Raw genomic sequence first — 72,089 nt, forward strand, 5'->3', positions numbered from 1 at the left:
AATGATTCCAATTCCAATAAAGATGTACTGAATAATCAGGATGGAGAAAACGAACAGATACATGCCATTGTTGCAAGCTCTAGGTTGGTTTCTATAAATTCCGAAGACCCAGACGCTGCCTGCAAAATAAAGGAATTTTCAGTAATTTCACAAAAGTTGAATGCAAAAGTTGCATCCAGAAAATACTCCAATTTGGCAAAAGTGAAAATATCTACAACCTCTTTCTAAATGAATAAACCTACTAGATGCTTCTCCTATTGTGAGACGCAGTGGACAATAACTTTGTAGCTGCCAAATATCGCATCTGTCGAGCTCTTACCTGCAATGAACCAGGCAAAGAGAAATAAACCTATGAGACCTCCGAGAATTTTTTTGAGCTTGGGGAGGCAGCATTCCAAGGGCAGCAGTATCAAAAGTGCCAAGCCGAATGCCCCCGCGACAATCATATAAATTGGGATGAAAGGTTGTGCCGGACAAGTAGTTTGGTTTCTTGCACCTAAGTAAAGAAGAAATGAAGCATTAATAAAACAAAAGCTGGTAAACCAGGACTTGTTATTAGTAGTATATATCATGAAGTTATCACTTACCAACAACAATGTATGCAATATTAATCGGAGTCCAAATTCCGAATAGAATTATCTGCATGACTAAAATTCAAATTGAACATGATTAGAATATTGCACGCCTATATATAAGGAACATCTATCATTCCGAGTGAAATACATTGGCAGAAAATATTCTGTATGTAAATTTCAAAAGAGGAGTTCATACTTACTCATGCTCCCACTGCAGCACCCTGCAATAATAAAAGAGACTTGTATTACCACCGTGTACAGGCTACATCCTTCAGATTAGACCTAATGCTAATAATGGATGAATAATAGTGATGAGTGAGTATGCTGGGATAAGGTGTTATCTAAGCATGCTCGGGTGCTCGAATAATATGTTCCAGTCCCTGTGCCTGAAGTTCTCGCGGCTGTTCGACAGCTGGAACACATGCAAGGATTACCTAACAAACGGGCAATAATCCCTGCATGTGTTCTAGCGGTCGAACAGCCGCGAGACATGCAGGCGTGAGGACTTGAACATATTTTTTGAGCATGCCGTAGACACTCAGTTAGCACCTGAGCATGCTCGGATAAGGTGTTATCATCGCTCATCACTAATATATAACTACGCAGATCAGTATGGTGAAGTGATATATCTCTGAACTCGGATCATATCGTTTAATTCTTTCTTTATTTTTTTTTCAGGTAAAATGATAGAAACCGGACAGATTCCATCATAGTCCAATTTTCTGTTATGAGATCGATTCAGAAACACTGGTGAGAACCCATCCGAAACAGCATCTTCCAACAATGTGTATGGGAGCTCCCCACTGGCATCGGTTCTCAGCGGTTAGTGACTACAAGAATAGGGCATTTTGCCTATGATGTGTCAGGTAATCATTCCCTCCCTAATCTCCTTACGAAAATAATTGGAATGTTGTTCTAAGTTTAACAACTTAGTAAACGATGACTCACAGATTAGGTTGGAAAAATAATCAGACTTAAAGCCCTCGTACATATTAGACTAAAGTCCTCCGAACCCACTGATATCAATGGGATCGGCCCATTGTCTATTTTTTATGGTGTCTCCTGAAAGATAATTTTGGGAGAGAGAAGTATCAATCTTGTTGGATTTACAATGTTTGATCCTTTTTTTCAGCACAGGGAATATTTCCTAGAAAACACAAGAGTGCACAGGCAAGTCCCCGTGTATAGGACATGCGGGGAGGTAGCTGTTAGCTGAACTATTGTTTCTTCGATAGCTACCTAATGAGTATGAGGGGCCTTAATTTTGGTCATTTTAATTATTATTCAAGACATCGAAAAATGTATCAAAATCCTAGAACTATTCTAACACTGCAGGTTCATTCAGTTGTCAGTGTCAATCGGGCCGAGCACAGACTGTTAAAGAAAGGACTGGCTGAGTTCTCGGAATCCGAGCATGATAGCTTCACATATGTCTGTAAGGCTGGCACGCTCTAGTCAGCAGACCATTGGCCAGTCCATGCCCTTAGAGTGGTCTAAACATTACCAATTACTCTCCTATACTTCCAGGTTTAATTTGATTGGAATAAAAAAAATGTATTGTCATATACTTACTGCTAGTTTTCGATACATTCTGTTCTTGTTCTCCTATCATGGTGTCTGCTGTATTTTAACGTGTCTTGCTTTCCTAAATGAGATGGGAAAAGAAGTGGAATACATAAAAATACAATAGAGCAAATTTTGAACAATTTAGAACATTTGACCACTTATTGCCGGTTCATAATGCCACTGTTTTTAAGCTTCCTATACATCAAAAAAAAAATTATATCCTTACATATATTCACATTTAAAACCAAAAATATACAGTTTGCCGTAACACTGATGCTTCTACGTTCCACAAGATGGCACTGCTCCATAAAGTATCTGAGTAATGTATGCCAAATCTATGGAAAGATCGGGAGACTCCTAATTTTTCAAAACAAAGACTGACACCAAGAAGATGTGATATGTCTTTAAAACGAATCAAATAATTCATTCTATATAGCAAGAAATAGCAAAGCCATGAACAGTGGCTGACAAGTCAGGATCATCGACTGACAAGCCATGCTCTTCGACTGAAAAGCCATGATCGAGTGAAATGCCATGATCATCGACTGACAAGCCATGATCATCGACTGACAAGCCATGATCACTGACTGACAAGCCATGATCACTGACTGACAAGCCATGATCATCGACTGACAAGCCATGATCACTGACTGACAAGCCATGATCACTGACTGACAAGCCATGATCATCGACTGACAAGCCATGATCACTGACTGACAAGCCATGATCATCGACTGACAAGCCATGATCATCGACTGACAAGCCATAATCATCGACTGCCAAGCCATGATCATCGACTGGCAAGCCATGATCATCAACTGACGAGCCATGATCACCGACTGACAAGTCATGATCATCGACTGACGAGCCATGATCACCAACTGACGAGCCATGATCACCAATTGATGAGCCATTATCATCAAATCATCAACTGACAAGCCATGATCGTCGACTGACAAGCCATGATCACCAACTGATGAGCCATGATCACCAACTGACGAGCCATGATCACCAACTAACGAGCCATGATCACCAACTGACGAGCCATGATCACCAACTGACGAGCCATGATCACCGACTGACAAGTCATGATCTTCATCTGACAAGCCATGATTGTCATCTGACAAGTCATGATACATAAAAAAAATTCTATAATCTTCCCTAATAGTTGATGTTGACCGTAAAGCAACATATTAACTTTGGACAACACTTTTCAGATCTCCAACAAGTACTACTGCTGTTACCAAACAAACAAACCCAAATATTTTAGAAGACAGTTGAATGTAACATTCTTCAGCAAATCCAAAGAGCATTTTCTAACAGACCAGATCAGATTTACAAACCTTTTTGAGATATATTTTAACCTCTTATATGCCATAAATTTGCAAAGTTCTCAAAGCAAAAACCTTCTCAAAACAACATTCCTCCAGGAGAACATTCAACCAATGGTACACTACTACGCTAAAGAATAAAGAAAGCTTCCAGAGAAATATATCACCTGAAGACAAGATATAGATTAGGCTAACACAAGAAGCAGAACTTCCAACAATACTGATCATGAGTCCTACACAAGAATACTCAGTTGACCTCCTTTTGCCAAGCATTGTCATGTCATATGTGATAACAGACAATGCCTACAATCTTGATATCCAAAATGCTAAGGTCACATTCACACTAGCAGTATTTGATCAGTATTTTACATCAGTATTTGTAACCCAAAATAAGAAATGTAGCAATCAGAGGAAAAATATAATAGAAACTCATCACCACTTCTGTATTTATCACCCACTCCTGGTTTTGGCTTACAAATACTGATGTAAAATACTGACCGAAAACTCAACGTGGCCTAAAGCTTCTGCATCAAGATACAACAACCTATCTTGGATTCTGTTTAAAGGCAGCAAGCAACCAGCTATTGTTATCTATGCCACCACTTCTGGCAGATGATCTGAAAACCGCCACAAAAGTTATCCCGAGAAAAAAAAGTCTTGAAAAGTGTTCTAAGACCAATCCACAAAAGTTCCATACTAGTTTAGAGTCAACTGTCTTCTTCTTCTCCATCCACTAGTACAAGATGATTGTAAGAGTTCAATACCTTTCTGATCCTCAGTGATAAGTCCACAACTGCGTCTGTACCAGTGTAGAACACAGAAGTGACCTCTATTTATATTACTCCATCAATTATCCTTCCTCTGAATTTGCAGAGGTGTGTTAATTTCTCTGGCATGACAACAATTGACAATTAATTCATACAGTTAATTCTTCTTCGCCTCATTTTCAATGAATGATCCAATGAATTCCTTTGTTAAACAAAACACATAGTTGAGCGTAGAGTCAGCTAGGGAATCTCAGAGGCACATGTACATGATTGGATTCCAAATGTGACAATGTTCATGGAGCATGTGAGAAGCAGAGACAATAGTAAGTCGGCTTTCCCATAGTGAAATGGCTACAGTTATACCCTGTCCTTTATGTTTTACGGGGGTAGACTGCTCATCCATGAGATCCCAAAAATGGAGTTAAAAGGTAACAAAGATGGTAGGGTGGAAAGGACATAAAGTGGACAGAGTATGTGTGGTTATAAATTATTTCTTGAGCATGACAAGTATCTTCAGCACAGTGTAAATAAATGCTCAAAAATTCTAGGACATGTTTCCAATTTAAAGGGGTTGTCTGCAAATTATACGTTGATGACTTAACCTTAAGTCAGGCTTAATCACAAAGTCGGGCTTAACGTTTGAGTACTGGCACTCGAGGGGTTAACCAAAAAAGCTGGGCTTAACCGCGAAGTCAGATCAACATCTGATTGGTTGGCGTGTTGATCTAATTTATGGGGGTATTAATTAAGGTGTCGGATGTGCAGTACCGGCCGCGGCCACTATACAGTTGACGGAGCTGTGCAGGTTTTCTGGCAGCGGGAACAGTGATCGGTGGTGATTCCAGGCGTCGCACCCCCCACCAATCAGACATCCTAAGGATAGGCCATTAATGTAAAAGTCCTGGACAACCACGTTTATGAAAATTCTAAGGAATATTCATGTTTAAAGTGACAGCAGCATGTATTTCCCCATGATTCCACTTATGAATAATGAATGACAATACGGGAATAAGTAATTGTAGAACCGACCGAGCTTGTTATGTAGATGAAGAATATTTAACCTTTTCCTGACACAGGCAGTTTTCGCTTTTGTGTTTTTGCTTTTTTTTTTTTTAACTTCCCTTCTTCTAAGAGTCATGTGACAGTTGTAGTTTTTACTGACCCCATACTTTTTACCATGCAATGTACTGAAAAATGAGAAAAAAAAAATCCAAGTGGGTTAAAATGACAAAAACAAAAATGTAATTTCTGAATATTTTTTTTTTGCAGTGTTTATTGTGTGGTAAAAGTGACCTGGTATTAGGATTCACCTATCAGTAAAATTGCTGCAATACCAAACTTGCCAATTTTGAAAAAATATTTTTGTGGTGGAAAAAAAATCAGAAATTTGTAAAAAAAATATAAATAAATGTTTGCTGCTTTCCTCCGGAGACCCACAAGTTTTTCGTTTTTCCATAGAGTAAACCTGAAGGCTTGTTTTTTTGCGTAGCAAGTTGTAGTTTTTACTGATAATATTTTGGAATAGCTATAACATTTTTTTTTCCATTTTTTATTGGATTTTGTTTCCAAAATTACAGCAACTAAAAATTCACATTTATAGCATTTTCGATTTTTTTTTTTTTTTTGACTCTTTAGAACATTTACTGATAGTGGGTAATAAAAAATTTTTTTTTCCAATTTTTTTAAACTTATTATTTCTTCATTTTCTTCATTTGCGTATAGTAAAAACACTGCCTTCTATGATATCCAGCCGCCACAGGTTGGGTTTCAAGGCAGCAGTGTCATGGCAGTCACTGGGGTCTTCAACAGAAAACTGATCCCCTGCTGCCAAAGCAACCCATTGCTACCTTGTAATCCCTTTGTGTGTAGGGCCAATGGTTGCATGGAATAGCATGACCCCTAGTTCCTGTGCTTTAAATGCCCTTGTCAGAGGTTGATAGCAGCATTCAGGAGGTTGACAGCAGCGAGTGGAGCTTGGCACCACTCGCTGATGCTTGAGGCAAATGATGGGTTTTAGAGGCAAATGATGGGTATAACACAGCCAATATATTCTGAGAATGGGGCGGGCGCAGCTGCTCTCGACTTGTGCTGTACATGTACAGTAAATGATGTCAGGATGGGATTAGAGGTATTTGCTGGAGGTTTTGACCTACTATAGTAAATTCAAATAGTGAGTCTGGAAACATCGATCCAAAATGCAAGTCTTCGAAATGAACTTTCCTTTCCCCAGGAGAGTTTTTTTTTTAAACACCTGATATAGGTCTTCACTTGTGTACAGAGCCTGGTATAGGTTGGACGGGATAGTCACATTCTTTTTTTTTTCAACCATATCAACCTTTATATGATGCTGTAGTACAAAGATACTCTGCGCTAAAATAAACACTTCTAATGATATCCATAGTACTCTATTTACTTAACCTACTTGTACTGATGACGGTGATGGTTTACGTTAAGCAGTTTAGGCTGTGGTCACATAATGTTCTGAGAACACATTCTTCATATTTGGCAAGAAAGGTTTGTCCACCAGTCACCCGACAGTTGCCAAAAGAAGATCCATTTTTTTACTGTGCTAAAAAAGCCTAGTTGACTACTCTTTTCTATACAGAGTCATCCAGTAATAAAAACAGATGCCATGCAGCATTTTTTTAATGTAACCCTATGGGAAAGGTATTATTATTATTATTATTGTTATTTTATTTGAATAGTGCCCCCAATTCTAGAGTACTGTACATACAAGAAAAGGTCCCCAGTACATAACAAACAAAGCACGTAGAACTAGTCATGCCTAAGTAATAGACAAGTACAATGGGGGAGTGAAGACCCTGCCCACGAGGGCTCCCAACCTGTAAGGGAAGGGAAAGTATATACCGTGTTTCCCCGATGGTAAGACACCCCCGAAAGTAAGACGTAGTGGGGGTTTTAGCGGGGTCGGCTAATGTAAGACGTACCCCGAAAGTAAGACGTAGTAAATACCGTAGTGTTGAGTAGTGTCGGGGTCGGCCGAAACTCGATGGTTCCCAGGGTCTGAAGGAGAGGAAACTCTCCTTCAGGCCCTGCGATCCATATTTAATTGTAAAATAAAGAATTAAAATAAAAAATATCGCTATACTTACCCTCTGACGCTCCCTGGTACTAACCGGGAACCTTCCTTCCTTCTAATCAGCGCTTCCAGGACCTGCGGTGACGTCGCGGTGACGTCGCGGCTTCTGATTGGTCGCGCGAGCAGTCACATGGGCGGTCGCGCGACCAATCACAAGCCGCGACGTCACTGCGATGTCACCGCAGGTCCTGGAAGCGCTGATTCGAAGGAAGGAAGGTTCCCGGTTAGTACCAGGGCGCGTCAGAGGGTAAGTATAGCGATATTTTTTATTTTAATTCTTTATTTTACATTAAATATGGATCGCAGGGCCTGAAGGAGAGTTTCCTCTCCTTCAGATCCTGGGAACCATCCAGGGATACCTTCCAATACTTGTGTCCCATTGACTTGTATTGGTATCGGTATCGGCGATATCCGATATTTTTTGGGTATCAGCCGATACTATCCGATACCGATACTTTCAAGTATCGGACGGTATCGCTCAACACTAGTATGGTAGTAAACTGTACGTTGGGAAAAAAAACGCAGCGTTTTTTTTTCCAATGTAAGACATACCCCGAAAGTAAGACATAGTGGGACTTTTGAGTGGTAAAAGAATGTAAGACACTGTCTTACTTTCGGGGAAACACGGTAGTAGGTGAGGATAAAAGCTGCTCATATGGCAGCAGGGATAATGCAGGTTGGAGGCATTCTTGAAGAGGTGGGTTTTCTGGATAAGTTTGAAGGTTTTAATGATCGGGAAGTAAATGTCAAAGTACAGGGGAGGCATGGAAGAAATGGTTTTGCGAAGAGGAGACAAAACGGAGAGCAGATAGCAAGATCTTATGGGAACAGGATTAAAACACCTTGAAAAGTACGTGCACCCTACTCCCTATATATTTTCTAGCTGACGATTCCAGTTATTGGCAACCATGTCAAGGTTTGACTGTCAAAATCCATTTTTGAATTCGTGGCAGATCTGGTTTCCCTCAGATTAAAACTTTTTCCTTTCAAGTCATCGGGGGGGGGGGTTAATTCAGTTTTTCCCCCTGTGGCCGCTGGTGTGATTACATTGCTGCCTAGTCTGCTGATGTGGTTGGTGACCACTCCCACCATCCTTCAAAAGGTCACCTGATGCATCAGCTGACTGTTGGTTATATAGGTCCTTTTGGATACCAACCGTGCGGGTGACTGGTGGTTGCTGGTGCATCAGTTGAATGCTGTAATTTGGTGCCTTACTCTGCTGTACGGTGCATTTCAGCAGAGAAAAGCTAAGTGTTGTTGTGTGTTTCCTTTTCCCTGTGGTGTTTGTCTTACCTTACCTTGTGTTGTTTTAGTGCAGCAGTGGGACCAGTGTCTTCACTTGCCAATTCCCTACTTAGGGATAGGAGCAGGGCAAGTGAGGGTTTAGGTATCCTGCTCGGCGACGGGGTGAAAGAACCCATATAGGGACGTCAGGGAGATTAGGGTACAGCCGCAGGAGGTGTCCATTTCCATGTTCTCTATTGTCAGGGACCACCGTTGTTATTGTGTCCCCGATGTACCCTTGTATGTTTCGCCGTTTGGTGAGTGTCCACTCGTCGGGTCATGTCATGCTAAGACAGTCACTTCGTGACATCGACGTAACTTTGTGACAAACTGAAATTTAAAAAAAAATAATAATAATCTTTATTTTTATTTTTATATAGCGCTAACATATTCCGCAGCGCTTTACAGTTTGCACACATTACCATCACTGTCCCCGATGGGGCTCACAATCTAGAAAAATCAATTGGATCTAAAGGTAACATAAAAGCAAAGGTTTAATCACAAAAACAAAAAAAAAGTAAAAAGAGATCAGGTTCTATAACGTTCATATTTATCAAAATTATTTATACCAATATGAGCTTGTGGCGCCCAAAATGTTGAAACTGAAGAAATACAATATTTGGCTGTCATCCATAAATGTGCTAATAAAATATACTCCATAGTGCAAAAAGCTGCTGTTGCTGCCAAAATCTGCAATAAATACTTATTATGCACACGTCTTTGTGAAACTTTGCATCAATGTTGATAGGCAAAAAATGCACAAAAATTCAAATTTTCAACTAAAATGGATATTCTTCCTGACCAAAAATGCGATCAAAATGTAAAAACCCTTAAAAAATGTAAGATATACGCCAACAAAATATATTCTGCATCAAACTCTACCACGGAAGGCGTTCGTACAAACCACACATTAGTAGGTGTACATCTTAAAGAATTGTCGAAAAGACAGAAGTCCGGCAACAAAAGTTTACATTCACCCGGGAATTAGAAAGCAATATCATGTTCTTTCCATATGCCATTCTAGTTTCAGTTTTCTCATTTGTTTTTTTGTTTTTTTTCACTCAAAAGAAGTAGACTGAATTTTATTTATCTATTGATTCTTGGGCTACATTCACACATCTGTATGACATCTCCTAGTGCTGCTCTTTATTTTCTCTGTCAGAACACGGAACCATAAAGTTTCACTCATCCATATACTCATAAGGTTGTAAAAACGGGTCACTATCTCCTGTTCGTGATACTCAGAGCACAGCCAATTTTCTTACGTTTTACGACTCAGACTCCGACATTTAAGCCTTCGGGCACTCGTTTAAAACTGATGATACCCTGAAGATAGACTTTTCAATCATTTGTTTACTATTACAGAGATGCAAGAAAAAAATGCTTCAGGACAAAGACATTGACAATGGGGCGTCTTCCTCTGGCAAAACTTAGCGGGTATGCCAGAGCTCAGAGGCCAACTTGACGCTCATGGGGATCCGATGCAAACGCTCCAACTGGTCCACAATTATTGCAAGTCCTTAATAGTATTGGCCTTTTCATATTAGTTAAAGAGACTTTTTGGGGCCCCTTAGGCTCAGGCCCAGGTGGAAGTCCACGTGTGATTGCAACCCCTGCACCTATTGTACATATGCAATTACCGGAATTTAAAATACGTCCTGTGCACAGGTACAGACTGGGGCTGAAATTCAGCCCTGACATTTGAAATCACACAGGCCCATGTTGTCCTCGTCCCCATGAATCAGATGGGATATGTCACTAATATTACCCTGGATGGAGGAAAGGAAGATTTACTGCGAGACCAATATTTCTAATGATACCCGTGGCCTGCTGGGGTAAGTGACGGAGTCAAAAACTTTGTGCTCCATCACAACACTTAACAGTATGGGTGTCTTGAGAACACCGATTCTGTTAACAACGTAGCAGAGAAGGAAGCCCATGACCAGACAGGCCCTTCTGGCATTTGCCAGAATTGCCCAATGGCCAGTCCGGCCCTGTTTTCCACCTCACTTTAGAAATTGAAATCAATGAGCAGATTGGTTAGATGTGTCTATTTTTCCTGACCTCTCCATAGGTGCCGGAGTCATATTGAGGACTTACCCAGAGGTTAGCACTCGGGCAGCATGATGGCGCAGTTGTTAGCACTGTTGCTTTCCTGGGTTTAACTCTGACTGAGGATAATGAGATTCCTCCTCTCAGGTGTATTTTAGAAATTGTAGTCAGTGATTGCAAATGGGACCTGCTCTAGTTTTTCCTGACCTTCCCATAGGTGCCGGGAGACATATTTATGACTTACCCAGAGGTTAGCACTCGGACAGCATGATGACGCAGTTGTTAGCACTGTTGCATCATTTAGCACAGCACTTCCATCACTGGCCCCTACCTGTATGTCTTTGGAGCATGGGTGGCAGCCCACCTGAGCACAAGGAGAACATACAAACTCCTTGCAGATGTCATCCATGGTGGGATTTGAACCTTGGACTCCCATGCTACAAAGCACCAGTGCTTGCCAATGAGCCACCGTGCTGCTCGGAAGATAACCTTTGGCAAAGTCATTGATATGACTCGCAGCACCAATGGGAAGATCAGGAAAAAGTAGAGCAGGTCCATTTGCAATTTCTAAAGTACAACTGAGAGGTAGAATAACTCAGACCTCGGTCAGAATTGAACTAATGACCCAAGCGTTGAAAGGTAATCGAGCTAACCACTGAGCCGCCGTGCTGCCTGAGTATTACTTGATGGCTAGGTCATCAATATGTCTAACAGTGCCCACCGACAGGTCATGAAAAACTAGAGCGGGTCCATTTGCAATTTCTAAAGTACAACTGAGAGGTAGAATTACTCCAACCTTAGCCAGAATTGAACTAAGGACCCAAGCGTTGCAAGATAATTGAGCTAACCACTGAGCCACCATAGAATTACCTGATGGCTATGTCATCAATATGCCTATCAGTACCCATCAACAGGTCATGAAAAGGAAGAGCAGGTTCTCCGCTCCTTCCCTTTATATATGGGTATGTTTCCACGGTCAGTAACCGGCAGCGCTTTGAACACAGCACATGTCCGCTCTGTCCAGAGCACTGCCGGCTTTTGTACACGAGGTGATTCCGCATGTGTTCATTGAACCATGCGGAAATCACCTCGCCCAATACACTGTACGGGGACATTTATCTTGTGGAGACTGATCATCTCTGCAAAATAAATTGACATGCTGCGGTCTGGAAAGACGAGCCACATGTGCGTATACGCAGGGAAGCTGTAGGTGCCGGTGCACGCATAGTGGAGCAAGGATATTAGCATTAGTACAGGTTTATTAAATTTGTAATTTTTGGTAAGTTAATAAATGTCTGACCAATTCACTGCCCTATCAAGGTGATAAATTACACAATGGGCTATCAACGTGTTAGGCTGGAGTCACACACAACGTATAAAAACCGGTCCGTTTTACACGGACAAGAATCGCAGAAATGTTCTCTGAACAGTGATCTCTGTGTCCTCTATGTGCAATGCGAGGATGCTATTTTCTCGCATAAAAGTATCCGTGTGACATCCGTATGGCGAGCTTGCAAAATGGACATATAATGGATCCATGGGCTCAAATATTCATGAAAACATATACACAGTCTATATATATACAGGTCCTTCTCAAAAAATTAGCATATAGTGTTAAATTTCATTATTTACCATAATGTAATGATTACAATTAAACTTTCATATATTATAGATTCATTATCCACTAACTGAAATTTGTCAGGTCTTTTATTGTTTTAATACTGATGATTTTGGCATACAACTCCTGATAACCCAAAAAACCTGTCTCAATAAATTAGCATATCAAGAAAAGGTTCTCTAAACGACCTATTACCCTAATCTTCTGAATCAACTAATTAACTCTAAACACATGCAAAAGATACCTGAGGCTTTTATAAACTCCCTGCCTGGTTCATTACTCAAAACCCCCATCATGGGTAAGACTAGCGACCTGACAGATGTCAAGAAGGCCATCATTGACACCCTCAAGCAAGAGGGTAAGACCCAGAAAGAAATTTCTCAACAAATAGGCTGTTCCCAGAGTGCTGTATCAAGGCACCTCAATGGTAAGTCTGTTGGAAGGAAACAATGTGGCAGAAAACGCTGTACAACGAGAAGAGGAGACCGGACCCTGAGGAAGACTGTGGAGAAGGACCGATTCCAGACCTTGGGGAACCTGAGGAAGCAGTGGACTGAGTCTGGTGTGGAAACATCCAGAGCCACCGTGCACAGGCGTGTGCAGGAAATGGGCTACAGGTGCCGCATTCCCCAGGTAAAGCCACTTTTGAACCATAAACAGCGGCAGAGGCGCCTGACCTGGGCTACAGAGAAGCAGCACTGGACTGTTGCTAAGTGGTCCCAAGTACTTTTTTCTGATGAAAGCAAATTTTGCATGTCATTCGGAAATCAAGGTGCCAGAGTCTGGAGGAAGACTGGGGAGAAGGAAATGCCAAAATGCCTGAAGTCCAGTGTCAAGTACCCACAGTCAGTGATGGTGTGGGGTGCCATGTCAGCTGCTGGTGTTGGTCCACTGTGTTTCATCAAGGGCAGGGTCAATGCAGCTAGCTATCAGGAGATTTTGGAGCACTTCATGCTTCCATCGGCTGAAATGCTTTATGGAGATGAAGATTTCATTTTTCAGCACGACCTGGCACCTGCTCACAGTGCCAAAACTACTGGTAAATGGTTTACTGACCATGGTATTACTGTGCTCAATTGGCCTGCCAACTCTCCTGACCTGAACCCCATAGAGAATCTGTGGGATATTGTGAAGAGAAAGTTGAGAGACGCAAGACCCAACACTCTGGATGAGCTTAAGGCCGCTATTGAAGCATCCTGGGCCTCCATAACATCTCAGCAGTGTCACAGGCTGATTGCCTCCATGCCACGCCGCATTGAAGCAGTCATTTCTGCCAAAGGATTCCCGACCAAGTATTGAGTGCATAACTGAACATTATTATTTGATGGTTTTTTTGTTTGTTATTAAAAAACACTTTTATTTGATTGGATGGGTAAAATATGCTAATTTATTGAGACAGGTTTTTTGGGTTATCAGGAGTTGTATGCCAAAATCATCAGTATTAAAACAATAAAAGACCTGACAAATTTCAGTTGGTGGATAATGAATCTATAATATATGAAAGTTTAATTGTAATCATTACATTATGGTAAATAATGAAATTTAACACTATATGCTAATTTTTTGAGAAGGACCTGTATATGTCAGTGAGACACACACACATATATATATATATATATTTCATACAGAGCTAGATAGCAGAAAAGCCGATAATTCATTTGTCGGCCTTTGTTAAATCATTACAAAACCCGACAGGGTATGAGATATTGTTTACATACAGTAAACCATTGCATATCCGTTAGATTTTTATATGACCCTCACTAATAATGTTAGTAGTGTGTGTGTGTCAAATTTTGGAGCTGTATTTAACCCATTGAGATGGATTGTAGCGTGGGACTTGACTGTAGGTATTGGATATTGTTGCTTTGTTATTTTACATTTTTTTTTTACAGAAGAACGAGGGCTTCGCTTGGATAGAGAGTGCAATAAAGATGGAAAACCTGTGTGTTTGATTATTTCATTAAAAGTCTTTATTCTTAATGTGTGTGATTTTTTTTTAACCCTTTCAGAACTAGTGGTTTAATAATGAATAGGTGTCTTATTGACACCTCTCCATTATTAACCAGGCTTAATGTCACCTTACAATAGCAAGGTGACATTAACCCCTTATTCCCCATAAGCCACCGCTACAGGGCAATGGGAAGAGAGAGGCTAAGTTCCCAAATAACATATACATTTTACAATATCCAAAACATGAAGAAAAAAAAAATAATTAAAAGCAAAAATTAGCTAATACAACTTACCACTCATAAAAACATATTTTTAATGAACAACTAATGTGTGGAAGTATCAAGCTGAGACCAATAATAACGTATTCAAATATCAAGAATCCAAAAGCAAAGTAGCAGTTGGTTCCATATAAGTTCTCCCTCTCTTTTGCCTTAAGTAATAGCAAAATAATCATTTTCATGCCTCTAACTAAACAGAAAAGTGATTGATTGAGGGTGATACATACTTTTTGCCTTAGCGATCAAATATTTTTTAAAACCGTCAGCTGCCTTTATTACAATGTAAAGTATTACTGAAAAAAAAACAATATTAAAGGGGATCCAAATGGCATCTATAGTTGGCACTGGCCAGGAGATGCCAAAGTGAAGTGTCTCCTAAACATGACATGTCAGATTCACAAAAGTGATGAACTCCTCTGCTATCTACAACCCCTGGCTCATATAACCAAAATACCTATTACCAGGGTCGTATACAACCCCTGGCAAACATTATGGAATCACCGGCCTTGGAGGATGTTCATTCCGTTGTTTCATTTTGTAGAAAAAAAGCAGATCACAGACACGGCACAAAACGAAAGTCATTTCAAATGGCAACTTTCTGGCTTTAAGGAACACTAATAGAAATCAAGAACAAAAAATGTGGTAGTCAGTAAGGCTATGTGCACACGTTGTAGATTACTCTGCAGATTTTTCCGGACTGATTTTGGTAAGTGCAGGAAATCCGCACTGTGGATTTACTGCGGAATTACTGCATTTTTTTTGCAGTTTTTGTGCGGATTCCCCCTGCGGTTTTACACCTGCAGATTCCTATTGAGGAGCAGGTGTAAACCGCTGCGGAATCCGCACAAAGAATTGACATGCTGCGGAATAACAACGCAGCGTTTCCGCGCTGTATTTTCCGCAGCATGTGCACTGCGGATTTTGTTTTCCATAGGTTTACATGGTACTGTACAACGCATGGAAAACCGCTGCGAATCTGCTGTGGCCAATCCACTGTGGATTCGCAGCAAACTCCGCAGAGTGTGCACATAGCCTAATGGTTACTTTTTTTTTAACCAAGCATAGGAAAAAACTATGGAGTCACTCAATTCTGAGGAAAAAAATTATGGAATCATGAAAAACAAAGAAACAAAAAACACTCCAACACATCACTAGTATTTTGTTGCACCACCTCTGGCTTTTATAACAGCTTGCAGTCTCCGAGGTATGGACTTAATGATTGTCACACAGGACTCTTCATCAATCTTTCTCGGATTGCTGTTGCCAGATCAGCTTTGCAGGTTGGAGCCTCGTCAGGGACCATTTTCTTAAACTTCCACCAAAGATTTTCAGTTGGATTGAGATCCGGACTATTTGCAGGCCATGACATTGACCTTATGTGTCTATTTTCCAGGAATGTTTGCACAGTTTTTGCTGTATGGCAGGATGCATTATCATCTTGAAAAATGATTTTATCATCCCCAAACATCCTTTCAATTGATGGGATAAGAAAAGTGTCCAAAATGTCAACATAAACTTGTGCATTTATTGAAGATGTAATGACAGCCATCTCCCCAGTGCCTTTACCTGACATGCAGCCTCGTATCATCAGTGACTGTGGAAATTTGCATGTTCTCTTCAGGCAGTCATCTTTATAAATCTCATTGGAACGGCACCAAACAAAAGTTCCAGCATCATCACCTTGCCCAATGCAGATTCACGATTCATCACTGAATATGACTTTCATCCAGTCATCCACGGTCCACGATTGCTTTTCCTTAGCCCATTGTAACCTTGTTTTTCTGTTTAGATGTTAATGATGGATTTCGTTTAGCTTTTCTTTATGTAAATCCCATTTCCTTTAGGCGGTTTCTTACAGTTTGGTCACAGACACTGACTCCAGTTTCCACCCATTTGTTCCTCATTTGTTTTGTGGTGCATTTCCTATTTTGGAGACATATTGCTTTAAGTTTCTGGTCTTGACGCTTTGATGTCTTCCTTGGTCTACCAGTATGTTTGCCTTTAACAACCTTCCCATGTTGTTTGTATTTGGTCCAGATTTTAGACACAGCTGACTGTGAACAACCAATATCTTTTGCAACATTGCGTGATGATTTACCATCTTTTAAGAGTTTGATAATCCTCTCCTTTGTTTAAATTGACATCTCTCGTGTTGGAGCCATGATTCATGTCAGTCCACTTGGTGCAGCAGTTCTCCAAGGTGTGATCACTCCTTTTTAGATGCAGACTAACGACCAGATCTAATTTGATGCAGGGGTTATTTTTATATATTAAAATTTACAGGGTGATTCCATCATTTTTTCCTCAGAATTGAGTGATTCCATAATTTTTCCCTTTGCTTGGTTACAAAAAGTAACCATTACTGACTACCACATTTTTTTGTTCTTGATTTCTTTTAGTGTTTCTTAAAGCCAGAAAGCTGCCATTTGAAATGACTTTAGTTTTGTGCCATGTCTGTGATCTGCTTATTTTTCTACCAAATTAAACAACTGAATGAATATCCTCCAAGGCCGGTGATTCCATAATTTTTGCCAGGGGTTGTATATGACCCTGGTAATAGGTATTTTGGTTATATGAGTTGAGTAATACAGCAGATTATATCACCTCTGAAGCTTTCATACCTAATATCAATGTAATTATGTAATTACATATTAAAGATTTACATCTGAAGGTTACTAAGGAGAAAACTTCAGATAAATACAGACTTGCATAAAGAACAGGAAGACTCCATTGTTGCAGTCTGCAAAGCACAAACATACAAATTAGATAGATATGCAAAAAGAGAGCACAGCAGCCATAGTATATGCAAACACTGAATACATGATATCGAAAATGTATTGTTGCTAAATAAAATGTACTTACAAAAATGTAGGTCCTTAGGCTACGTTCACATTAGCGTTGCGCGCCGGTGCGTCGGCGACGCAACGGCGACGCAACGCATGACGCACCAAAAACGCACGCAAAAACGCTGCGTTTTGCGACGCGTGCGTCGTTTTTTGACGAAAATCGGACGCACGAAAAATGCAACTTGTTGCATTTTCTTGCGTCCGACGCTAGCGTCGAAAACGACGCACGTGTCGGAAAACGCAACAAAAAAAACGCACGCGTCCCCCATGTTAAACATAGGGGCGCGTCGCCGACGCAACAGCGACGCACATTAGCGGAACGCTAATGTGAACGTAGCCCTAGTGCATAAATTGGCCAATTCATGTGTGCCCATCAACCACGGCAAGGTGATACTTCTCTGATGGGTAATTACTCTGGACAATTTATGCTCTAAGAACCTTCATTTTTGCAAGTTCATTCTTGTAAGTACAATTTATTTTTAAAAAATAGGTTGAAAAAGTCAGCTTACCAGCATAAGTGTGTATCCTGAAAAAGTCAGCTTACCAGCATAAGTGTGTATCCTGAAAAAGTCAGCTTACCAGCATAAGTGTGTATCCTGAAAAAGTCAGCTTACCAGCATAAGTGTGTATCCTGAAAAAGTCGTACATTTTATTTAGCAACAATACATTTTAGATCTCATGTATTGAGAGTTTGCATTTACCTTGGCCCTGCTGCTGTGCTCTCTTTTTGGCATATTGCGCAATCATTGCATCTGGCACCTATTCACATTGTATGGAGGTGTTGGTCAGGTTTTTTTCTTCTATAGATAGATAATAGATTTAGAGAGCAGTAGATAGATAACTATGAGATAGATATGTGATTAGGTAGATACAGAGATCAGTAAATAGATAACAGTTTCAGTATCTTAGCTTTTCAAAAATTATACATAAATCATTTTATTGCTTTCTTAACATTTTCATTATCAATCATATCATTTTTAGGATAAAATACCTGAAATACAGAAGAATCTAGGCACACGTACCTCTGAAAATCAGCAGTCTCTAAAATGACTTGTACGGCAACTAATCTAACCTCCATCATCCAATCCCGAAAATCCTAGCCTAGATCCATTCCATTCTTGGATGGAGCAGAGGTGCGCGGGCTTATCCTCCACTGTATTCATTGTCTATGGGACTGTCTGGAAATAACGGAGCTCTGCCTTCTCAGACAGTCCCATAAACAATGAATGGAGCATAGTATGAGCAGCTCCACTTCCAAAGACATACTGATAGGATGTAAGTCCTGATGGGGCAATAATGTCTGCAAAGTGAGACCGTTCTAATGAAGCAGAATAAATAAGCATATTGATTGTACATCACATTACAGACATCGCTGCTCTCATCAGGGGTCATATCTCCTACAGGTCTGTCTTCAGAACATGGGAGGAAACCCAGTCACACAAAATCAGGGCTGTGGAGTCATCAGCCAAACCTCCGACTCCGACTCCTCAATTTCCACGACTCCGACTCCGACTCCTTCATACATGGCTCATGTTTAAGTGATAAATTTACTGTAGTAAAATGGTGACATCAGGCTTTTAATCATTACTATGATACAATAATCAAGCCATTTAGATAGAACATAAAATATATTTATTGGAATACAACTTTAGAACAAAAAAAAAACAATTTATTATACACTATGCAGTAAGTGGAAAAAAAAACAGTTTTCAACAAAAATATACTGAATAACATTTCTGCAGTCTATGAATTTGTTCAGAGAAATCGTATCGCCTCCATCAGATCCTTGTTCATAGATGACCTCAAGCCTTACCTAATTATTTTATTTCGGGGTATAAAGGAATTGCCTCGTGCACAGTCAGTTTTGATGAACGATTGAACTCTTCTACTTCTTTGAGATCAAGGGAAAAATGTTGCTGAAATATGGTCAATGTGTTTTCTATGGGAGTGGAACCTTTTTCCCTGCGGCGACGCTTTGCCTGCTCCATGTTGTCCAAATACTTGTCGAAATCAAACTCCTCATCTGATGAGGATGAAGGAACGGCAGCAGCAGCACTGGCAGGACCCGGGTCCTGTTGCTCTTGGCCGTCCTGTAGTATTCCACATACACCATGGCTTTCTATGGCCTGGAAGTGTACAAGTATACTTCCGGGCCATAGAACGCAAGCGCATATGCCGGAGCATGTGCAATACTGTTTTTCGGCTTTGCCCACAGTTGGGCAAAGCATACTGTGCACGCTCGAGAGGCCATTTGAATGCACACGTGCGGTAACTGTACACTATCTGCGATATTCACAGAAACGAATACGTACAGCAAGACAACGAGGGGGGTGGAGATGGATAATAAGCCCCGCCCACCAGACTGAGCATATTTACATACACCGCCGGAGGAATAAAAACGGTATTTATGTATCATTGGTCGGGAGTCAAGGGGTATAAAAAGTACATGTATAATGCAGAGCTGACACTAAATTGAATGATATTTTTACATGATATGCCAAAAAGGTGGTGACAGGTTCCCTTTACCTCGTAACTTTTTAGTCACTGTAAATGGCTGATGAAGCAATTCCTTCAATTCAGCCAGCTGTGTCCAATGACCTTCATGTAGTGTTACCTGAGGGTCGGCCATATCTACAAGGAAGGGTTTCAGCTCAAGCGATCGCTCAATCATTAAATAGGTGCTGCCCCACCGAGTGGCTTGATCCACAATCGCCCCTTTTCCAGCATGTCTCTTCAAGATGGAATCAATTTTAGGGGTTCTGGCAGCAATAGCCAGTTTCCTCAGAGTTCCAGCATGTCCCTCTTGCAGACTATCTGTTATCGCCAGCGGCAGCGTGTGCACAGCACAGCGCATGCGATGAATAGGAAAGAGGTGTGAAGCAGCTTCAACAAGATCATCTCCATCAGTCGTGTTCATACCCAGCCGTGCCAAGAGAGGCAAAGAGAAACTGGTATAAATGTATGTGGGAGAAAGAGGGACGAAACGGAGCCTGAGATACGAGTCAGGTCCCCTACAGCCGCACTGTGCTCCGCAAGATGGATGGCTGATAGATGATGTAGGTGGGTGATGGAAGCATTATGGATAGTTAGGATTGAAGCAGAGATTATATAAGAAAGCTACAGAACTTTTGATATGACAATAATTAAATTATTAAATGGGTATTCCTTTCCAGTTTACCATTTGCATACCATGCATATGTGTGATGACATATACAAAGCGCTGAGCCATGCGGTATGTAGCGACCCCACAGGGGTAGCTCAGCTGACATCACAACACACAATGGGATGGAAATGGGGAGAGGAAGGCCCTACTGATATGGAAATGAGGAATGGCCACCTCCTGCTCAAACCTGAGACTGACCCTACACTCCCCTAATGCCCTAAGTGGGTTCTTCCCCCCACCTCTTCCCTCGCTGTCACCTAGCACTGCCATGGCTAGTGCACTGGCTGGCAAAGGCGCTAGCCTCATCACTGCAGATGGAACGACACAGGGGACAGTGACAAACATGAGACAGACGAGGACAAACTTAGCTTAATAGCCTTCTCTGCTGCAGGGCACTGCACAGCAGAAGAAAAGCACCCAGACCACAAAACCAGCTGAAACACCACAGCAGCCAGAGAGCTCCTTCCTCCAGGCTTGGTCAATATAGAATGGTCTATCATCTGCAGTCAGCTGATGCATCAGGTGACTATTTAAAGGATGGTGGGAGTGGTCACCACCCACATCAGCTGACCTAGCCACTCTACAGTTGCAGCAGGATTCCAGCAAATGAAACTGACATTAACCCTCGCTGGTCCTGAAAGGAACAAAGCTCCATTTAAATCAAAGTGGAACCAGAGCTGCCATGAATCCAAGAATGGATCGCAACACCGCCTTATCCTCGCACTGGGTCTGTGGACAGTTCACCAGTGTATCTGGTCGATCCCATATCCTTATTCTCCAGTGCAGGTTTTGCATGTGAGCTGCGGTTATATACTACATATTGTTACAGTAGATAATTTTTGGGACTGCAGGACAGTATAGATCTTGACCTCGTATAAATATCACACCTCCAAAATAAAATTGTCTACATTTAGATTGTCGATAATTGTTATCATTGTGCAAGGAGGAGATGATCACATCATCTGCATAACCGGCTCCAGGATGAGCATAAACTACAGAGAAGAAAAGCCAGAAAAGTCACCATGCTTAAACCAGTATGGGGGGGGGGTACAAACAACAAGATACAATGTAGATTCATTCTTCACCAGGGTTATTGTCACTAATGGATGATGAGAACTAGATGAACATCCAGCCAGAAAGAGGAGAAACCCAAGTTTCAGTGTCATCATATATCCCAAGAATCATTGTGTAATTATTCTGTTCCGTAATTGCCAGCATCATTACTCCCTATTCAAGGTATCAGTGTCATTACCCTGTACCCAACGTGTTAGTGTAATTATGCTGTAACCCAATTGTCAGTGTCATTATGTACTGTTTGGAGGAGGGAAAATGAAGCATACACTGAAAGGAACACCCTGCCTACAGTGAAGCATGGCGGGGGGCTTGGGGATGTCTACAGTGAAGCATAGTGAGAGCTTATTGATTCCTACAGTGATGCATGGTGGTGGCTTGGTGATGCTTATAATGTAGCACAATGGCAGTTGCTGGGTAATACAGTGGATCAGTTAACCACTGGAGTGATTGGTTCAACTCTGACCAACCATAATGAGATTCTACCTATCAGGTACACTTCAGAATTTAAAATCAATTAACTGATTTGATGCCTTGGGCATCTAGCTTTCTCTTTCATGATCTTGCCATTGCTGCTGGTAGTCATATTGATAACCTACCTATAAATAATCTCCTGGGCTGCATGGAGGCTCAGTGGTTAGTAATGTTGTTGAAGTCATGGGTTCAACTCGGACAGAGCACAGATTCCACCTCTCAGGCAAACTTTGAAAATTGAAGTGAGTGGCTGCAATGGGAACTATTTTTTTTTCACTACCTTCTCATAGGTGTTGGAAGTCATTTTCATGATTTAGCCAGTAACAGCTCTTGGACGGCACGGTGGCTGAGTGGTTATGTTGGCAGTGGATTAATCTGTCTACAGTCCAGCTGTTCAACAGTGAAGATATATTTATTCATGAACAAAGATAACGCAGCTTACAACTGGTATTTCTTACAGCTCGGGATCTTAGCATCTCGTCTGCCAGCTTGTAAAGTGAAAGCAGAATGTGCTCCAGCTACACACAGTGTGAACAGTGAACGGAAACATCCTGGTACTCTTTTATTTTTTTTTAGACAATGTATTTTTGACAATATAACACTATTGTTGGAGACAGAGACTCATGCACCAATAAACAGTGGTACACAATAGTTGTAATATATGCAATAATAAACATTATTCCGACAGGTTAGCATTGTAGGTTCCCATTGCTCGGGTTATTGGTTCAAATCTACCCAAGTACAATCATTTTCCACCAGGTACGGACTGGGGCTGAAATTCAGTCCTGGCATTTGAAATCACACAGGCCCATGTTGTCCCCGTCCCCATGAACCAGATGGGATATATTACTAATATTACCATGGATAAAGGAAAGGAAGATTTTCTACAACACCAATATTTCTAATGATACCCGTGCCCTGCTGGGGTAAGTGACGGAGTCAGCGACTTTGTGCTCCTTCACAACTCTTAACAGTATGGGTGTCTTGAGAACACTGATTCTGTTAACAACATAGCAGACAAGGCAGCCCATGACCAGACAGGCCCTTCTGGCATTTGCCAGATGGCCAGTCCGTCCCTGCCTGCACACATTCCCTTAGGAATTGTGTTCCTAAGATGTCAAAGATGTACATACAGCAAAAAAAAATGGGAAATCAGAAAAAGTATAAGACTGTACTCAGAGATATTATCTATAGCATCAGTCCACACACAGAAAAGACCAGTGGAACCTGCCGGGGAAATCATCACATCACACTGTGTGTGGGGTTGTGGAGACAATCATAATGTGTGGGGAGGATCATACTTTGGGGAGCTAAGAAGGCTGTCATATTGACTGAGGCATGGTGGGGACAGCATACTGTGTTGAGGGCTGTGGGGACATCATGATATGTGGGGGTCATCATAATATATATGGTGGACTGTGGGGGCATCATACTGTGTGTAGTGATTTGTGGGGTCATCATATTGCTTATGGTGTGTCGGTGGACTGCGGAGAAATCATACTGTGCAAATGACTATGGAGGCCATCCCATACTACGTAGGAAACATCATACGTGAGGGGGGCTGTAGAGGCCATGACACTTTGCTGGGGACATCATACTGTGTAGAGGCTGTGGAAGCTATCATACTGTTTGGGGGACATAATACTGTTTGGAGGGAGTTGTGTGAGCCATCATATTGTAGGGAAATCATACTGTGTGGGGGTGCTGTGGGGTGATCATACTGTGTTTGGGGGATTGTAAGGCCATCATACTGTGGGAACATCAAACTGTGTGGATTTATTGTGTGGACGTCATACTGTGTGTAGTGATTTGTGAGGTAATTGCTGTATATTGTGTGTGGGTGATCTGTGGGGGCAATCATATTGTGTAGGGGGTTGTGGAGGCCATCATATACTGCATAGGAAACATCATATGTGAGGGGGGCTGTGGTGGCCATGTCAGTTTGTTGGGAACATCATTACTGTGTGGGGGGATGTGGAGGCCATCGTACTGTTTGGAGGACATAATACTGTATGAGGGGAATTGTGCGAGAAAATCATACTATGTGGAGGTGATCTTGCTGTGTATGAGGGAATGTAGGGTCATCCTACTGTGTCGACATCATACTGTGTGGTTGGATTGTGTGGACATCAAACTGTGTGGTTGGATTGTGTGGACATCATACTGTGTGGTTGGATTGTGTGGACATCATACTGTGCGGTTGGATTGTGTGGACATCATACTGTGCGGTTGGATTGTGTGGACATCATACTGTGTGGTTGGATTGTGTGGGCATCATACTGTGCGGTTGGATTGTGTGGACATCATACTGTGTGGTTGGATTGTGTGGGCATCATACTGTGTGGTTGGATTGTGTGGACATCATACTGTGCGGTTGGATTGTGTGGACATCATACTGTGCGGTTGGATTGTGTGGACATCATACTGTGTGGTTGGATTGTGTGGGCATCATACTGTATGGTTTGATTGTGTGGACATCATACTGTGCGGTTGGATTGTGTGGACATCATACTGTGTGGTTGGATTGTGTGGGCATCATACTGTGCGGTTGGATTGTGTGGACATCATACTGTGTGGTTGGATTGTGTGGGCATCATACTGTGCGGTTGGATTGTGTGGACATCATACTGTGCGGTTGGATTGTGTGGACATCATACTGTATGGTTGGATTGTGTGGACATCATACTGTGCGGTTGGATTGTGTGGACATCATACTGTGCGGTTGGATTGTGTGGACATCATACTGTGTGGTTGGATTGTGTGGACATCATACTGTATGGTTGGATTGTGTGGACATCATACTGTGCGGTTGGATTGTGTGGACATCATACTGTGTGATTGGATTGTGTGGACATCATACTGTATGGTTGGATTGTGTGGACATCATACTGTGTGGTTGGATTGTGTGGGCATCATACTGTATGGTTGGATTGTGTGGACATCATACTGTGTGATTGGATTGTGTGAGCATCATACTGTATGGTTGGATTGTGTGGGCATCATACTGTATGGTTGGATTGTGTGGACATCATACTGTATGGTTGGATTGTGTGGGCATCATACTGTATGGTTGGATTGTGTGGACATCATACTGTGTGATTGGATTGTGTGGACATCATACTGTATGGTTGGATTGTGTGGACATCATACTGTATGGTTGGATTGTGTGGGCATCATACTGTATGGTTGGATTGTGTGGACATCATACTGTGTGATTTGAGCTGTTGATCAAAGTACAAAGATTAAAAACAGGAGCAGTATGATTTATAAATGTTATAAAAAGCAGTAAATTCTATGGTTTTGATTAATTACTACTGGTAGGAAAATATGCAACTTGTATTAGCAGTTAATTCTGTTAATTCTGTTCAATATTAAGCAATAAAATTAACATTAATGTAAAATAGAAAATATTGAACAGAATTAATTTCAGTTAACTGGTTCAGTCCTCAACAACAGTCACGGCCTCTCATGTGATTCCTCGGGAAAACTAATTGCTCACCCTTGATCTTGGGTCTTTTGCGGCAAGTTAACAGTGTTCCTGCAGCCGTCGCAGGAGGGACAAGGATCACGTATGTTAGCTTTCCAAATGTCGATCCTTGGTTTCCACAGAAGGAATGTGCTGTAAACATGTATGAATGGATGATTCAAGCATAGACGTTTATTGAGGAGTCATGGGAGGTAAATGTCCATCTCCCATGGACGGCTTCAGTGTTGCCTTATTTAGTGCACACTTAGAAGTCTGATACATAACTCCTCCTAAGGATCATTATAACTTCACCCTACGGATAACGTCAGCTCATGTACAGCTGAGCTACATACTTCTCTGTCATATCTGTGACAAATTAGTTGTATTAATAGAAAACTTTGTAATTTAAATTTCTTTGATCTTAAAGTGAAGATAGATATCAATTTGACCTCAGCTTAATATCCCTTAAAAGTTCTACACAACTTACTCCGGCCCTTGACACCAATAAGTTTAGAAATCTATTTCTTTTTTTTCATGACAGTTTTGTTTTTTTGGTTATATAATTGTTTGTTTTTGATAGGGCGACTAAATGTCTTTCCATTTGTGATTGGCAATTTAGCTTATGACATTGATCAGACTGTACATATATGTATTGTGCTAATGAAGTCCAAAAATTCTACTCTGATTTTTCATCATTTTTCTTACATAATCTTCTTGATTAATTGGGCTATAGAATGAGATAAATCTTTAACTATCTTAAAGGGTTTTTAACATTGATGACCTATCTCCAGGTGTTGGATGTTTTGATCTCCCCGAGGTCATTCATCCTTATGTTTATAGTCCTTTTACTAGGCACTGCTCCTAATAGCCAGTTTCCTACTCCACACTGATGAGGGGCAAATACCCCGAAACAGCTGTCTGTGGATGGATACCATGTTTTGGCATAGGTGGTTTTCCTTTTTGGATGCTGCCCTTCCCGTGGTTGTTCCTTCCCGGTGAAAGACCTGGCTATTTATTGCTTGCGTTGAGAAACACGTGATGGTGTCTCCGCGGCTTTTCTACATGCATTTGCATATTTCCCATAAGGGATGGGAGCAGTTTTCTGGATCACTATGTTGAGAAATACGTGATGGTGTCTCCGCGGTGTTGGATGTTTTGATCTCCCCGAGGTCATTCATCCTTATGTTTATATCTCCAGGATAGGTCATCACTGTCTGATCGGTGGGGGGGTGACACCGTGCACTCCACCAATCAGCTATTCCTGGTGTCGATGGCGGCCGGAACCGCTCTGTTGCGGAGCTGCACAGGACAGTACAGTGGCCACGGCCAGGTACTGCTCTGCACTTCCGCCACCTACTGAAACCAATAGGGGGCAGAAGTGCAATACCCGGCCACAGCCACTATTCCATTGATGGAGTTGTGTAGCTTCATAAGAGTTCTGTCTGTTGCCGGCATCGGGAACTGCTGATCGACGGGGTTCCGGGTGTGACACTCCCACCAATCAGACATTGATGACCTATCCTAAGAATAACCTGTCTATGTTACAGTCCTGGACAACCCCTTCAACATTATTTAAGGCTCCTATAGACATTGGATAAAAGTTAGCTGACCCTGATGATATCCCCATCTAATGTGTATTGGGGACTCCCGACGATCATCCATCAAGTGAGACAGGCGTTGGGAAGTTTGATCTTAATCATCCAACTCTTTTGTTCCGAAGTTTAGCATCGATCAGAGTCGTTTGGCAGATCCTTCCTCCGCTTTCCCCTTTGAAAAAAAAATGAACTCATGTCCAAGCCGAATGTTCATGTGTTTGGGGGCATTGGAGACATAGCTATCCGCTGAACAAGAATTTGTCTGGCCGCTATTGCATGCGTTTAGCCAGATTTACACATTACCGTATAATACTGTATAACTTACTCAGATACCAATAAATATACATTATATGTACATTCCATTTCTATTAAAAGCTAATCTATTTGCAGGTTTTTGAAATAAGCATGTTGTAGAGATAGAGACCCCGATTCCAGTGATGTATTACTTAGTGTACTGGGTGCAGCAGTTTTTATACAATCGCATTTTTTCTGAAAATCTAGAAGATCTCTGAATGCTGAGCTCAGTATAACCCCGCCCACATCACTGATTGGCTGCTTCCTGTGTACACTCTGCATTGACAGAAAGCGACTAATCAGTGGTGGGGGTGTGGTAGGACTAGGAGGCACAAGACACCTAGTCCTGTAGTGATAATCTCCTGCTGATAAAACACTGTTATAGTAATATATGTTTCACTTATAAGTATAACCATCAACGGTAATTTTTCATTTTCTTTCTTAAACCAAAAATCAAAGCAAAAAATACCATTGAAAGTAATATTCTTCCGAGCTAAGAAAATATAACATACCCACAGGATACAACATGCTAGAAACAAATAGAAACAAATCACGATCATATTGTTTTCGACTTTATTAATCTTTTAATCTAGCGTGCACAACACACGTTTGTCTGACTAATGGACATTTCATCATTCGTAGGTTTTGTTGCATTCCTTATAGTTATTATTAACTAATGATCCAGTCCTGGATGTCATGAATAATGTAAAGGCTTTGCCTCTCGCTCCCAGTTCATGCTCTTGGATGTTTTGTCACATTCAAGAAAATTTTAACTTTTTTTTTCTTGGTTATATAATTTGTTGTTTTTGATGGGGGAAACTAAATATCTTCATCTATAACTAGTTTTTTAAACATATAATATTACTTGTAAAGTGAAATTAAAAAAATGACATGCCTTGCAAAGGAGTTATCCCTTCAATGCTACTTTTGTGTTTCCCCTTTGCTTCCGTGCTTGACCCATTGGTGCGTGCCCACATTTTGCCACTTTATGTCTTGCCCTATTTTTGTGATGTGTTCCTGTCTCATCATTGGTGTAACTTGAAGCTCATGGGTCCCAATGCGAAAACTGAGTGAACATGTCAAAACTAGGGATGAGCGGAGCAGTGGAAGTTCGGGTTCGTCGTGTTAGACCGAACTTTAGTCCAAAGTGTTTCTCTCTTTTGCTCACTCTTTCATTCTCTCTCTTTCTCCTCCTCAGACTCCCGAACTGGAAAACGATCTTCCAGGAGAAGTCCGTGTTCAGCACTCGGCACTAGGTGTCTAGTACGGACCCCGAATTTTACAGTTTGGGTTTGCTCGTCTTTAGTAAAAACGACTTACTGTACATATGTTTCGTGTTTTTGAGCTTCTCTGAAAATTGCGAAAAAGAACTGGCCTGAGTCCTGACTGTTTTTCAGGTGGATTCTCTTTGGAAGCCTCTCTTTTTTTTTTTAAAAAATTGTGTATATAAAATACTATTAATGCGCCAAAAACCCTGCCAATATTTTTCGGAAGCATATTTTGCTTAAAAAACTTTGCCGGTACGCTGGTGTCTAAAAGGTGTTTTGTGCCCAAACCCTTAGAGCCCAATATCGGAACAGAAGGACAGACTGTGACAGTCATTTTAGGGTGAGAACACCTATGGAGATCAAGGTCCTCGTCCCCAATTCAAGACCACTGGTTCCCCCTAAGTTATGGACCATTAAAAAGATAGAGCTAAACCCTACCTTACTCTGTGGAGAAGTAGTATGAAAAAAGTTGTTGTTTTTTTAAAAAAATCAAACATTAAAAAAATACAAAAGAACATTTCAATCCCATCTCCACCTTTCCCGATTCAAAAATAAATACATTTAAAATATTTAAAAAAAAAATCGGTTTTGTCTTATCGATAAGTCTATGGTAATTACAATCTAAAAAATTGTATTTGGTAAATGCAATAAAGCAAAAAAATCAAAATGCCCAAAAAATGTTTTGTTTTTGGTTTAGGACAAAAAATGCAATAAAAAGATATCAAAATGATGTGTATATACCGCAAAATGGCATCAATAAAAACTACAGCCCGCCACTTAAAAATAAAAGCCACCATATGGCTCAATTGTGTACATTTCAAAAGTCCAGTATAGTAAATACAACCTCCAAAAAATAAATCTAACTAATAAAATCCCCCATGTATGAACTAGAGAGAAAATAGAGGAAAAAAACTAAATGACGTATCTTTAAAATTAAATAACGTATCTTTAAATTTATAAAGAATAAACTTAATGGTATCCTTCAAACAAAAAAAAAACAAAACAAAAAAAATCTCATACAGCTATATCGACAGAAAAATAAAAAAAAGTCAGGATCTCGGGAAACGGGGAGGAAAAGGAAAGCGCAAAAAATAAAATTTGCTCAGTAGGGAAGGGCTCAATTTATAGGATGTGTAAATAATATCAATCAGAGACTTTAAACTTATTTGTTACTGAACAGGAAACTTGACTTTATTCCGGTCTCCCCAATCTGTAGTGTGTCCTCCTGCCCTTGGGATGTTCTCAGTTTCACCTTAGAACTGAATCCTCCCTTAAGAAGAAGAATATTTATTTTTATAATGAGGTATGTGCAGAATGCCATTGATAAACATCTGGAAGCTTTGCATAGCCCATTTTTTTTTACCGGAAGCCTGACCTACTTTAGCTCGGGAACATGGGAGTAACAGCAATTACTAATCTATAGAATCTTAATAAATAAATTAAGCTAATGCTGCATCCAACGTGACTGGATTTGCTACGTTTGAAGGAAGGTCATGTCACGATGTTAGGAAAAATGCCGGAGTATGAGGGATTTCTAGCATATAACAAATTAATCTTCGCTGTGAAGTTGGAATATTAGCTGCTGAGGTCTCTAGGACTTAAAATGGTCACCCCATGTCTGGGACCCATGTTGATTCCAAAAATTGGAGTTCTGAAGGGCCAGAGATAGGTGAGTCAACTATTTTTGAGCAGCCATCGTTCCATTTACACAAGGCACTTAAAAGGGTATTCCCATCTCCGAGATCCTATCCCAACATGTAGTAGGTGTAACAGTAATAATATTAGCACATTTAGTATAGTTCTTTTGATTAGCTGTGTCACTTACCCCACGTGCAGGTCATTGTAGTAGCTTAGAAATCCATGGTTACAATCACTATCAACTAACTGACAATATGAGTGGTCGCAACCATGGATACCTAAGCTACTGCAACGCCCTGCACATGGTTTAAGCAACATAGCTAATGAGAAGAACTATACTACACTTCTAATTGAAGGTATTTGCTAATATTATTATTACACCTACGACATATTGGGATAGGATCTTGGACATGGGAATACCCCTTCAGATGGTGCTGCACTGCTCTGCCTTAAGGCCCCCATACAGATAAGACTAACGTTGACCAAACCTGTCGATATCAATGAGTTAGTCCAACATGCTAATATGTGTGGTGGCCCCTGATTTCTGGTGGCCCCTGATTTCTTTCCCCCGGCATATGAAGGGAGAAAAATATCTGTTGTGTCCAATTTAGGTCTGCAGATCCTTTTGTTGTCACAGATAAAAGCCACCGCCAGAGATGACTGTCAGCAGCTTTCTCATGGAGAACGCAGGAGCGTTTGGCTGAGCGAGTGTTCCTGTTTATGGCAAGGTTGGGTGAGATAACTGCCGGTTGAACGACTGGCCAACAGCTGTCTAAAATTCTAAAATACATGGGGGGCTTTATTTTTAATTAGCCCCCACCCATTACCTTTAGATTTTCAGATCACCCGGCTATTACAGGTTCAGATGAACTTGTGATGACTGAACATATCCTGGATGCCTTCATATTATTACAATACTTCCTAAAGAAATTTCATTCTACTCATGGCAAATAAAATTGATAAAGGTTTCAAGGGGGGGTTAATGCAGTTTTTCTCCCCCCCAGTGGCCGCTGGTGTAATTACTTTGCTGCCTTGTTTGCTTATGCAGGTAGTGACCATTTCCACCTTCCTTCAAAAGGTCACCTGATTCATTAGCTGACTGTTGGCTATACAAGTCCTTTTAGATACCAACCATGCTGAAGACTGGAGGTTGCTGGTATAGTAGTTCTTCAGCTGAATACTGATATCTGGTGCCTTACTCTGCTGCAGAGAAAGCTAAGTGTGGAGTTTATTGTTGCTTTGTCCCTTTGTTGTCTGTAACTTCCCCTGTGTTGTATTAGTGCAGCAGTGGGACCAGTGCTCTCACTTGCCAATTCCCTACTTAGGGATAGGAGTAGGGCAAGTGAGGGACTAGGTATCCTGCTCGGCGATGGGGTGAAAGAACCCATATAGGGACGCTAGTAAGAGCAGGGCCCATCCTCAGGTGAGTGCAGGAGGTGTCCATTTCCTGTTCCCTACCGACAGGGCCCACCATTGTTAAAGTGTCCCCTGTGTACCCTTGTGTGTTTCGCCGTTTTGTGACCGTCCACTCGTCGGGTCGTGTCACGCTAGGACAGACACTTCGTGACATCATCAATGTCCATTTAATTTTCTGGACATATTAATTTATGGACGAGGCAGAGGAAGGTGTTGGTACTATATAAATAATATCGAACGTACATGGTAGGAATAGTCTTAAAATTGTGAAAGCACAAAAAGTGTCGTGTCTTTATCTAAAGAATAAGTACATGTGCACACAATGTCTTTTTCAGGTGGAACTCGCTTAGAAAAAAACGTCGCTAAAAATGAACATATCAAAGTGACTTTCTGCGCTCGTGTTCCATCTTTTGTTACGTCTCTTGTTGGCTTCAGGTATCGGAAAATGTGAAGCGATTATTAAGAAGTGACATGTTCATTCTTCGCTACTATATAGTGTAAAATACAGAAAAAACAGCAATGGCAGAAAAGCCAGAAAAAACCCCAGGAAAGACGCTCAGGAAAATAGAGTCTTGTCAAAGTGAATTTGCCTAGAAAAACTTGGCTGGAGGGAACAAAGGTGTTGTGTGCACATGTCCTAACACATGAAATGCATTGTATCCTATCTAATTTGTAAAAAAAAAAAAGGGGCGTTCACGTTCGAAGCACATAATGACCAGGAAAGCTCCATTGCGTTATAGTGATTTATGAATTTATTACAGATTATATCTCCATGAAACATTCTTTCTGTGAAGGGATGAGATGACACGCATTCCAGTTTCTTCTTTCTTTTGTGCTCAGATGAGAGAGGCTTTAGTAAGGCTCTGCAAATAAAGCAAAAACAGCCAAATTACTGATTACATCACATACAGTAAATTCATCACTCAGCATCGAAGAGCCGAGTATTTGATATTGCTGGTCCTTGAGACAGTTTTTGGTCCGGTCTCCCATTTAATCTGGTAACACAAATCGCGCGGATCACAGTTTATGTTGCCTAAATCTTTCTCTATAAATAAAACTACTGCACGTATCCTCGTAATCATTACTTTCGAGATTACTGTAAGTAGTAAGTGTCATAGTAAAGTATCGGAACCTGCTGTGTAACGGAACGTATGGAACTCGATTGTATCAAGACCGGCGTTTTATAAATAGTGCAATGTGCCAAATTCATTAATGACTTAGTGCACTTTTCAGCTGCAGTGTGCCACCGCAAGAAATATTCTCTAGTCAAAGAGTACATTTCTTTCATAAGTTGTGCCACTTTTGATGAGTTTACCGGCCAGAGTAGAATTTCTGGCGGCGAGGCAGACGCTACTGATAAGATGCACCGAATTGATTAAGTTGTGTGCGGCTCTTAACGAATTCGATGCTTCTTATTCTTGCACGCTCCTCATTAACGCTGACGTACGAAATGGAACGAGTATGTGCACACAGAGTTTTTTTAGGATGGTCAAATAGGATGAATTTTTAAGTGGAAACGGTTTCCAAAAATTCTTCTTCTTTGCAAAGTTTTTAGAAAGTTTTGTCCCGTGGTGTTTTTGCAGCCTTTTGATTGGGCGGTACCTAATTTGGAGCCGCTTTAGAGAAAGGACGTCCACTTTCCTTCCTCAAGCCAGGCTTTTTTTTTTTTTTTACAAACTGAAATGATGCAAAAACACTCAAAAGACTGAACGTATGAACGGCAATGTGGTTTTACTATATTAATTAATAGGTAGGGGTTTGCAAGTGATTTTTCAGGCGTCTTTTAGAATGAAAAGACTAAAAAAAAAAAACTTTAGAACTTGCGCACACAGCAGAATAAATCAGACGAGTGCGATCCGATTTTTTTTTAAATCGGATAGCACTCGGTAAAATGTTATTTAATGAGGGCAGTGCCGATGACCCATTTTTTTCACTGACAGAATCTGTCTAACAAATGAAGTAGCACTCTGTAACACTATGGCATGGAAACATGAAATATATGAAATTGGAATTGCATTACTGCACTAGAAAATAGAAAAAAATAATGAAGATACTTAGCGCATAAATTGGCCAATTCATGAATGCCCAACAGCCATGGTAAGGCGATCTTCTTTGCTGGGGACCCTTCCTAATGTGTCTTCTCTCATGTGCTAATAGCCTACGGTACATTTAGATGGGTAGACAGGATCCTGCTGTAATTAAAACAACTGCCATAGGCTGATGGCTGATGGGTGAAGTGCTTGATCAGAGGTCCACAGCAAAGAAGATCGCCTTGACGTAGCTGCTGGGCACACATGAATTGGCCAATTTATGCCCCAAGTATCTTCATTTTCTATTTTGTAGTGCAGCAATGCAATTCCAATTTTATATATTTCATGTTTGCATCCTATAGCGCTACAGAGTCCTACTTTATTTGTTAATTATATATGGAGGTTGATAGTCTTATAGACCTGTTCACACCTGGTCTCTGTTTGGAAGTGACGGTCAGTCTTTGAAAAAACAATTGCATCATGCTTCACTTTCACAAAAAAATTGGATAGGTGTGAGAAAAAAAAAAATCGGAACTATCCAATTTTTACAGGTACATTGCAATTCTATATCATAGGAAAATGTAAATGATTAATAGCTGCGGGGTAACAAAAAACGGATTGCACACGGATGTCAAGTGAGAAAAGAAAAGTTTTTTCTGGATTAAAATCAGATGGATTTTTAATAGACGTGCGTATGAAAAATCATCCAGAAAAAAATACGATTTTCCTTTCCTATTGTCTTCCGATTTTTATGCCTATGTAGTTTTTTTTCCATCCGTTTTGTCCATGAACAATTTCAATGATACGTTTCAGCCGACACGTGATGTTTATATTCCAGGGAATTTTCATTGTAATTTTCTATGTTGCTGAATATAAAATAAAGCAGAAATGCCGCCACATCACGCTGTCACTCTTAATGCACTTGTATACGTATCCATTAAATCCATTACATGTCTGTTTTATATTCTGCACTCAGGCAGCGTATGATTATTATAATGTATTCAGAGCGTTTCCACATATCTTCTGTAAAATAGGATCAGCAGTGACTCCTCGCTGCTGTATGAGATTTCCACCACACCCTTTACTGATGGTGCGATCCTGTCGAGAGGAGGATTAAGCTTGTTTTAAAAGACTTAATTGATGGACGTACAGAAATAATAAATGTGTGACTAGGGCTAAAAACATCCTTGTGTTTTTCTTTATTTGATAGTTTGTTTTTATAAGCGTTGGTTAGAAATAAAGGTTAAGGCTGAATTGTGATTAATCGTCTTTTTACCATATTGTTTCACGGTGAGTCACCATAATTTGTTTATTCGGAATATGACAGTTCTTGCGCCCTCTACTGGGTCGTTTGGGGTATTGCAACTAGTGATATTCACACCCTTTAGGGCTGAGGAGTTTAGGATACTTTGGAAAGGGCACATTCAGGCGTCAGTGATGCTTCTCGTACGCAAAAAAATGGTCTGAGTTTCACCAGTTTTTTTTATCAGAATGTCACCAGACTTTGGTCAGCGTGTCAAGTTTTCGTTAGTTTTTCTTGGATGAAAAAAGAAAAATTGTGAACTTTTCTTAAGCTTTCTCAAGTTCTATCCGCTACAGTGTCATGTTATTGTACTAGGATTTCCAGGGACGAAGGGCTCCTACCCTGTCCCTCAAGCTAGGAGGACCCTAGACTATCCCTATCCCCCAGATTACCCCTGATGGTGGGGATGCCAGGGTCTCGTGCCTCGCTATGCTCCTATATGAACACTTATCAGTTTCCTGCCCCACATAGGGAGGCATGGGACAGAAGTGTATGGAATAACACAAACCTGACATACAGGGGAAAACATCTCCAAAAACTACTTCGGCACACAAAAATAGCAAGTCAAATAAATATATGAGATTTATTAAAAAAAGATTCATGTGTTCACAGAAGAACAAACAAGCCAACGTTTCGGCCATTCGGGCCTTTATCAAGGTAAATCTGTGAATCGGGAACTCAAGGATCCTTGTGAGAGACCCCTGTTACAGGAGTCCTGTTAAAGGTCTAGTTGAGACGGACGTCTTACTTCAGAGCACCATCTATTGCTAACAGTTGAGCACAAACCTATTTCTTACTACTAGATAACAGCAGACAGGTATAGAAGAAAACCACAATAATACAATTACACACAAAATATGACCGAGTGGGAATCAAGGAAGAAGTAGGTGAGACAACCCAAATCGGTAGAGGATAAGAAGAAACATACAGAAACCAAATCCACGCAGAAATCTCCTGAAAACAACTCTAACCCACCTGCTTCTAACTCTGAACTCTCCTTCAACTCCAAACCAGGAAGTGGTAAGCTATCACTGGCAAGGAAAGAGGATTCTTAAACCTGCGGGGAGTAACCAACTCAGAACAGCTGATACAATAAGACAGAGAACTCCAGAAGTCCAACTAAGCAGTTTGACCCTTGAAGAAACCAAGAAGGTCAGAACTGCTAATAGGACAGTGAAGCTGTTCTAACAACTGCAGGTGCATATGTCTCCAGGCGCTGTGATTGTCTGACCCCACTCTGTCACGGTATCCCAATGACACACAGATGGCACTCATCTCCAAAAAATCTGGTATCTGAATGAACCCAAACATTGGCTATTCTTACTGATGTTCCCAAGCTTTGTTTCACTGCTCAACGACATCAAACATTAGAACAACTGCATAATTCTCATGCATAAATCATCATTTTATGAGTCTAGCTATAGAATGAGTGAGCTCAAGAATTGACATTTCTTCAGTCTCTGCTAATGCAGCCTGTCTGACAGCTGCAGCTTGTACTGAGCAGTTTGTGAGCTCAGCAGCATCAGGGAGGAGGGTCGCTGAGGAGGAAAGAGAATTAATTTTTTCAAAACAGACCATTGAGCCATTCTCACCAGGACTGTCATAGTAAGTACACCAGCCTTATCAAGTCCAAAGAATCTTTTTCTTATTGTAGGCAGTTCGTGTAGAGAAATCTCTTATATTCTACTTTAAGATTTGTAGAATAAATTATCACATTACATTATAACATTATATGTGCGGCTTCTAATCTAAAGCCAGGTCATACACCCGGTATTTTTTTTTTCACTGACTCAGACTTACATTGGAGAGTTTGAGTGAAGACTCGGATCAAAATGGATGTCTTTGTGAATTATGCAAAATAAACAAGGACAGGTGAACAGCTACATCAAATACAATAGGTATGAGTTTGGTCTGTGAAAACCATAGATAGAACTCGCCTACAAAAACTTTGGCGTCTGAATGAGCCCTAACCCCGGCCCTTGCTACGGATGTTCCCAAGCTTTATTTCACGGCTCAGTGACACTAAAACTTGGTTTCCTTTTGACTTTTATTTACTTATTTAGCAAAAATAGGCCACTTTTTTTGCTTTATCTAATTTTTCATTTTTTGGTCTCTGTATCTTTATTATTGTTAATTATTGATTGCACGATGTTTTGAAAGGGAATAAAAGCTAAAATGACTTTCCGTTCCATCAGTCCCTCCGGAATTAGTCGGATCATCACCACACACCTTTGCAAGTAGAGTGTGGGAAGAGTTGTTGATCGCCTGTCCAAATCCATAGTCTGGAAGAAAGGCGGAACGGAAGGAAAGTCACATTAAGGTAACTGTATTCCGGCTTGTACGCGTGCAATATAGTAAAAGGCAATGACAAATATGCTTGTCTTGAGCTGTTTGGACAGACGGGGGAATGTTATAGGGTAGTGGGCAACCCCTCGAAAATGAGTGCAAATAACTCACCTTGAATCCAGTGAAACAGATAACAAGCACCAATGTAACAGAGACTATAACAACGTATATATACTGGAAAACCAGAACGCCAAATGAAAACTGAAAGAGGACAGTATTGCAAAGGAAGGGATATACCAGATGAATGGAAAATACCCAAAAGCTACCTGCAATATAAAGAGGAAAACCAAGGTTATGATGAAAATCAGATATTCACACCTCCAACCGGCCAGGATGCGCGCACAATCGACAGGTATCATGCATGTGTCATCAGATATTCACACTTCCTTCCTGCCAGGACGCGCACACAATCGACAGGTATCATGCATGTGTCATCAGATATTCACACTTCCAACCTGCCAGGACGACCGCACAATCGACAGGTATCATGCATGTGTCATCCGATATTCACATTTTCTACCTGCCAGGGTGCGCACACAATCGACAGGTATCATGCATGTGTCATCAGATATTCACACCTCCAACCTGCCAGGACGCGCGCACAATCGACAGGTATCATGCATGTGTCATCAGATTTTCACACTTCCTACCTGCCAGGACGCGCGCAGAATTGACAGGTATCATGCATGTGTCATCAGATATTCACACTTCCTACCTGCCAGGGAGCGCACACAATCGACAGGTATCATGCATGTGTCATCAGATATTCACACTTCCTACCTGCCAGGATGCGCGCACAATCGACAGGTATCATGCATGTGTCATCAGATATTCACACTTCCTACCTGCCAGGACGCGCGCACAATCGACAGGTATCATGCATGTGTCATCAGATATTCACACTTCCTACCTGCCAGGATGCGCGCACAATCGACAGGTATCATGCATGTGTCATCAGATATTCACACTTCCTACCTGCCAGGGAGCGCACACAATCGACAGGTATCATGCATGTGTCATCAGATATTCACACTTCCTACCTGCCAGGACGCGAGCATAATTGACAGGTATCATGCATGTGTCATCAGATATTCACACTTCCTACCTGCCAGGATGCGTGCACAATCGACAGGTATCATGCATGTGTCATCAGATATTCACACTTCCTACCTGCCAGGACGCGCGCACAATCGACAGGTATCATGCATGTGTCATCAGATATTCACACTTCCTACCTGCCAGGATGCGCGCACAATCGACAGGTATCATGCATGTGTCATCAGATATTCACACTTCCTACCTGCCAGGGAGCGCACACAATCGACAGGTATCATGCATGTGTCATCAGATATTCACACTTCCTACCTGCCAGGACGCGAGCATAATTGACAGGTATCATGCATGTGTCATCAGATATTCACACTTCCTACCTGCCAGGACGCGCCCACAATCGACAGGTGTCATGCATGTGTCATCAGATATTCACACTCCCTATCTGCTACGATGCGCACACAATCGACAGGTATCATGCATGTGTCGTAATCATGTTGAGTGTAATCGTGCTTACGCCCCGACAGCGCCGCTCACCTACTAATGTGAAAGCCTGACAACCCCTCTAATGCTCCTGAACCCATGTGCATGCAGATGTTAAAACTGCAAATACTCCTTGGGCCGAATGACAAGTATAAACTGGTAAGAATGAAACATGGTTTACAAATGATGTCTTCACACCTCCAACCTTCAGCAGATGTGTCACCAAATTCCACTATGGAAATGGCATACATGATTAAATAGATCTTAGTCCTGATGAGACACTAGAATGACTGCATAATTCTGATGCCAAAATAAGCATTTTATGAGTCCAGAAATAGAACGAGAGAGCTTATGAGTTTAAATATATTCAGTTTCCACTCACCGAGCCTGACCGACAACTGCGGCTTGTACTGAGCAGTGTGAGATGTCAACAGGGAGGAGGGACATTGAGGAGCTGTCAGATTATAGAGCCAGGACTTGCATAATAAGCAAATCAGCCTTATCAGGTCTAAGGAATCTTTTTCTTATCATTGGCAATTTGTATAGTGAAATCTGTTATCATCTACTTTAATATTTACAGACTAAATGATGACCGACTGCAATAAGAGCTGCGTCTAATCTAAAACCAGAATATATATATATATATATATATGTATATATATATATATATATATACATATATATCTACAACAGAAGTACTGACATTATCTAAAATAGGCGCCCTAAGCTTCAAAACCCAGACTACCTATAAAGGCTGTACTGTTCACAGGAGAAAGGCACAAAATGATAAGTATCAGCACTCGGGGTGAAATTGCTGTGATACTTACCAGCAATTAACCAACAAATGATAAATATTAATAGAAACCCCTCCAATACTGCACATAACTGGCGGCAACAATTTTTTAATGGCAGCAGTAGGATGGTCAGTAAGTAACTGGCTCCAGACACTATTAAGTAAATTGGAATCAGTGGATTCAGAGGACATTCATCCTTGTACAATACACCTGTTGGAACATTAATTTAGAAAAAAAATATTAATTGCTAATTATTTTATTAATCAATTTACATAATGGAATATGCTTAAAAAATCCACTATATGGACATTATAGGTTCACATTACGTCCACAGGAGTTTTCATGACCTCCTATTCTACATCCATAGACATTAATATGGAGTCGGTCCCTTTGCAGCCACAACAACTTACACTCGTCCGGAAGGGTTTCTATAAGGTTTTAGGCCACATTCACACTAGCAGTATTTGGTCAGTATTTTACATCAGTATTTGTAAGCCAAAACCAGGAGTGGGTGATAAATACAGAAGTGGTGCATATGTTTCTGTTATATTTTTCCTCCGATTGTTCCGCTCCTGGTTTTGGCTTACAAATACTGATGTAAAATACTGATGAAATACTGAAAGCATGGCCTAAAACTGCACCTTGATGCCCTGGATGTGACCTTGTAAAGAGGCCGCACTGTGTGGTAATTAAGAACTTTCCTAGGCATGAATATAAAGTTGCCATGGGTGCGGTTGTGTGTAGATACAAGTATAAAGGCTCGGACTGGCCCACAGGAGAACAGGAGAATCCTCCGGTGGGCCACCACCGTCTTATACAAGCAGTGCAAGACTATGTACAAAGGCAGCATCTTTTTTATTCAAAAATCAGCCCAGTTTATTGCGATGAAAATATGTGAATGAGAATAAAGTCATATTTGCATGTAGCTGAAAAGTGGGGGCCTGGAGTTGATGTTCCTGGTGGGGCCTCGGCACCCCAATCCGACACTGCCTGCATACAACAACAGTATGGGTTGAGCTCTGATTTGCAGATTTGGGTTCTACTCAGTGGATACAATAATAACTACTGAAATTGCTTCTTTTTATTTACTTTTTTTTTTAGTTCTGCTTATGTAAAAATTTGTCATCATGATCCTTTCCAAAAAATGTACAGGCAGCATGGGGTTTGTCATCATGATCCTTTCCAAAAAATGCACAGGCAGCATGGGGGATTTATGAATTTGCAGTATTCAAGACTTGGAAATTATCTGTAAAAAGTGTCCTTTTGGCCTCCAATGGTCCTATAGTGATCAAACCACCATCTAGAAAAAGTATAAAATTGCACAGAAGATTTTAACAAAATTTCGGCGGAATTTTCAGAGTTTTTAATGATATGTAAATACTAGACACGTCTTGCACTTTCTCTGTTAGGGGGGTATGAGATCACTGAAAACTTGGGGTGCCTAGTTGGAAAAGGGGTAGAGCCTAATTAGCAGGAATAAAAAAAAGCGGCAAACTTTGGAGCAAATTTCAGGCACAGTGTAAACCAACAAAGAGGAGACTTGGACTAGGTAATCCAAAGATGTGACAATTTTATGATACAGAATCTTCCACTGTGATAAACATTGCGCTTTTAAAGACTTTTACAAGTTTATTTTTTCTTTATTTTTGTTTATTAACCCACAATTTTTCTTTTTTGTGTTTTAATTTATTTCCCCCATTTTTCCCCAGAGCCGTCACTTTTATTTTTCTCTCGACACACCCTTATGATGGCTTGTTTTTCATGGAACGGGTTGTAGTTTTTTTTTTTTTTTTTTTTAATGATGCCATTCGTTTTACTATACAATGTATGGAAAATATGGAAAGAAAAATCGAAGTGTTATGAAATAGTGAAAAAAATATGATTCAACCATTATTTTTTGGGTCTTCATCGTGCAGTAAAAATGACGGGGAAACCTGACTTCCCAGGCGAGTGCGATTTACATTACTAGCCAAACATGTATAATTTTATTAAAGTGGTTAAAAATGTGTAAAAAATTTTTTTAAAAAAGTTTGTGTTGCATTTTTCTGGGTGAAGTAATTTTGTTACTTTTCTGTTGATGGACCTGTGTTAGGGATTGGTTTTTGTGTGGTCAGCTGATGTATTTATTGATACCTTGATTGCCATTTATTGTAATTTTTAAGATTTGCGTGGTGGGAAAAATGTGCAATTCTGAGGTTTAGATTTTTTTCTCTCTATGTCGTTAATTGCACAAATTTATCTTGTTTTATATTTTTATTTAATGGATGTGAATGTACTAAATATCTTTATTTTTATTATTTAAATCATTTTTTAATACAATGATAAAAGGAGAAGGATTCAAATTGTTCTTACTTTATTTTTTCTTTCCCTTGAAGGAATTGAACCAGTGATCATTTAATTTAAAATGACATTCTCCTCTAAAGACCAGCCCAGTTGAGCTTCAGAAAGATCAAAATGTTAGCCATGGAGGTCTTCAGAAGGCTCTTGCCTGCCATGGCACCCAATGCTCGTGCTGCGGGGAGCTGATGGGCTGATGGGAGCCAGTGCTCTTGCCTACAATTCAGCAGCTTCTGAGGACATTATGTTGACAGAGCAGCGGCTTCTCATCCACTTTGCTCTGTTGATGGAGCATGACTGCCAACACAATGCTGATTGACAGCCGGATCTCTGTGGCCTAACTGCGGGGAGCTGGCTGTCGATCAGCATGACATTGGCAGTCAAGCACTGTTGACAGAGCAGCCTAGGAGAAGAATAGCTGCTCTGTTGACATGGAGCAGCTGAATTACCGGTGACAGCTCTGAGCCAGCCCCGGGTAGAATAAGCTGGTAGTTGCCTCTGTTAGCACCGGTCTGTTGGATTTTAGACCCAGAGAAAAAAATATATAACAGTCCTGAACAAACTCTTACAGGGTTAAGAAACCTTGAAGCAGTTAAAATCTGGTTCAGTTTTTGGGTGGCTTCGATTGGAAACTATAGAAAAAGTGTAGCTGCCGAAGAGATGCTGGCAAATACTCGTCGGAAGAATAACCGCCAGAGTTTTCCTGAAGTGTTCTCGCCTTGGAAAACTTGGCGGTTCCACCAGTGTCTTAATGCTGTGTGCACATACCCTTACAAGACACATTGTTGTAGGAGAATTCTAGTTTTGACATGTAAGGAGAAGAACAAGGAATTTACTTGATGCAACAGGGGGATACACCGCACCACCTGCATAGCGCACAAGCAGTAGGGAAGGATACACCGCACCACCTGCATAGCGCACAAGCAGTAGGGAGGGATACACCGCACCACCTGCATAGCGCACAAGCAGTAGGGAAGGGTACACTGCACCACCTGCATAGCACACAAGCAGTAGGGAGGGATACACCGCACAACCTGCATTGCGCACAAGCAGTAGGGAGGGATACACCGCACAACCTGCATAGCACACAAGCAGTAGGGAGGGATACACCGCACAACCTGCATAGCACACAAGCAGTAGGGAAGGATACACCGCACCACCTGCATAGCGCACAAGCAGTAGGGAGGGATACACCGCACCACCTGCATAGCGCACAAGCAGTAGGGAGGGATATACCGCACCACCTGCATAGCGCACAAGCAGTAGGGAAGGATACACCGCACCACCTGCATAGCGCACAAGCAGTAGGGAGGGATACACCGCACCACCTGCATAGCGCACAAGCAGTAGGGAAGGGTACACTGCACCACCTGCATAGCACACAAGCAGTAGGGAATACACCGCACAACCTGCATAGCGCACAAGCAGTAGGGAGGGATATACCGCATCACCTGCATAGCACACAAGCAGTAGGGAAGGATACACCGCACCACCTGCATAGCGCACAAGCAGTAGGGAGGGATACACCGCACCACCTGCATAGCGCACAAGCAGTAGGGAGGGATACACCGAATCACCTGCATAGCGCACAAGCAGTAGGGAAGGATACACCGCACCACCTGCATAGCGCACAAGCAGTAGGGAGGGATACACCGCACCACCTGCATAGCGCACAAGCAGTAGGGAGGGATAAACCGCATCACCTGCATAGCGCACAAGCAGTAGGGAGGGATACACCGCACCACCTGCATAACGCACAAGCAGTAGGGAGGGATACACCGCATCACCTGCATAGTGCACAAGCAGTAGGGAGGGATACACCGCATCACCTGCATAGCGCACAAGCAGTAGGGAGGGATACACTGCATCACCTGAATAGCGCACAAGCAGTAGGGAGGGATACACCGCCATCACCTGCATAGCGCACAAGCAGTAGGGAGGGATACACCGCACCACCTGCATAGCGCACAAGCAGTAAGGAGGGATACACCGCACCACCTGCATAGCGCACAAGCAGTAGGGAGGGATACACCGCACCACCTGCATAGCGCACAAGCAGTAGGGAAGGGTACACTGCACCACCTGCATAGCGCACAAGCAGTAAGGAGGGATACACCGCACCACCTGCATAGCGCACAAGCAGTAGGGAGGGATACACCGCACCACCTGCATAGCGCACAAGCAGTAGGGAAGGGTACACTGCACCACCTGCATAGCGCACAAGCAGTAGGGAAGAATGCACTGCACCACCTGCATAGCGCACAAGCAGTAGGGAAGGATACACCGCACCACCTGCATAGCGCACAAGCAGTAGTAAATCTCCCCCACTTTTCTTTTTTTCTCAATTAAGATGCCATTGTTATGCACGTAAATTTACCAGTAGGTTTCAGTTTATACATATACAGTGTATATATATATAGTACTGCTCCAGATGATCCCTAATGGAATGGTCACTATGTTAATTTGCCTCGAAGCATTCCTTTCCATCTACATGAAATACTTACATAATTAATGAGGCTTCTATACACAAGTCTAACAAGTTTAGCGTGTCAAATGTGCCAACAATCATTTAGCAGCCAATATAACTTCGAAATTACAAGTAACGTCCTTTCTATCCCAATATTGGAGATTTAGAAACACGGGGGGGAAGATTAGACATCAATCAAGATTTGCTAATACCTTTTTAGAACATCCTATTGTTCAGCTTCTCTTCATTTTTTAGATCCTTGAAGATTCTCAACAATGCATCTGAATGAGAAATGATATTCTCACATACCTAAAATGCAAATTCCCGCATACCTAGAATGGAGAGATTCCTACAATTGTATCCAGTTGAGGTAGTTTCTTGAGTAACACGTGAGTTGTGCTAATCTCTCTTTTGTCCTTTTAGATTGGGACAATCACAGACGGTGTGAATAAAATGAATTGGACCTTCAGGTTTACAGAGGATTACCTGAACTCTCATGGGTGTACACAGGATTATAGCGCTCAGATTGGCCCCATCCCAGACTGTGGTAGTTTCCTTGCAATTATCAGTCAGTGAGGTTTTAGTCTGAGCCCTAATTTTGTATTAAGCAACAGGGTTTGATATCTGTATCTGAAATCCTGAGGGAGTGGGAAGACCCAATAGTGCTGGAGAATGTTAAATAAGGACACTAAATAAAAAAATAAGTCTAAATTCAAACTTTCTTCACAACCTGGGAATTTACTGGTTTTTTTTTAGTCTGTTGAATGGATTAATATATTTAGTATAGAAAGTAATTCTTTACAGTGCTTAAAGGGAATGTCCGGCCTTAAGCCAAAAGTCTACAGTCACATCATCATCCTCACATTGTGCGATTGTTACACCCCTGGTTTTCGCTTCACATCATAAAACAATTTGTTTTTACATTGGTATGTACAAAGTGGAGTCATATTCTAGAAGACTGGTGAGAAATTTCTCCCTGTTAATACCTTGAGATGCCATGTATTGGTACTTTTTACCTATAATACATAAATCCATTGAAAGACAGCAATGGGAATGGGTGTCTTGTAATCTCAGGCAACTTGCAAGCCAATTGGGAGTCATTAATGGTCTGTTTAGACACCTCGGCCACAATCCTATGCACACAGAATGATAGGTAATATGATCATTGTGTGCACAAAGATCATCAAGTTATATCAGTAGCTCATCACCTGTTTACAGGAGTTTTTACTGGTCCATATAAACTTCCAAGTTTTATATTGTCGCACAACGTTTAAACGTTAGTGGCAATATCAACTGTCAGGGACCGCGATGGGATTGCCAATCATGCCAATATTTGCAGTCTGTCGGTATCAACTTTTCAGGTCGATAAAAAATATAAAATGCCGGTGAGCATTTTCTTCACAAAGTTGTATTTTAGTCAATTAGCTGATGTCTTCCTAAAAAATATGGCAATTGTTTTCTATTTTTCATTGGCTGTTTGTTTGGGTTTGTTTTCCTGAATCTTTGAACATTAAAATCGTGTAACTGGGTCCCACTGGTTGCTATCAATTTTGAGCTGATGGCACTGCTGAACATCTTCCCATTTCAAAGGGAAGTAACCATGATGTGTCTTTCAACGTTTCTGTGGTTGACCTCTGCGTTTAACATTCTCAACATTGCCCATTTCTTGATGTCCTCAATGATGAAGAAAAACGGGCAGACACTTATCCAGTCTGTCTGGGATTGCATGAAAAGACCTGGATTTGTGCAAGCGACATTCACAGAAGATCTGTGGTTAGTTCTCCAAGATGTTCGGAAAAACTCCCTGCCAAATTTATTCCACAACTGTGTGCAAGTGCCTAAAAGAATTGATAGTTTGATGCTGTTTTTAACAAATAATGATTTGATTTTTCCTTTGTTCATTCCCTTTTGCTTTTTTTGCTAGGTTATATAAATTATTAATATATATTGTGAGGCAGTGAGGGGAACCATATACAAGGGTCGTTATATTTCCCCCAGGATGTGAATAGAAAAATACTGAAGTCGCTGAGGAGGTGTTGTAATTACAGCCACAGCTGTGGATACAACGCAAAATAAAAATGAGTGTGAACTTGGTCAAGCTAGTTGACCGAGACATATTTAGGAAAACCTGACATTGGCTTTTATTTTTGGCGAAAGCTGTAGGAAGGTAGTGGGATGGATCTCTCCCTCCAGTCCGGGTCTTGGAAGTGGCCCATGTCCACAATTCCCATTTAAACTTTCTGGTAAGGGTTGGGTGAGTCAGTGTTGGTTTGCAAGCAGCAGAGCTGAAGGCTCTGTGCAAGTAGTCAGAGATTAGAGCAAAGACATACTGCACCCATGAGTTATACAGTGGTGCAGTCGCCAATGGCAATAGACCAATACAGACTTTCCGGCCGCGAACTGGATGATAAAGTTTGGATTTATTTTGTATGTTAGCAAATAAAGACATTTAAGTCGAACTTTGTTGGGTCACAGCCTCATTGCCACACGGACGTGAAAGCCGCTCTTGCAATATTGCAAGATCGCGTCCGTACAGCAATGAGGCAGTGACCCAAGAAAGTTCAACTTACCGTAAATGTCTTTCTTTGCTAACATATATACACTTAATGCATATTTCTTTTGAACATGGGTGTGCCTTGTGTTTTGAACTCATTTCTTTCATTAATCATACTCAAGAATTTGCCTTGCCATTATCCATAATCTACATAAAATCAAAACAATCCCACCCAGAATAGCAGACTTTAATGTCCACACTGTGGAGCTTGCTGTACATTGGTACTGGGTTGGATTAGGGCAGGTGAAGACGGCCGTAGATTTTCTCATCCGAGAGAATCGAGCTGATTATGCAAATGACACTCTGATCTAACTCAGATCAGAGTGTCAGCATAGTGTGATCCGATTATCTAGGATGAGGAGAAGATGGAGAAAAAAAAATTGCTCCATCTTCTCTATTCTGTCAATCGGACTGCACTCAGATGTCATCTGAGTGCAGTCCGATGGTTTCCATCCTCTCACTGACTTGCATGGCCGAGTGCGTTCTAAATATCGGATAAAACTTGGGCATGTAGCAATGTTTTCCTTGGACTGTCTCTGTCCGAGGGCAAAATCAGACCTGTTCACGGCCCTCCTAGACTAACACTGGTCCAGTGTGAACGGATTTTTTTGTCGTATCGCACTCGGACCGAAAATTTGCTAATCTGGAAGAGCCCTTAGAGAAACTAATTACTACATGACGGAAAATGCACCAGGCAAAACGAGGCTGCTGGCCACAAAGAAATATCCAGACCGGGGCCTCTCACCTCCGATATTCCAAGTATTATCCTGGTGGCTTCTAATGTTTAAGAGAGGCAATAATTCCCATTACGTGCTATCTGCGCTGATTATAGTTACTCCCCTATGAGTTATATAAAGGACTATACTCGGAATTGTTTAATACTGAAAAACCATTAATTGTCTTCTGTGACATAGGTAAAAAAAAACACCCAAAAAGTTTCCTTGATCCTTCCATACATTACTGTTATCCCCTCTCATTAAAGCACACCGGAGGATAATGATAGTGGGATTCATACTTTACCTATTGTGATCATAGCAACGCTTAACCCAAACCACACCAGCAAAATAAATATCTGAACTCCTTAAAAGAAGAAAAATAATACTATGATTAATAAATAATAAAAAATAACAATGCAATCATAGTTACATTGGTTGAAAAAAAGACAGTTTTTTTTTTTTTTACACCAGTCTGAACCCTTTGAAAAATATTTTGATTCCCTGGACAACCCCTTTAAATTTCCCTCTGTTTAGCATATTCAACGGCATGTTGATCAAAAACTTCTTTACAGAAACAGCATTTGGGACACAATATTTTAATAAAAATGAAGGGGAACTCGTCAGCACGATTCTCCCCTCCCCTTACTGTTTATATGTCATTTCCTCTTGAACTATATAACCTCATCCACACCTTTATTAGGCTGGTTTCACACTTGCGTTTCAAAACGCATGCGTTTAAAAAAAAAAAAAAAAACGCATGGTGAAAAAACGCATGTTAACGCGTACAAATGCTGCGTTTTTTTGACGCATGCATTTTTGCATGTGGTGAAAAAAACGCAGCGTTTTGACGCGTTTACATGCGTTTTGTCTTGCGTTTGCGTTTTTTAAACGCATGCAGATAAATGTGTGACAGCTGCCAATCATCAAAATAAAGTAAAAAACCCACTATAAACAGAAAGAGCTAGGGTTAGGGTTAGGGATCCTAACCCTAACCCTAAAGGGATCCTAACCCTAACCCTAACCTTAAAGGGATTAGGGTTAGGGGTAGGGTTAGGGGTAAGGTTAGGGTTAGGGGTACGGGTAGGGTTAGGGGTAGGATCCCTTTATCAATTTTATGGTGTGGGGTGGTTTATCAGTGTGTGTTTTTGTTTTTTAAAAAAAAAACACATGCGTTTTTAACGCATGCAAACGCATGTGGTTAAAAACGCATGCGTTTACATAGACAGCAATGCGTTTTTTTGCCGCAAAAAAAAGCATGCTTTTTTTGCAGCAAAAAAACGCAGCTAAAAATACTACATGTTGCATTTCTGCAACACAACGCATGCAGAAAAAACGCATGCGTTGCAAAATGTTAAATATAGGGGGAAAAAACGCATGCTTTTTTTGCATTTTTTACAGCAAAAACGCAAAAAAAAACCCGCAAATGTGAAACCACCCTTAATGCGATCTGAAAAATCACTGTTTCAATTATTATGCAAATTAAACTTAAGTGCTCTGGGAGTGTCAAAGCACTTGCCAAGCCTCTGCCTTTCCAGTTTTATTCTCCACCTATCCCCACCTTCTTCTGCTTGACTAATAGGTCAAGTCAATAAGCTATCAGGTAAGCAGAGGAAGGTGGGGAATAAACCTAAAAGAGACAGAGGTTTGGGAAGTGCTTTGACACTCCCAGAGCACTTAAACCTCATTTACATGTGGATTAAAACAGCAATCTTGCAGCAATGGACCAATAGATTGCAGAAGTAAAGTTGTGGATGATATTGTCTATCAGAGAGCAATATGATCTCATGCCGACAGATTCCCTGTAAGATAAATGAGCCTTAAAGGGAACCCATCATGTAAAATAACGCTATAAACCTGCAGATATGGGGTTAATCTACAAGTTAATAGTGTCCTGACACTGCACCTGCAGCACTGAGAGCCCGTCTTTTCTGGAGTAAATTAACTTTATTCCTACCACCAGCGTCCAACTTCCAGTCATAGGCCGATGCCGGCAATGACTGACAGCTGGTCCTAATGATGAGCTGCTGTCAGTCAGTGCTGGGGGCGTGGTTACAGCCGCCACTCCCTATGCTTTGAGCGGTGACGGAAACCGTGCCCTTGACTCAGAGTGACGCTACTGGGGGACAATAAAGTTCATTTCCTCCCGGCAGTGGGGCTCTCAGTCCCGGCACCGCACGGTGTCAGAACGCCATTTTGACCTACAGATTAACCCCAAATCTCCAGATTAAGAGTTATTTTACATGAGAAGTTTCCTTTAAAAAAACTAAGGAATATTTTAAACTAACATAGTATGTTGAAGTAAGAATACGCCTAAAAATAATCGCCTCTCACACAGCCAAACCAGATCTCCACTTTGCACTGATGAGGGGCAATACCCCGAAACACAATGTCTGAAAATTGAGATTCTGCTTTGGCTATTATCCTAAGTCATGTGACAAGGCTCGTTAAAGGGTCGACATTGAGTTTTAGGATTCGCTACTTCCAATAGGTGGCGCTAGAGTTCTAGTTCTCATCCTCTCTGGAGAGACAATTTGCATAAGTAGTAAGAAAAATGACAATCTAACGTATCACATAAAAAGGTTCCTTACCTCCACTAAATGTGACTCCCATGATTATATGATGCCCTGAAATATACATTATTTGAAATGACTTTGTATTCTATAAACGCCATAAACTGTTCTACACAAATAATCTCATATTATACTTTTATTTTTTGCTTAAAGTTTATTTAACTTATAAGGCTAATCCCTTAACTTTTGTCTGCTAAGCACAGTCAGAGCCGAAAAAACGCGACCATAGTAATCTCATGTACGACAAAAGAAACAACGGAATGTTCAGATTCTCTGCTACAAACATTGATATAAGCAACAATTCTGTGACTTACCTGCAGTTCTTGTTTCTTTCAAATCCAAGAAATCAGAAGAAACCTTTCATGAGGATCCAGAAGATAAAGGAACAGGCAGCCAACACATGTTTTTCACTTACTTTACCCTGCAGCCTATGACATGTACCGGATTAAGGATGCAGCTACTAACAGCCCCGAAGGTAAAAGTGGAGAAATATCTATAATCTGCATGAAAAAAAAAATCTAAATAATGTGTGACTACTCTGCAGGCCTGGCAAAAAGGCAAGAAGAAAAGCATGGATTAGCAACTAGAAAAGTAGTTTGTTTCTACTAACATGCTCTTATGGCCCAGGGGAAAAAAGGGCTGTTCTGACTTAGGATACAAGTCTGCAGCCGCTCTATGTGACTGCAGACTTGTGAATCCTCACATCGCATGCATTGCATGCACAAGTATATGATTTGCATACATGCAGTCATGTGCTGACTAGACTTAACACAGCCTTGCTCAATGCAAGTGAAGACTGAGCTTCTCCTCCTGTGCACTAGAGTGTAGTATATATCATATTCATACTCCAGGTGTAGTATATATATTATCCAATCCTGGCTTTGCAGGTCTAATAACAGCAGCTGGGTTCGTTCAGCAGTAAGGATGGAGTAGAGACAGAAGAAAGGCAGAGCTGCTGGTTAGCTGCAAAGAGAAGTGTGCTGGAGACAACAAGAGGTGTTTGTTTGGTGAACACGTTTAATGTGAATGTGAGCTGCTGCTGGGAATATCGAAGCTAGTGAGGCTGTTACACTTATCTTGTTTCATTTTACCTGAAGAAAAGGACTGTTTATGTTATCCATGGATACTGAAGAAGCTGTAAAGTTTATGATGGACAATAAACTACATCCTATATTGTTTGATATGAAACCCACTTGTATCCAAGCGGCTACCTAAGAGCGTGAACCTCAAAAGTACATATACCTATCAGGCTATGTCACACATCAGCTGTGGGGATTGAGTCACAGAAGTTCATATGTAATTCCCAATGGTTATTTTACTAGAAACTGCTATGAAATTCACTCTGAAACATGAATCTATGGAGAACTAGTTTTCTTATTTCGGTGAGGAAAAAATTAGGCTATGTGCACGCAACCCTTCCAAAGACAATGGCCACATGGGGAACGTCAAGGAATTTTTGGAACAGAAATACTCCAAATCTCAAACTCCACAAAACGTTTAAGTTTCTGCTTAGTTTCTACCCAGAAAAAGAGAATCTGGACCCCTAGCAGCAGCTGCTCTGACGGCACATTTTCGCAGCACCAGTCTCTCAGCAGGTATTGTACTGAGGATTTTGAACCTCCCTACTAATTTTTGTACTTCGTATACCTGCCTATTTACTGTGATTCACTGGTGTATGTGACATTTAGCAACTAGCCCCTATAGCAGATATAGCTCCAAATTGGGAGCATTTCATTACCTTTAACTCTTTAGGCTCCTGTTCTATCCATGGATTTATAGGCAGCTTTTATTTGCACTTACATTTGCGTATTCAGCACTATATGGCAATATTTGTCAGCTGAGCCATTTCCACCCCCCCCCTTCCTTTTTTTTCCTGCTATCTCCTTGGATTTAAAGACTATACATGAGCCTAATTGTTTTTTTTTATAGGGGCGCTTTAAATTACATTCTACTTTACTGTGCACTTTATTACTTGCTGCTGCTACTGCTCCCCATTTGTTTAGAGGCTTTATTCTGCCCTGTCTTTATAATTATTTTTTTATCTTTGTTATTCAGTAAAGTATTTCTTTTAATTTTACTACTGTTTCTTCTCACTTCTTATCTAAATGGCACCTACCATAGTAGATTATGTTGATAATGTATTGTTGAAGTGCTCCTTACCCGCCTTCTAACTACGACTATGGGAATAAAAAAGAACCCTGCAGCAAGGGGAGAAGAGGATGGTCTGATATGACCCTCAGCCAGACTCTCCTTAATATAGTCCTTCGTGGCCTGCCTTTCTGGACCTGCCATGTTATAGAGTCTGCTCTTTGGCAGCTTGGCACCAGATTAATGGCACAACCATAAGGACGATGAGGGGGGATGCTTTTGGCTTCCCTGCTCAGAAAACACATCCTTGAAGTCGGACAGGTAATGGGGCACGGACTGGATATCTAGCCTTGCCAACTGGGTACCCAAGCAGTGTCCTTGACAGTATGTATTCCACTTTACCACTTCCTGAGTCTGCCAATCAATTACCAGATTGTGCCAAGCGAACCAAGGAAGTCCCAGCACCACAGGTGAGGGCAGACCCTCAAGCACATGGCAGTTTCACACCCCAGAGTGTATGGTCCCCACCTGTAGCCGCAAGTCACGGACCATCTGCGTGAAGTGCCCCTGTTTTAGAGGGCCAGAATCGATAGCTATAATGGGTATCGGTCTGAACAAGGTATGTGGTACAAGGCCTTGGTCCCTGACAAACCTAGGGTCGACAAAATTAAACCCCGCCCCACTGTCCAAGAAGGCGGAAACGTCCACCTTCTTTTCACCCACGTATAACATAGCTGGAAGGAAAAAAAATGAGTCTTTCCCACCGAGGTTACAAGTACACCCGAGTTGCCAACCTTCCCGCAACCCGGACCCACTAGTTTTCCTGCGGTTGTTTAAACAAATGACGGGTAGGACATGTGCTCACAAAATGACTCTTCTTGCCATAACAGAAACACACTCCCCCCCCTTACACCGGACTAATGCAACTTTGCTAGGTTGGGACATCGCACCCACCTGCATGGGTTCCACAGTTGAATCAGTACTGACCATGCTCAAACTTGGACCTCCTGCCCCCCAGAGGTGATTCCCTATGTCTCTGACGAAGACGGCGATCAACCCAGATTGCCAAAGACATGGCCGCCTCAAGGGAGTCAGGAGTCTCAAAGAGCAAATGCATCCCTTACTCGCACAGAGACCCTCACAGAACGGACTACGGAGGGCCGGGTCATTCCACCTCGTGTCGGTGGTCCACCGCCAGAACTTGGAGCAGTATTCCTCCGCCAGATGGTCTCCTTGCTGAAGTTGGCGCAGAGATGACTCAGCCAAGGGGACGCGATCAGGTTCATCATACACCAAAGCCCAGGGCCTGAAAGAAATCCTCTATTGTCTGGAGTGACCGAGTCAGATGGGAGAGAAAATGCCCATGCCTGTGGATCCCCCTGTAGGAGCGAGCTAACAATCCCCACTCGTTGCTCCTTTGTACCAGAGGATATCGGGTGCTGCCGGAAATATAGTTTACAGACCTCATGGAACATGACAAACTTTTCCAGTCCCCCAGAGAACCTGTCTGGCAGTGCGATCTTGGGATCCACAATGCTTTGCCCGGAGGGCGAGATCCCCACACCAAATGTAACAGAGTGCTGTGAAACCACCGTGCGTAAATCCGCCACCTCCAAACTGAGCTGCTGCAACTGCCCTGACAGCGCTGTGATAGGCTCCATCATGGATCAGAAAAATGCTTTCAGTCTGAGTTAATGTCACAATAGAACTGGTGAGTAAACTGGGACCAGGGGCACCTTTCCTGGCCCTAACACTAGGGGGTGCCCTAACTTGCCCTGGTCCCCAGGATACCTCAGATGGCGAGGATGCCGGGGCCTCCGCCCTTGCCCTGTCTCCTAGCTGCAGCCCTGCGATAATCCCTTTCCCCACCCGGGGAAGAGAGGCGCTATAGTGTACCGCAGTACACCAACCCGACAAACGGGAACCAAGACAAGGGTAAAAGAAAACTCCACTCACACAAAATATACTCTTACAAATAACAAAGGTATTCACCAGGGTGTGTAGGAAGGAGGGAAGAAAATAAGGCAGGTAAGGATGAGGAATTTTCAAGCAAACAACCCAAGCATCAGTCGCACAATAAATTCCTCCAGCTCTCCAAACACCAGCTTCTCTCTCCAGGTCTATGTAGCAAGTGCTATCTCAGACAAGGACCTGCCCAGCAGGCCTAGCTTTTATAGGAAAGAGGAGTGGTTAACCAAGCACAGCCGAATGCAGGGATTTCCACATGGCCGATTAAACCCTGCTGCCTTTGACTTAAAATCCAATTTTATCATATTAAAAGATAGCAGCTTCTACTCCTTTCTAAGGCTTCCTGTCACGAAGTGACTGTCCTAGCATGACACGACCCAACAAGTGGACGGTCACAAAACGGCAAAACACAAAAGGGTACACCAGGGACACTAACAACGGTGGACCCTGTCGGTAGGGAACTGGGAATGGACACCTTCTGCACTCACCTGAGAATATTCCCTGCTCTTACTAGCGTCCTTATACAGGTTCTTTTGGGTCACCCACCCCTGGCTGAATTATACGGAGTCAATGGCCTGGACGCTTAGGGGTTTAGTGTCCTACACCTCAGGCCATGGGTCTGGACAAAATGAGCATCCACCAGATTGACACCTGCTCCATTGTCCACAAGCACCAGTATACACTCAGTTACCCCGCCAACCAACACTTCAGCAGGCAAGGTACACTGAGGGAAGAAAAATACACTCCCTGGTCGCCTCCGTCCACACGACAAGGGGGATGCAGCTTCTTAGGTGGTACAGGTATTTTGGCAGGAGCTGGACAAACACCAATGAAATGACCAGTCCACCCACAGTAAAAACATCCCCCACTCCACGGTGAACCGCAGGCAACCCCGTTTGGGAACCAACTCCTCCCAGCTGCATGGGTTCGTCCACCTGCTCAAGGGGTTTCCCCCTCCCTAGCAAGGCTACCGGGGGCACATTTGGTGTATGTCTCTCCCTCAAGCGTCTATCTACCTGGATGGCAAGGGACATGGCGGCTTCCAAAGACCTGGGGGTGGCATACTGCACAAGAGCATCCTGCAACCTTGGAGACAGACCCGGCCTAAAATGGCTCCTAAGGGCAGGGTCATTCCACTGTGTGTCAGTGGCCCACCTCCTGAACTCTGAGTACAGCAGTACTCCTCAGCCGGCCAACCCCCCTGCTTGATTTTACGCAGTCAGGATTTCACCAGGGAGATGCCATCTGGATCCCCATACACAAGCGCCAATGCCGCAAAAAACTCGTCAACGACCGTAAAAATGGAGAACTGAGTGGCAGGGAGAAAGCCCAGGATTGGGGATCACCATTAAGAAGGGAGATAATCCCCACACGCTGTTCCTCACGCCTTGATGAACGAGGGCGGAGCCTTAAGTACAATTTACAGGCCTCCTGAAAAAAAAATGTATCTCTCCCTCCAGAGAACCTGTTAGGAAGATATCTTGGGTTCTGGTTGAACCTGCACCTGGGCCAAAGCCCAAAACCCCACCGACTGCTCCAGCTGTTGCACCACCTCACCACGCAGCACCTTAAACTCCTCGGTGAGGGTCTGAAGCAGTTGGGCAAAGGCCTGCATTTGAGCCATGGGCCTCCAGAAAAAATGGGTTGGTTGGTTATAATGTCACAAAGTGACTGTGCTAGCATGATCCGACCCGACGAGTGGACGGTTACAAAATGGCTTAACACAAAAGGGTACACCATGGACACTAACAACGGTGGGCCCTGTCAGAAGAGAATGGACACCTTCTGCACTCGCCTGAGAATGTTCCCTGCTCTTACTAGTGTCCCTATATGGGTTCTATCACTGTCGCCCAGCAGGATACCTAATCCCTCACTTACCCTGCTCCTAGCCCTAAGTAGGGAATTAGCAAGTGAGAACACTGGTCCCACTGCTGCACTAAGACAACACAAGGTAAGAAGACAAACACCACAGGGAAAAGGAAACACAAAACACTTTGCTTTTCTCTGCTGAAATGCACCGTACAGCAGAGTAAGGCACCAAATTACTGCATTCAACTGAAGCACCACTGAACCAGCAACCTCCAGTCTTCAGCACGGTTGGTATCCAAAAGGACCTGTATAACCAACAGTCAGCTGATGCATCAGGTGACCTTTTGAAGGATGGTGCGAGTGGTCACTAACCGCATCAGCAAACTAGGCAGCAATGTAATTACCCCAGCAGGCACCGGAGGAAAAACTGCACTAACTGCCGATGACCTGAAAGGAAAAAAGTTTTAAATCTGAGGGAAACCAGATCTGCCACAAATCCAAAAATGGATCGTGACACTTCCTATATGAATTATTCCAGATTTTCTAGAAACGCCAGTCACATTACCCTTAGCAATAAGCCTGTATCTACTGTAATCAACGAACATTATCAGCAGATCATCAAGCACTTTCCTAGTGAATATTCTTAGCCTGCACTTAGTAGGCTAGGATACATGAATAATGTAAAATTGTAAAAAAAAAAAAATGCCAACATAAGACAAGTGATGAATGAAATGGCCAAATATTCCAATATCGAGCAATAATTCCCGAGAGACAAGTGAAAAAAGCATGTAGATGATAAGTAATTCAGTCGTATTGAGTATTTCCTGGACTAGTCAGAATGCCACGACCATTGGTTAAAGACCTCGATCTCTACGATCCTGTTCAATTACTGTATACGACATACGTCGGGGTATACGCTGAGCAGACTCTCGACATATTGTAGTTAGTTGTGCGATCACACATAGGGCAGTAGCACTTTATAAAGAAAAAGCAAAAATGGAGGAAGCACTCAAAGAGTCAAAGTGAAAAAAGGTGGCGTTTTTGGCACTCATCTAGGTGCAATGTCTAAGTTTCCCAACTGAGACCTTTATCAAGCTTCAGTTGGGAAACTGCAACGTTGCACCTAGATGGGTGCCCAAAACACCACAATTTTTCATTTGGACCCATTGAGTGCTTGTGTAACATGTTGTCCCCTTAAAAAATATAATTTTAATCAGATAATCTTAAAAATACCACTTCCCAGTGAAAACAGAAAAAGAAAAATATAAATACGAATCTACAAGTGCACCTGTCCTAGTACAGTATCCCTGCGCTTACCTGCTGTCCCTTCCTATCAGTGGAGGTTGGCATCCTGATAGATAATTTGGCGCCCCCACTCCGCGACGGCTAACACCTGCTAGCCCTATTAAATAGCTAGCCAACTATAGGAGGGAAAACAATGAGCAATTAAAAGGAATGAAGGAAAGCGTAAGGTAAAGAAAAACTAAGGTGCACAAAAAAATTATTATATCGACCTCTAATATTGAAATCCCGTATAGGACGACAAAACACTAGAAAAAATATAAATAGAGCAAAAAAATCAATGTGCTCATGACGCGTTTCCTCGTCATACGGTTCCTCAGGGGGCAAAAATGATGATGAACCGGAGGTCAGAGATGCAGGTGCCCTGATGCCTAGGCAGACCTGATTAGATCCCAGGGGAGGGTGCTTATATAGTGAAATGTACCACCTGCTGACCAGTCGGCAGGGAGCAACCCCTCCCCCCAAATTCCGGAAACACCGGGTATAGTAAACCAGAAAAAACATGGTCCAAAGATACGGACCAATCAGTGAGCATATGTCCATAGTAGTATGGGGTTCCCACCCCCAAGCGAATAAAAGGATCATTGATTAAGAGAAAGAATAAACCATATACCGCACAAGACACTCGTCCCTGAATCCGTTCCCCGCCGCATGGCACTGCGCTGGGTGCCGCCATCAATGACATACACCGCCAGGTGGTAATCTTGTCATTCTAGACCATCCCAAGTATCTTCAGATGTGTGGCCTACTCCTTAATGATCACCAAACCTATGAAACCCTACTGGGAGACCCCACCAAGACCTATTCTGATGAGTTAATGGGTATATTGGATACAGCTGCAGACAGGAGGCTTATATCCAAAAACGAGTATTCCTTCCTTGCTCCCACTTCCCCCACTGTGCCAACTTTCTATGCCCTCCCAAAAGTGCATAAGGGCTTTGACCCATTAAAAGGCCGTCCGATTGTGGCGGGTATTGATTCTTTATCACAGAACATTGGTATATATATAGATCAGATTTTGAGGCCTTTTGTATTATCACTTCCCTCGTATGTGAGGGATACATCGCATCTTTTGGGTATGCTGGAGGATGTTGCTGTGGAGCCCTGTACCACCAGGTCATAACAGTACAGCTGGCCCAAAGTATTAATGCATCTCAATAGAGGGATAAGAGAAGCTCTGAGACCATTTTTTTTTCTTTGCACTGTGTTTTGTCTTTCTTTTCCCCTAGACCTTTGGGTGGTTCAGGACACAGGTGTAGATATGGACATTCAAGGTCTGTCCTCTTGTGTGGATCATCTCACTGCAAGGGTACAAAACATTCAAGATTTTGTGGTTCAGAATCCTATTTTAGAGCCTAGAATTCCTATTCCTGATTTATTTTCTGGGAATAGATCTAAGTTTCTGAATTTCAAAAATAATTGTAAACTGTTTCTAGCTTTGAAACCCCGCTCCTCTGGTGACCCCGTTCAACAAGTAAAAATCATTATTTCGTTGTTGCGTGGTGACCCTCAAGACTGGGCATTTTCCCTTGCGCCAGGAGATCCTGCATTGCGTGATGTTGATGCGTTTTTTCTGGCGCTTGGATTGCTTTATGATGAACCAAGTTCAGTGGATCAGGCAGAGAAAATCTTGCTGGCTTTGTGTCAGGGTCAGGATGAAGCGGAGGTGTACTGTCAGAAGTTTAGAAAGTGGTCTGTGCTTACTCAGTGGAATGAGTGTTGTTATGAACAGGTAATTCAGAACCACAATGGACATTGAAGTTCAGAGCACACAAAGTGACCTGACATTTACCAAAAACAAAGGACGAGCTCTGAGACGTGGAAACTCTGCTGACCGCAATCCCTAATCCTAACACACCACACTAGAGGTAGCCGTGGATTGCGCCTAACGCTCCCTATGCAACTCGGCACAGCCTGAGAAACTAACTAGCCCTGAAGATAGAAAAATAAGCCTACCTTGCCTCAGAGAAATTCCCCAAAGGAAAAGGCAGCCCCCCACATATAATGACTGTGAGTAAGATGAAAATACAAACACAGAGATTAAATAGATTTAGCAAAGTGAGGCCCGACTTACTGAATAGACCGAGGATAGGAAAGATAGCTTTGCGGTCAACACAAAAACCTACAAACAACCACGCAGAGGGGCAAAAAGACCCTCCGCACCGACTAACGGTACGGAGGTGCTCCCTCTGCGTCTCAGAGCTTCCAGCAAGCAAGAAAAACCAATAAAGCAAGCTGGACAGAAAAAATAGCAAGCAAAAAATAACACAAGCAAAACTTAGCTTATGCAGGATAGACAGGCCACAGGAACGATCCAGGAGGAAGCAAGACCAATACTAGAACATAGGCTGGAGGCCAGGATCAAAGCACCAGGTGGAGTTAAATAGAGCAGCACCTAACGACTTAACCTCATCACCTGAGGAAGGAAACTCAGAAGCCGCAGTACCACTCTCATCCACCAAAGGAAGCTCACAGACAGAACCAGCCGAAGTACCACTCCCGACCACAGGAGGGAGCTTGGCCACAGAATTCACAACAGAGTGTGCCCTGGCGGCAATTTTCAGAAAGGGTCTTTCTGAAGCCCTTAAGGATGTCATGGTGGGATTTCCCACGCCTGCTGGTCTGAATGAGTCTATGTCTTTGGCCATTCAGATCGATCGGCGCTTGCGTGAGCGCAAAGCTGTGCACCATCTGGCGGTATTCTCTGAGCATAGGCCTGAGCCTATGCAGTGTGATAGGACTTTGACCAGAGCTGAACGGCAAGAACACAGACGTCGGAATGGGCTGTGTTTTTACTGTGGTGAATCCACTCATGCTATCTCCGATTGTCCTAAGCGCACTAAGCGGTTCGCTAGGTCTGCCACCATTGGTACTGTACAGTCTAAATTTCTTTTGTCCGTTACTCTGATTTGCTCTCTGTCGTCCTATTCTGTTATGGCATTTGTGGATTCAGGCGCTGCCCTGAACTTGATGGACTTGGAGTTTGCCAGGCGCTGTGGTTTTCTCTTGGAGCCCTTGCAGTATCCTATTCCATTGAGAGGAATTGATGCTACGCCTTTGGCCAAGAATAAGCCTCAGTACTGGACTCATTTGACCATGTGCATGGCACCTGCACATCAGGAAGATATTGTTGTTTTGGGGTTACCATGGCTACAGGTCCACAACCCAGTATTGGATTGGAAATCAATGTCTGTGTCCAGCTAGGGTTGTCAAGGGGTACATGGTGATGTTCCATTGCTGTCAATTTCGTCTTCCACTCCTTCTGAAGTCCCTGAGTTTTTGTCGGATTACCGGGATGTATTTGATGAGCCCAAATCCGGTGCCCTACCTCCTCATAGGAAATGTGATTGTGCTATTGATTTGATTCCTGGTAGTAAGTTTCCTAAGGGTCGACTATTCAATTTATCGGTGCCAGAACACGCCGCTATGCGGAGTTATATAAAGGAGTCCTTGGAGAAGGGTCATATTCGCCCGTCGTCTTCACCATTGGGAGCAGGGTTCTTTTTTGTGGCCAAGAAGGATGGCTCTTTGAGACCTTGTATTGATTACCGCCTTCTTAATAAAATCACAGTCAAATTTCAGTATCCTTTGCCGCTGCTGTCTGATTTGTTTGCTCGGATTAAGGAGGCTAGTTGGTTCACCAAGATAGATCTTCGAGGGGCGTATAATCTTGTGCGAATTAAACAGGGCGATGAATGGAAAACAGCATTTAATACGCCCGAGGGCCATTTTGAGTACCTGGTTATGCCATTCGGGCTTTCTAATGCTCCATCTGTGTTTCAGTCCTTTATGCATGACATCTTCCGAAAGTATCTGGATAGATTCATGATTGTATATTTGGATGACATTTTGGTCTTTTCGGATGATTGGGAGTCTCATGTGAAGCAGGTCAGAATGGTGTTCCAGGTCCTTCGTGCTAATTCCTTGTTTGTGAAGGGGTCAAAGTGTCTCTTTGGAGTTCAGAAGGTTTCATTTTTGGGTTTCATTTTTTCCCCTTCTACTATCGAGATGGACCCTGTTAAACTTCAGGCCATTTATGATTGGACTCAGCCTACATCTGTGAAGAGCCTGCAGAAGTTCCTGGGCTTTGCTAATTTTTACCATCGCTTCATCACTAATTTTTCTAGTATTGCTAAACCGTTGACTGATTTGACCAAGAAAGGTGCTGATGTGGTCAATTGGTCCTCTGCGGCTGTAGAGGCCTTTCAGGAGTTGAAGCGTCGTTTTTCTTCTGCCCCTGTGTTGTGCCAGCCAGATGTTTCGCTCCCGTTACAGGTCGAGGTTGATGCTTCTGAGATTGGAGCAGGGGCTGTTTTGTCGCAAAGAAGTTCTGATGGCTCGGTGATGAAACCATGTGCCTTCTTTTCTAGAAAATTCTCGCCTGCTGAGCGCAATTATGATGTTGGCAATCGAGAGTTGTTGGCCATGAAGTGGGCATTCGAGGAGTGGCGACATTGGCTTGAAGGAGCTAAACATCGCGTGGTGGTCTTGACGGATCACAAGAATTTAACTTATCTCGAGTCTGCCAAACGGTTGAATCCTAGACAGGCTCGATGGTCGCTCTTTTTCTCCCGTTTTGATTTTGTGGTTTCATACCTTCCGGGATCTAAGAATGTGAAGGCTGATGCCCTGTCTAGGAGTTTTGTGCCTGACTCTCCGGGTGATCCGGAGCCGGCGGGTATTCTTAAAGAGGGGGTAATTTTGTCTGCCATCTCCCCTGATTCGCGGCGCGTGCTGCAGAAGTTTCAGGCTGATAGACCTGACCGTTGTCCAGCGGAGAGACGGTTTGTCCCTGATAGATGGACTAGTAGAGTTATCTCTGAGGTTCATTGTTCGGTGTTGGCTGGTCATCCTGGAATCTTTGGTACCAGAGATTTGGTGGCTAGATCCTTTTGGTGGCCTTCTTTGTCACGGGATGTGCGTTCTTTTGTGCAGTCCTGTGGGACTTGTGCGCGGGCTAAGCCCTGCTGTTCTCGTGCCAGTGGGTTGCTTTTGCCCTTGCCGGTCCCGAAGAGGCCCTGGACGCATATTTCCATGGATTTTATTTCTGATCTCCCTGTTTCTCAAAGGATGTCGGTCATTTGGGTGGTTTGTGATCGCTTCTCTAAGATGGTCCATTTGGTACCCTTGTCTAAATTGCCTTCCTCCTCTGATTTGGTGCCATTGTTTTTCCAGCATGTGGTTCGTTTGCATGGCATTCCAGAGAACATTGTCTCGGACAGAGGCTCCCAGTTTGTTTCGAGGTTTTGGCGGTCCTTTTGTGCTAAGATGGGCATTGATTTGTCTTTTTCTTTGGCTTTCCATCCTCAGACTAATGGCCAAACCGAACGAACTAATCAGACTTTGGAAACATATCTGAGATGCTTTGTTTCTGCTGATCAGGATGATTGGGTGTCCTTCTTGCCTTTGGCTGAGTTCGCCCTTAATAATCGGGCCAGCTCGGCTACTTTAGTTTCTCCTTTTTTCTGTAATTCTGGTTTCCATCCTAGTTTCTCTTCAGGGCAGGTTGAGCCTTCGGACTGTCCTGGTGTGGATACGGTGGTGGACAGGTTGCAGCAGATTTGGACTCAGGTGGTGGACAATTTGACATTGTCCCAGGAGAAAGCTCAACGTTTCGCTAACCGCCTGCGCTGTGTTGGTCCCCGACTTCGTGTTGGGGATTTGGTTTGGTTGTCATCTCGTCATGTTCCTATGAAGGTTTCCTCTCCTAAGTTTAAGCCTTGTTTCATTGGGCCATATAAGATTTCTGAAGTTCTTAATCCTGTGTCATTTTGTTTGGACCTTCCAGCTTCTTTTGCCATCCATGTGTTCCATAGGTCGTTGTTGCGGAGATACGTGGCGCCTATGGTTCCCTCCGTTGATCCTCCTGCCCCGGTGTTGGTCGATGGGGAGTTGGAGTATGTGGTGGAGAAGATTTTGGATTCTCGTGTTTCGAGACGGAAACTCCAGTACCTGGTCAAGTGGAAGGGTTATGGTCAGGAAGATAATTCCTGGGTTTTTGCCTCTGATGTTCATGCTGCTGATCTAGTTCGTGCCTTTCATTTGGCTCATCCTGATCGGCCTGGGGGCTCTGGTGAGGGTTCGGTGACCCCTCCTCAAGGGGGGGGTACTGTTGTGAATTCTGTTGTTGAACTCCCTCCTGTGGTCGTGAATGGTACTTCAGCGAGTTCTGTCCATGGACTCCCTCTGGTGGCTGTGAGTGAAGCTGCTGCTTCTGAGGTTCCTTACACAGGTGACGTGGTTTATCCTTTGGTTGGCTGCTCTATTTAACTCCACTCAGATCATTACTCCATACCAGCTGTCAATGTTCCTGTGCTGGTTCAGTTCGCTCTTGGATCTTTCTGGAGACCTGTCTCTTCCTGCAAGAAGCTAAGTCCCCGTTTGTTATTTTTTGTTCATGGTTTTCTAGTCCAGCTTGCTTTCACGATTTTGTCTTGCTAGCTGGAAGCTCTGGGATGCAGGGTGGCGCCTCCGCACCGTGAGTCGGTGCGGGGGTCTTTTTGCACACTCTGCGTGGTCTTTTGTAGTGTTTGTGCTGACCGCAAAGATACCTTTCCTATCCTCTGTCTATTTAGTTAGTCTCGCCTCCCTTTGCTAATATCTGTTTCATTTCTGAGTTTGTGACTTTCATCTTAACTCACAGTTAATATTTGTGGGGGGCTGCCTTTTCCTTTGGGGAAATTTCTCTGAGACAAGGTAGGCTTATTTTCTATCTCTAGGGCTAGCTAATTCTTAGGCTGTGCCGAGGCGTCTAGGCCTGTTATGTATGCTCCACGGCTATTTCTAGTGTGTGTGATAGGATTAGGGATTGCGGTCAGCAAAGTTCCCACTTCCCAGAGCTTGTCCCGTGAGTTTAACCATCAGGTCATTCCTGGTGCTCCTAACCACCAGGTCATAACAGAGCCTCATGTCATACTTGCCTCCATTGATGTGGAGGCGCTCTACAGTAGCATCCCCCATGATATTGGTATGAAGGCGGTTGACCACTTCTTGAAGACGCGAGCGGTTGAATGCGTCGAGCATAACAATTTCGTCAAACAACTTCTCCTCTTCACCCTTACCCGGAATTTCTTTATCTTCAATGGGAAGTACTTCCACCAGCTCAGGGGCACAGCGATGGGGAGCCCCTGTGCCCCCACGTATGCTAATTTGTTCCTGGGCTGGTGGGAGGAAACCTATGTCTTTCCGGAGGATGAAAAATGGTGGCAGCCCCATATCTGCCTCTGGGCCAGATACATTGACAATATTTTGATTCTTTGGTCTGGCCCAGGGGCAGATTTTGAGAGGTTTGTGAGGGAAATCAACATTAACAATATCGGAATGAGATTTACGTCCGAGTATCAGGAACACACTATTTCTTTCCTGGACCTCACAATCTCAAAAAATAGCAATGGGGGTTTTAGTACACACTTACCGCAAGCCTACTGCAACGAATAGCCTGCTACAGTGGCAGAGCCACCATCCCACCCCCCTTAAGCGTGGGATACCAAAAGGGCAGTTTCTGCGTATTCGTAGGAACTGCTCGGAGGTGGACACGTTTAAACACCAGGCCGGTGAATTACACCGCAGATTCAGGGAAAGAGGCTATCCCCCAGAGGTTCTTAACAAATCCTATAAGGAGGCACTGGAGAGTGACAGGTCGGCCCTATTGAGAACTCGGGATAAATCTAGGGATGCTCCTGACCTGGTTCGACTTATATGGAGCTTTGATAATTAATCTGATAGAATATATCAGATCATTAGAAGGCACTGGGGGGGGTGCTCCAGGCGGATCCGGCCTTAAAAGATTTCATCTCCCCTACACCCAGTATCACCTACAGAAGGGGAGATCAATTGGGGATCGGCTGGTACACAGCTTATATCAGAAACCACAGGGAGCAGGCACGTGGCTTGAGAGGAGACCGCTTGGCTTCTTCAGGTGTGGCAACTGCTCTAAGTGGCAATACGTAAGACAGACTAAACAATTCAGGAGTGCGGCGAACGGTAGATGCTTCGATATTAGAGATTTTGGCAATTGTAAATCATCAGGAGTAGTATATAAGATCACCTGCCCTTGTCCCCTTGACTACATCGGCAAAACCAAAAGGGAACTCAGAACGAGGTTTGGGGAACACCTCGGGGACATTAGGCATAACAGGGATACCCCTGTTGCCCGGCCTGTCAATCAGGTGCATGGGGGTGCCCTGGATGGCATTACTTTTTGCATGATCGAATTGCTGAAACCCAAGACACTAGGAGGTGACTTTGATAAGGCCCTCCTAAAACGAGAAGCAGAATGGATCTTTCGTATGCAGTCTGTGTCGCCAAGAGGACTGAACGAATCCTTAACTTATACATGCTTTTTATAGTACAGCATATTCACTTATTTGTTATACACTTGGAGGCCATGTATTGCCCCTGTCCCAGGGTGCATTGATGAATGGGGTGACTGACCTTGGAGCCGTTATATTAAACCCTAGTCTTTTTGTAGATGTCAATTGTGACTAACATCTATTTTGAATATTGAGCTTTTCACTATAACAAATACCGCACGGATACTCTCTGTGACCGTCCCGTTTTTTGGGATCTACCCCCGTGGGCTACCGAAGTGGGCGTACCTTGGGGAAGTGAGCTCCTCTTATACCATCACGTATTTGTAGTGGGTGCTCCATCAGGAGTTAATTTCCTCTTATGTCATACGATCACGTATATTGAGTGGACGCTCCTTGAGTAAATTCCTCTTATATCAGGGTGGGTCTGCCATATAGTGCTCTATCTGCCTATATGTGGGGGTTGTTTTGCCACTCTGGGGTGCGTTTGGTGTTTGCCCTTATCCTTGCCCCTCTGGCCGGGGGGTGGGGGCGTCTGTGCGCCTACTTCCAGTGAGCGCGCGCCGATCTTTTGTCTCTACGGATGACGCGTGCGCACTAGCTTTTTTGTTCTCTTATCCTCTTTGTGCTCGATGTGCGTGCGCCGCTCCTGCACTTTTTGCGGGACCGGGCGCAGGCGTGGTGGGGCTGGTCACATCAAATATGGCGGCGCCCAGCAAGAAACCATGTGCGCTTCGGCTCCCTATCTTTCTGGTGCCTAGTTCGCACGCGCCGGCCCCCTGGTTTTGCCTGTGGGCTGGGCGCACGCGTGGTCTGGCGGTGTATGTCATTGATGGCGGCGCCCAGCGCAGTGCCATGCGGCGGGGAACGGATTCAGGGACGAGTGTCTTGTGCGGTATGTGGTTTATTCTTTCTCTTAATCAATGATCCTTTTATTCGCTTGGGGGTGGGAACCTGTTATGACCTGGTGGTTACGAGCACCCGGAATGACCTGATAGTTAAACCTCATACAGGACGAGCTCTGGGATGTGGGAACTCTGCTGACCGCAAGCCCTAATCCTATCACACACACTAGAAATAGCCGTGGAGCGCTCCTGACCAGACCCTAGGCACCTCGTCACAGCCTAAGAACTATCTAGCCCTAGAGATGGAAAATAAAGCCTACCTTGCCTCAGAGAAATTCCCCAAAGATAAAGGAAGCCCCCCACATATATTGACTGTGAGTAAAGATGAAAGTCACAAACTCAGAAATGAGACAGGTTCAGCAAAGGGAGGCCAGACTTACTAAATAGACAGAGGATAGGAAAGGTAACTTTGCGATCAGCACAAAAACCTACAAAGACCACGCAGAGTGTGCAAAAAAGACCTCCGCACCGACTCACGGTGCGGCGGGGCCACTCTGCATCCCAGAGCTTCCAGCTAGCAAGACAAAATCATGATAACCAGCTGGACAAGAAACAATGAGCAAAAATAATAATCAGGAACTTAGCTTCTGCAGGAGAAGACAGGACACCAGACAGATCCAGGAGCGAACTGAACCAATGCTAAAACATTGACAGCTGGCATGGAGTAACGATCTGAGAGGAGTTAAATAGAGCAGCCAACCAAAGAACAAACCACGTCACCTGTGTAAGGAACCTCAGAAGCCGCAGCTTCACTCATAGCCACCAGAGGGAGCCCATAGACAGAACTCGCCGAAGTACCATTCACGACCACGGGAGGGAGCTCGACAACAGAATTCACAACAGGAACCCCATACTACTATGGACATATGCTCACTGATTGGTCCGTATCTTTGGACCATGTTTTTTCTGGTTTACTATACCTGGTGTTTCTGGAATTTGGGGGGAGGGGTTGCTCCCTGCCGACTGGTCAGCAGGTGGTACATTTCACTATATAAGCACCCTCCCCTGGGATCTAATCAGGTCTGCCTAGGCATCAGGGCACCTGCATCTCTGACCTCCGGTTCATCATCATCTTTGCCCCCTGAGGAACCGTATGACGGGGAAACGCGTCATGAGCACATTGATTTTTTTGCTCTATTTATATTTTTTCTAGTGTTTTGTCGTCCTATATGGGATTTCAATATTAGAGGTCGATATAATAATTTTTTTGTGCACCTTAGTTTTTCTTTACCTTACGCTTTCCTTCATTCCTTTTAATTGCTCATTGTTTTCCCTCCTATAGTTGGCTAGCTATTTAATAGGGCTAGCAGGTGTTAGCCGTCGCGGAGTGGGGGCGCCAAATTATCTATTAGGGTGCCAACCTCCACTGATAGGAAGGGACAGCAGGTAAGCGCAGGGATACTGTACTAGGACAGGTGCACTTGTAGATTCGTATTTATATTTTTCTTTTTCTGTTTTCACTGGGAAGTGGTATTTTTAAGATTATCTGATTAAAATTATATTTTTTAAGGGGACAACATGTTACACGGTCTTTGAATTTCCCTATTGTTTATTTTCTTTTGATGCTTCTATTGACCCATTGAGTGCTGCCTACATTTTTGCAAATTCTAATATATAGTTGTATATGCAGTCCATTTCTTTAGAACACACATTTCTGCACAGATTTATTCCCTGTACACACTCCTGTAAGTCTGGGGGTTTCGTCTGAATCCCCCGAAACATGAGATCCAGACAGAATCCTCAATGGAGCAGTACAAAGCAGTGATACGAGACTTCAGAATGTAAGAAATTGGGAATGTGGCTACTGTTTCCAAAATGTAGAAATCATTTAATGAGGCAATGCATTTCATCGCCATATTGGCGTCCTCATTATTCTTTAAAGTGAGTCACAACACCTCATTCCCAAGTTTCTCACTTTTGGAAACAGTTATTGGTGGGATGGGTTCGGCATTGCAGCTCAGTCATTTCTACTTGAATGTGGCTTTGTGCAAATACCACATGAAAGGCGCTAGGTTGGAAATAAGGACCCATGAATTTTTAATTTGGCACATTTTCAAAGTCTAAAACACACTTGTTTTTTTTTTAGGCAGATCGCCAAGATCCTCACTTGCTTTTTATTATTTGTAGGTTATCTGAAAATCTTTTTTTTGTCCTAATGGTTAAGTTGCTTGAAAATGATAGTCGATAATTAGATCATAGTCAGAGCTCCTGCACACGACCCATCTTCTCGTATGAGTTGGTTTTCATAGTCCGCAGAAAATTTTGGGGACGTACGATTTAGATCCGAGCATTGGATCAAAATAGTCAATGCAAACCTATGGGTCTGTGAAAAAAGTTGGGACTGCACTTGGATGACATCCCAGTTTCATGGACCGCCAAGAGTGGAAAAACATTTTTTTTCTCCACATATGAGAAAATCTGATGACACTCAGACCAAACTCTGATCTAAGGCTGATCAAAATAATCGATCTGAATTTTCTTGTATATGAGAAAATCAGATGTGTCAATGAGCTCGGAGTGTGTGATGGATTTTAAGGGGTTGACTGGTGTGACGCCCATGAGACCGGGATACCCAGCACCGGACCAATGGGGTCTGTCTCTTGAGGGGGATGTCACGGGTGGCTTGACCCGGTGCTGTGGCCTCAGGCAATGCACAGTGTAAGGGGTATCGTGAGGGGACAGGCACTTACTTGATCAGCAGCAGGTTCTCCCAGCGGCGATGATCCCGATCCTGGATAGATGGCTATTGTCCAAATGAAAGACTGAGGCACTGAAACGTTTAACCAGTTTACTTTAACATAAAAGGATTTACAACCAGTCCTGCCACCGGAGTCTGTATGGGAACTCTGAGTTACTTTGACCCTGCCGGGGTCTTCGCCTCTTATTGTGCACAATTTCTGTGTGGCCCTGCTGCTGTATGTGAACTGGCTGCCGGCCCAATCTGTCCCCTCCGGGTCCTGGTTCGACGGGCAACCCGAGTCCTTTTATCGGCTTACCCCCTCCGGGAGTACCGCTGAACTCTGTGTCTGTTGCTGCGTCCGGCCCTAGTGAAGCTGATATCACCTCACGTTTTTCCGGTTGCTGTATTATATATAATGAATACAGCCACGGATCCGGTATCCGTCTTTGCGCCTGTTCTGGGTAGTGATTAATGCTACCTGGTTCTCACAATGTCCCTTTTCTCTGTCCCTCTTCTCCTCAGGCCGGTGATTTGGGCCTGGAAACCGTCATAGGGCTGTTAGAAATTCAGCTGTATGACCTCTCACTATCAGCTCCTTAGCCCAACTGCCATTTCTTCTCTCAGACCAGAATGGATTAAGGGGAGTCTCTGGAGCTCCCCCTTCTGGCCGGAGGTGGTAGTGCAGTTTTGCTATTTTAGTATTTGTGTCTAGTGTCAGTAACTATTTTTGTGGCAAATACCCCTAGGGGTGCCACATTCCCCCTTAGTTAAGAACAGTACTCCGGGACTGTGGGACGAAAACATTTTGAAATAACAATTAATATGTACAGAGTCTTAAAAATGAAAAGTTACAAAAACACTCAAGGAAACAAAAATAGAGTTCTGTAAAAAGTCACTTCAAATAGCGTCCATTAATACAGTTCTACCCTTGAAGGTACTCAATATAAAGTCTAAAGAAAGTTCAAAAAGAGCAAAAAGCAAAGTTCAAAAAGCAGTCTTTCCGGAGCTTTGATTTAGTACCTCCGGGCTGATAAAAAGTTCAAGAATATGCAAGAAGTTCATACAGACAAGTCTCTGTAGGCACTGGGCTTAAACGTTGCAGGCTGATAACAATGACTATACTACATTTTCTGTTTAACTATATACGGCATAACATATATACAATTCACATTATGAGCTTTATAGTTGGTAATCTGCATACCTGGCCGGTAATTGACCCTGGGTACTACGCTGTGATCTACGTAATGGCGGTATCTCTTCATGTGGTGTACTACTGTCTACTGCGGATGTAGTATCTGCCCGCTCTGCTAAAGATAATTCCACGACTATGGAGTTGGCAAGTCCACCGTGAATGGGATTACTCTGATCAGGAATCTGTTCTTCCTGGCCTGGAACCTCCTGTAGTACGGGGTCAGCCTCTTCCTGTCTTGGGACTTCTGGTATTGGGTTCGGTGTTGGGTAAAAGGCCACCATGGGAACCACTACTGCACCATGGTATGTTAGTAGGGTTTTGGGAAAGTCTCCTATACAGGTGTGATACATTTCCCCTTCTTTTTCCTTTACTGGTTGAACCTGTATGGGTTGAATAACTTCTGGTTCTGGCTGGACAACTTCTGGCTCTTTCAATGCTTCCGGACATAATTTAAGATTGTCTCTTGACACTAGTACAGATGTTAAGCCTCCGTTTTTGCTAATGAGACACATTTTAGGATTATCCATTCTTGTTGGTAAAACTGTGTAGGGTACGGCTTCCCACTGATTGTCTAGTTTATTGGTTCGACGATTTCTCTTGAGCACTTGGTCACCCGGTCTTAATGGGGTCGCTAGAGCATTCTGGTTGAAAGTTCGCTCTTGTCTTTCTCTAGTTTGCTGAAGGCTTTTTTCCACACTCTCTTGCACTTGGCGATACTGCTTTTGCCGTATGATATCCCAATTGGAGTCTTGAACTTCCGCATCTGGTTTCAGAATTCCCATTTCTAGATCGATTGGTAATTGGCCGGGTCTTGCACGCATAAGGTAAGCTGGGGTGCAGTTGGTGGAGCTCACCGGGACATGATTATACAGATCCACCAAGTCAGGCAATTTCTCTGGCCATTGATTCCTTTCTGTCTCATGTAAAGTCTTTAGTAGGTCTATTACAATATGGTTCATCTTCTCGCATAAGCCGTTTGTTTGTGGATGATAGGCCGTCGTCCTGATCTTTTTGCAACCATACATATTACAGAATTCTCTGAAGATCTCTGATTCAAAGGCTGTACCTTGGTCGGTGAGAAACTGTTCCGGATATCCATGGGGTCTACAAAAGTACGTTTGGAACGCTTTGGCTGCTGTTTTTGCTGTCAGATCTTTTACGGGTACTACTACCAAGAAGCGTGAATAATGGTCCACGATGGTCAAGGCATAGACATAGCCGGACCGGCTTGGTATTAACTTCACGTGGTCTATGGCTACAAGTTCAAGTGGTTGTTTGGTGATTATGGGCTGCAGTGGTGCTCTTTGGTTCTTTTGATCGTTTCTTCTGAGGTTGCACGGGCCACAATTTCTGCACCACTGTTCGATTGATTTTCTCATCCCGACCCAATAAAATCTTTCTCTTAGAAGTACTTCTAACTTTTTCCAACCAAAG

General features: G+C 42.7%; 2 protein-coding genes across 2 annotated transcripts in view; both read right to left on the reverse strand.

The window, feature by feature from the left end:
• The window catches only part of LOC138648840 (transmembrane protein 272-like), a 7,225-nt gene extending 2,858 nt beyond the window's left edge, over positions 1-4,367 (reverse strand). The window contains exons 1-6 of the mRNA XM_069738791.1: positions 4,237-4,367; positions 2,148-2,220; positions 776-796; positions 588-647; positions 320-496; positions 1-119 (exon numbers count right to left, since the gene is read on the reverse strand). The exon at positions 1-119 is cut by the window's left edge and continues 36 nt beyond it. Coding sequence (XP_069594892.1) covers positions 1-119; positions 320-496; positions 588-647; positions 776-796; positions 2,148-2,187 — 417 coding nt within the window. The 5' untranslated portion in view covers positions 2,188-2,220; positions 4,237-4,367. The remainder of the gene's footprint in view (positions 120-319; positions 497-587; positions 648-775; positions 797-2,147; positions 2,221-4,236) is intronic.
• Positions 4,368-32,481: 28,114 nt separating this feature from the next.
• Positions 32,482-50,840, reverse strand: LOC138648757 (transmembrane protein 272-like). Its single transcript, XM_069738624.1, has 6 exons — positions 50,717-50,840; positions 50,421-50,456; positions 48,137-48,196; positions 39,792-39,968; positions 37,543-37,697; positions 32,482-32,615 (listed from the first exon to the last, which is right to left on the reverse strand). Exons 2-6 carry the CDS (start codon positions 50,440-50,442, stop codon positions 32,589-32,591), a joined length of 441 nt encoding a protein of 146 aa, XP_069594725.1. The 5' UTR covers positions 50,443-50,456; positions 50,717-50,840; the 3' UTR covers positions 32,482-32,588.
• Between the last annotated feature and the right edge of the window lie 21,249 nt (positions 50,841-72,089).

Source organism: Ranitomeya imitator, chromosome 9 (assembly GCF_032444005.1).
Source record: "Ranitomeya imitator isolate aRanImi1 chromosome 9, aRanImi1.pri, whole genome shotgun sequence".
Classification (NCBI taxonomy): Eukaryota; Metazoa; Chordata; class Amphibia; order Anura; family Dendrobatidae; genus Ranitomeya; species Ranitomeya imitator.

What these genes read in the sequence shown, in the direction of transcription:
- LOC138648757 (XM_069738624.1), bottom strand. Translation starts at nt 50,442, where the DNA reads ATGGGAGTCACATTTAGTGGAG. An exon ending in CATTTGTTGGTTAATTGCTG is followed by an intron (nt 37,698 to 39,791) that starts GTAAGTATCACA and finishes TTTATATTGCAG; the next exon opens with GTAGCTTTTGGGTATTTTCC. An exon ending in TCTGTTTCACTGGATTCAAG is followed by an intron (nt 32,616 to 37,542) that starts GTGAGTTATTTG and finishes CTTTATTTGCAG; the next exon opens with AGCCTTACTAAAGCCTCTCT.